This window comes from Nicotiana sylvestris, chromosome 1 (assembly GCF_000393655.2).
Source record: "Nicotiana sylvestris chromosome 1, ASM39365v2, whole genome shotgun sequence".
Lineage (NCBI taxonomy): Eukaryota > Viridiplantae > Streptophyta > Magnoliopsida > Solanales > Solanaceae > Nicotiana > Nicotiana sylvestris.
This window is the reverse complement of record NC_091057.1, coordinates 61529642-61601730: the sequence shown is the minus strand read 5'-3', so window position 1 is coordinate 61601730 and position 72089 is coordinate 61529642.

The following is a 72089-nucleotide window of genomic DNA, read 5'->3' as shown; positions in this document are numbered from 1 at the left end:
AACATTTGTATAGAATGGTGGCATGGTTGACATCGCCATTGGGACCGGCGCGACTATCTTTACTTTGATTGGAACATGTGTCTTGGGTGGCAAGACTACAATGTCAAATGGTGCGGGTGCATTTGCCGGAGACACGAATTCAACCTCCATTGGTACCGATGTCTTTGCGGATGGCACTGCTTTAAACTCAAGAGGTATAGACATATTCACCTCAGCATCCTCGGATGGTTGGATCTTGACTACGATTAAATTGAGAGTAATTGTCGGTCTCTTTGGGTCATCACCTTCTGCGATCAAACTGATTGATCCCTCGGGATCCCAGTCATCTTCTACTTCAATCATGTGGATACCTCCACCCTTATGGTCTAGCAGAGGGTTATTGTGGATGTTTGGAGCGGGCTCCTTTGCCACAATGAGCTTGTTATCAACCAAGGACTGTAACTTGTCTTTCAAGGAGCGGCATTCATCTATGGTGTACCCTTTCATGCCGGAGTGGTACTCATAGGACTTGTTAGGGTTGACCCATTGAGAAGGATTCTCAGGGGTTGCAGCAGGGATGGGGGTGACAAAACCAACAGCATTGAGCCTCTCATACAACTAGTCGATGGGTTCATCGATGGCTGTATATTGTTTCTAAGGTCTACGATCAAAATTAGGTCAGGGTCTAGGGAAATTTTGGCGTGCAGGGGGTGATTGATAGTGAGATGGTTGATCATTATAGGTTTGGTAGATATGAGTGGGTTGGGAGTATTTGGGTGAAGTAGGTTGATATATAGGAGGTGGAGATGACTGATAGGTTGGTGGCGGAGCTTGGTATGAAGGTGAGGGTGCTTGGTAATTTGGGGTTGGCTGGTATGTGAGTAGAGGTGTTGGATAAGTTTGGTATTTGAGGGGAGACTTGGTCCTTTGTTCAACCATTACGGCCCCTACGTCCTTTTTCATAGACACACCACCGAACTGTAAAGACTTATTTATAGCTTGCAAGGCCTCGAAATTTGTAACAATACCACTTTTAATACCTTCTTCCATTCTCTTACCTAATTTGATAATTTTGGAGAACTTGTGGTTCTCAATCATCATCAGCCGTTCATAGTACTGCTGGTCCTGAGCTCGGACAAAGAACTTGTTTATTTGCTCCTCTTCTAAGGCGGGTCTAACCTTAGAAGCTTTGGACCTCCAGCGAGTAGCATACTCGCAAAATGTCTCCGTGGCTTCTTCTTCAACTCTTGGATATAGAACACATCTGGTGCGTTCTCTGTATTAACCCTGAATCTATCGATAAAGTCAGATGTCATGCCCACCCATCTTTACCACTTCTTGGGATCTTGGCTGATGTACCAAGATAATGCATCTCCGTTCAAACTCCTCATGAACAACTTCATGGGGATCCTTTCATCCTTCCCTACTCCAACCAGCTTTTCGCAATATGTCCTCAAATGCACCCTTGGATCACCCGTGCCATCAAAAATTTTGAACTTAGGAGGTTTGTACCCCTCAGGCAGTTCGACATCAGGCTGTATGCAAAGGTCCTCATAGTTCAGCCCCTTGATTACTTTGCTTCCCCCAACACCCTGAATCCGGCTGGTCAGTTTCTTAAGTTCCTCGACCAAGTTCCTAATAAGCAGATCCTTTTCATCAGACTCAGGTGTGCATGAGATAGGTTGGGTGGAGTGTGGCATGATCTCCACGTAGATAAGATTATTATGGTAGCCTGGTGTATGGGTGTGGAAATGGTCGTTTGTGTAGTTATGAGGTTGTGGGATGAGTAGTGGAGTGTTGTTTCGGGTATGGCAGGTGTTGCATTAGTTCTTTGGTGGAGCTGCGTGATGATGAGGTGCGGGATGATTCTGCTGTTTTGGGGTATTTTGAGGAGGTGTAGGGTTTTGAGCGTTGGGGAAGTTGCGATCTGGGGGGCTGAGGGAAAATGACAGGTTTGCTAGATTTCAAACCTGATCGAGCTCTTCTTGGAATTTCAACAGTTTCTGTTCAAGTTGTGACACATTTTCGTTAGGAACCCGAATACCCTGGCCATCAGTGGCCTCTACCCGTTCAGCTGTGTTCTGCTTCCTGATGTTGTTTAAATCTTCCATATTGCCGTTGTTCTTGCCTTTAATGGGACTAAGAGGAGGAGTGGGCGGAGGGCCCCTAGATCTTGTGAAATAAGATGATAATTCCAAAGTGCATGAACTAACCTTTGAGGAGGGGAATAATAAGAAAAAATAAAAACAAAAGGTAATCAAGTCAGTGAGGATTATAAAAAGTATTGCAATATTTAAACACATAGTGCGAGAATGTAAAGCATGTCCTAATTTGGGAACCTCTTTGTGCCTGAGGTAGGCCTAGCGATAAATAGACTTGGAGAACGTAGAATGACGAATGCCTTATTTTATTGATAAAAATAGACGAATCACAAACGACACTAGATAAGCAAGAAATAAAAGTCACTAATGGCCATTGGCCTTATTACATTCATAAAGCGAAAAAGTAAATTTCCATCTACTTGGTCCCAGAAGGACCCTCCCCAGACTCGGCATCCTTGGCTCCTTCGAACAACTTCCTCAATTTGCGACGTCCCAGCAACAGGTATGCTCAGGATTGATGTCCACCTTCGGTCCCTTCAGCCTTTTGACAGTCTTCAACCCTTTTGAGAAATTTTCCCTCTAATTCTACTATGCCTCGCTACAAGACCGTACCTTTCATACAGGTAGTCAAAAGGGATGTATGACTCCGTTAGTCATACCAATTCTTATTCTCCTTCAAACCCATCATTTTTAGGAAACCCTTGCCTGTGCGGTTCTCCGGCATTAGCAAACCCGGGGTTTCCCACACTAGACCAGCCAATCCTCCTATTTCCTCCAGCAAAGGTGTCATTTCGATGTCCCCAAAGAGGAACACGGCCCTTTCACAATCCCAAAATAAGGTTGCAGTTTCTATTATCATGTCGTTAGGCTGAATCTCCATGAGGGATGGTAGATTACCCAGATATTTTTTGACGAGGGTTTTGTCACTAGAATGTAAATCTTCCCACCAACTTAGCAATCTTCGGTGTATATTGTTGACCATGCCGAATCTAGGGACTTCGTGCCTCATATTTCTGCAAGACAAACAAGGTTAGGCCCTTACCCCCACCAGACTGAACTATTTAATATCAACAATTAGCATGAAGCATTTAGTTCTCCAAATAAATGCCCAGAACGTGATGATGTTCGTTTGGGTTTAGGGAAACCCAGTGGACTTTTGGACAAGGCTATTTTAAAGGATCATTACGTAGACAACGTAACTGACCCGGCTAGGTTTGACCATGATGCATGCGCAATTTTAACAGAGTAAGGTTTCTATGGGATTTTAGACTGGTACCCTTGAGCGGACAACTCAAGAGGGAAGGCACAGAACTGTCGACTGCACCGCTGATCGACTAGTTTTACCGCAAATAAGCCTTTCCGAATCTAGGGGGTAATGATATAGGAAGGGTTCAACAACTCATCAAGCATTGCTATAGTATTTGTTTGGCACAAGTGGAGTATGATGTTGAGCATGATTATGCAATAATTAAAAGCATGTTGATATGTATTTGCACTTTAAGAAAGTGATAAATACAGCAGTTTTATAGTTTAAAGCAGTTATAAAGGAAGGAAACAAGAAAGATATGTCAGTTTTGCTTTTGAAGAAGAAATAAAATTCTTAAAGGAAATTAAACAAATAATTGCACATAGGGAGGGGTACAAATTCACAAAAAAGGTATGAAATGGTAAAAATCCCCAGCAGAGTCGCCATGCTGTCGCGTCCCCTTTTTTCTTTGCGAAATCGGGTTTATGACATTTTGGTTGGGACAACTCTTTCCTTTTCGGAAAGGGGGTATGCAGTTTGAAGAGTCGCCACCTAACGATTTAAGGTGCGTTAGGGCACCTATAAGGTTAATTTATAACTACGTTTGGTAACCAGAAATAGGGTAAGGGCTTGAAATTATCCCAAGGGGAAAGTGTTAGGCACCTCTCAGGATCCACTAGTGTGGTTCTCGGCCAAACAATTTTTGTGAATTTGTACAATTAGCAAATAAGAAAGTATGACTCAAATAGTAGAGGATTTATGTTTAAATACACAAGTGTTTGAAAAAACAATAAGTGAAAAGCGAGATTTGAACAGAGTTACAATCTAAGCATATTTGGGAATGTAAAGAGGGGTGTCCTAGGTTTGTTTATAATTTGGATCACGTCAATGCAATACTCGGTATGACACTCCTCAAAGAGGGGATACACGTGGTATTAAATCACCTGTCATCATATCCATATCTTCCCTTTTCCCGCCCCGTGAAGGTAGTTAAAACGAAGTTTGGTCTCGACCCCTATTGCATGTTGTTACCTGTCCTTTCCTATCAGTCCCGAAGGAATTTAGGACTCCTATCATATAAAAGGGGGGTGCTAGGCAGACCCTCAAGTTTAAAGGCAAAATACTAGACGACAAATAAGAACACATAGGACTGCATTTAGGGGGAAAACATAGAAAACAGATAAAAGGCTTAGTATACCTCCACAAGTAATAATCATAGACAGCACGACTCATACACAGATAAGGTCCACATTCAGATCCTATGCATGGTATCTAAGTGACAATAGCAAAATCAGATTTATTACAGGACTCAGAAAAGAAGTCCCAATCAGGCTTGCCTACTAATTCTAACAGTTGATAATTAAGCAGCATACATAAAGAAGCATGTTTCCAAATTTTGACAAATTTAGTACCTAAGGCTTGCCTAGGTGTAAAACAGTGTTCCTGTTATCAGGGTTACTTAGAGAAGACTGTTTGAATTGTATTACTAAACATGATGTTCTAAATGTTCAGAATTATAGAATTATTACCATCTGGGTTAATCTATTTTTTTAATAATTAAACTAGAGATGCCTAGGCAGGTGTGAATATAGTTCTAAAGGCATAATATCTAATGCACAAAAATGCAGAGTGATGCATATGCAGGACCTGATCAGATTTTTTTCTAAATGCATAAGTATCATGTACTTTCAGAATATGCACAAGATATGGAAATGACCTGTTTATTAGCGTTGTTTTTATCCTAAGCTAGGATCTCTAAGTGTACATGGTAGCGCATAACATAATGGTAAAGTGCTAGTTTTTAACACATGATTTTGTAAGGATGCACATGCTGAAACAATAAACATGGGACCTAAGAGCATGATTTCTAATGCATGTATGAATCCTAAGCATGGTTTCTATTGCGCAATTAGGAATATAAACATAATAACATATTTTATACCCTTAACAACTATAGCATGCATATTTACCCCATCCTTTTTCACTAGCCAACACCAATACTTGTTTTTAACAGATTATTACAGACCAATACTGAAACGAATTATATAAGAAAATATAAGTTACACTATAGAGAGCCTAAGAACAGGCCCAAGCCTTCAGCACCTGATTAGTACTTTCTCCCTGAGTTATGTAATAAATCACCTCAAGTGCCAAGATTATTCCATAGCCTTTCTCATAGCTGGGTGTGTCAGAGTTCCCTAAGGACCTCAACGGATCCCGGGCAGTGCTCACACCCAGATTTCATAGCCAAGACAGAGTAAGTGTAGTGTGGAAGGGCCAACTTTTGTATGTCCAAGTTCAGAGGGAGCTCAAGGGTCCCAAGGCAAGGCTCACACAAAAAGGGCAGAACCTAGTGGTCTAAGAGTACGGTGAGAGTGCTTGACATAAGTTTAAAAGAGTTGAGTTGGAACCAGTTTTGAAAATTATTAGTTTGAAATAAGTTTTGAAAAAAAAAACAATAGAAGAGTTTGCCTTAGTGAAACAACGAGTTTGGAGAAGAAAAGAAATAGGGCAATCAGCAACTCAAGAACAAACCAACATACATAGTTCAAACACAAACAGGGAAATGAGGTATTGGGACAAGTAGTTCATATGTGAAAGCATATTTGTGCACATGTTCACACCAAAGAAGTACTACAGAACTTAAAAAGTCACAGCAATAGTTTATCACAAAGTGTTCATGCTAAGAGCTTAATAGAGTTACTAATTAGGTATAGAGGGAAGGGTTCAGGATCACATAATGACTGGGTGTCATAAACACATGCTTATAATGTGTTGGGGGTTAGGGGGGTTAGGTATGAATAGTAGTAGAAAGATGTAAGAAAATAGTAGACATGCTGAATTATAGGGAAGGGGTCTATTACACAGAGTTAGTCATGCTACCTAGTGTTAATCAAATACATTAGGAGTCTATGGGCATATTAGTTGAGGTGAATAAACAAGAACTCAAGTAAACATGCTGGCCCAGTATCATACAAAACAAGTGAGACCCAGACATGCTGATTATATACTTGAATAAGAGAGGGTGAAACTTAAGCATATTGAATAATGCAGTAAACAAGAAGGGCAATTAAACACATGAGCCATTAAATTAGTGTAGAAGGAGACATGGATTAACAGACATGGAGCACATAGAGTTGAGTTTCAGAATTGAACTAGGAACATACCAGTTAAGGAAGTAAAGTGCAGAAAGTAAGCAAGTAGAGTTCCACAGTCTAGCCTTGGCTTTCAGCCGGCTAGACAAGCAGTTAGCACAAGTAGCAGAGAAAGAAGAGAGAGTTTGAGTATGTGTGTGTGTATTCTCAACTATTGTTCATTTTTTAAGACTGTAGAAGAGAGTCATTTATATAGTAGTTTGAAAACTGGTTAAAATAGGCAAGAATTAATTCATCAGTAATTATAGAACTCAGTATAAAAAATTGGTTCGAATCTCCCTTTGATTGAGGAAGGTAGTGTAAATGGTAAAGAGTTGGTGACAAGTAATAAAAGAAATCATACACGACTGGAGTATAACAAATGGGGAAAGATTTCAATATAGCACCAGTATAGAATAGGTAATTAAGGCTAGGTTCAAAAAGTTTCAAACTAAGGAAACAATCAGTAAGAATTAAGTAGCAATGCAGACAAGGCAAGGGAGAATTAATTAAGGCAAACAACTAATCAAATTAAGTAGAAAGGTAGGAATTGGGGGGTCCAAATGAAAATGTTGAAATCATACCAAGTAATAAAGAATTCAGAATCAATCAAAGAGAAAGTCATGCAAAAGAGTCATGTTACATCTTGCATTTTCGTACGTTAAAAGTTTCGTATTCGGTTAACCGACGTAGACTCGGGGATAAGATCATTTTGACGGTAGCGTACTTACGCTATTTATAACAAGAAATAAATAAGTGTTATGAAGGATAAAGGGGTACACAGAGTTAAGAAAACGAGTTGCGGTGAAAGTGGCCAATTTGGAATAAAATACGGGTCAAGCAATAATACCCGATAATTATAAACTAGTACCATGCAAGGTACTATATGACCATGGTAGTATAATATATAAAATATTTTTCAAAATAAATAAAATTTTTAAGTAATTTGTAAATTATTCGGGTAATGGATTAATTATTGGGTAACGAAACATTACCCGGTTAACTAATAAGTGGGTAAAAATTAATAAAATTAACCCCAAAAACGTGGCACAAGGCCACTAATTGAGAAGGTGACTCATTAAACATGGGTATAGGTGGCCAAAGTGAATTAACAAGATAAGTCTTGAAGTTTAAAAGGAATTTGATGTAATATCAAAAACCCTTTCTAGAAAGTGACTGAAGCTTGAAGCAAACTTCATAAACATGGAACAAGATTAACTTTTAACTTAAGTCCTTTCTTGGTTCAAAAAAACAGAAAATCAATCCAAAGTCTTTAGCAACCTTTCAATTAAAATTTCAAAACCAAAACAATTTGTCTCTGATCAAACAAGGACACATTGGATAGAAGCAAGCAATTCTTGCAATTTCAAAGCAATCCAAACCATAAACGTGAGAAACAAAAGTCATTTCGTCCAAAAATCCTTAGCCAAAATTTTGAAACTCCTTGAACATTGGTTTGGCTTCTTTAGAAGAATTTCGTCCATGTTTCGCAGACGCAGATTCGTTCAAATAATTCTAGGAACAGGTATGTTAACGTCCCCCCTTCTTTCTTTTGGCATGGCCCAAATTATACTGAAGAAACGCGCAAATAAACAATTTCTATAAATTACTCTATTCATAGAAATAGTAGGGCGTCTATATTCTTGATTCCCCATGAGAATTATCATTATCTTCTAGTCATGGGTCTCAGAATAATACGCAGTTGGAAAAGTTTATTTGGAAAGAGTATCGAGATTATTACGTATTTTTCATGCATTTCACTCATTTATACATATGCATTGACCCATGATCAGATGACGTTATATATGCGTATATATGTAAATATAAGTATATGGGATATGGGAAAAGGTTATGGCGTTATATATGCACCACCACCTGATCAGCTGGTATATGATGATGATATTGCCCACAGTGGATAAAACATGATTCAAACGGCGTTATATATGCGTATATATGTACGTATTCAAACGGCATTATATACGCGTATATATGTATGTATTCAAACATTGTTATATATGCGTATATATGTATGTATATATATATATATATATATATATATATATATATATATGTATATGAGATATGGGAAAGGTTATGGCGTTATATACGCACCACCACCTGATCAACTGGTATATGTTGATGATATTGCCCACAGTGGCTGAGATGATATGATGAGATGCCCTTAGTGGCTTGGTGATATTATGTACATCTATACATGTGCATGGAATGACATTTACACGCACGTGCATGACGTTATAAATGTTTAAATATTTACAAAGTTATTTAGATTTAAAGATGTGTTTCAGTATTCCATGTTTCATCTATGTCTATTATGTACTAATTTCCATGCCTTACATACTCAGTACATTTTTCGTAATCATGCCCTATTCCACGGGGCCTGCGTTTCATGCCTGCAGGTGCAGGTAGACAAGCTGACAGTCCTCTTTCTTAGGATCCCTAATCAACGAGAGTTGGCGTGCTCCATTTGATCCGGAACTGCTTTTGATATTGGTACGATACGTTTGTACATATATATGTATATGAGTATGACGTGGCTCAGTCCCGTATTTTTATAGTTATGTTTCTGTTAGAGGTCTGTAGACAGTATTTCTAGTTGGGTTGTACGTGGCCTTGTCGGCTTTTAGTTTTTGATGTGTAGTTGTCTATAGCAGCCTTGCCGGCTCTCCCACTGTATTCTGCATGTATACGTACATATGCCTTGATGGCAGGCTTCTTTCACGTATGTTAATTTTGTAATGCAGTAGATGTTATTCAGGTTCATATTTTTGACGCATGCTTAGGGGTGTTTGACAGGTAGGACTCAGGCGCCCGTCGCGGCCCATCATTTTGGGTCGTGACAAAAGTGGTATCAGAGCAGTTCAGTCCTAGGTTTGTCTACAGACCGTTTCTAGTAGAGTCTTGTTTATGGGTGTGTCGTTCACCACACTTATAAATAGGAGGCTACAGGACATATATGATATTATCCTCTCTTTTTATCTCAAGATCGTGCAATACACGAATTCATTTTCCTAATGATACGTTATATTTTTAGCAATGCCTCCAAAGAGTACGGCCACCCAGAAGGGAAAGTCTGTGGCTGGTGAGACTACTAGTCGAGCACCACGAGTTACCAGGGCTCGGGGAGAATCTCATGGTGAGGTTCCATCTTAGACTTCACATACCTCGCCTTTTCCAGAAGAGTTCCAAAGGGCACGAGCTCCAGCACCCGCCCCTATACATTCAGCACCTCGACAGGATACGCTAGGTTGGGAGATGAGAGATGTTGTTCAGTTATTGACCCGATTAGTAGCTGCACAGGCTCGGCATTAGGAAACAGGTATTGGTCACGCATATAGGTCCGTGAGCGTGAGGGTTCGTGACTTTATTAATTTAGACCCTCCGGTATCCACTGGAACAGACCCGAATGAGGACCCAGGTATTTATTGATAGAGTACAGAGGACGTTACAGGTAATGAAGGCCACTGAGACTGAGTCAGTTGTGCTAGCTTCCTATAGACTCTAAGATGTTGCAGTTAATTGGTACGAGTCTTGGGAATTGTCCAGAGGTGAGAATGCCCCTCCAGCAGTATGGCAGGAGTTTACAGAAGATTTTTTTCGTCATTATCTTCCACCAGAGCTTAGGCGAGCCAGATTTGATAGGTTCTTGACCCTTTGGTAGGGAAACATGAGTGTTCGGGAGTACTATCTTTAGTTTGATTCGTTATCTAGGTATGCTCCCACTATTGTATCTAAGATGGAGGATCGGGTTCACCGGTTCGTGATGGGATTAGAGCCTTACTTGCTTAATGATTGTATGTCGATTTCACTTCATCCAGACATGGATATTTCTCGTATTCAGGTGTACGCTCAGGGTGTAGAGGAGCGTAAACAAAAACAGAGGGCCGATCGTGAGCATGATAGGGCCCAGAATAAGAGAGCGAGGTCTTCGGGTCCTTCTGGTGCGTTTCGAGATGGTCAGAGGCAGCAGTATTCGAGATATCCATCCCAGCTCTCGGCTAGTGCGCCCCCTTAGTTTGGGGGAAAGAGATTTGATCGTTCTACATATTCAGGGCCTGGTCAGAATTTTAGGGCCTCAGGTTCTCAGTATAGGGGTGAGTCAAATCAGATGAGGCCACCCTTGCCATGATTTACTCAATGTGGTAAGCAGCATACCGGGCAGTGCCATATGGGATTAGGTGTTTGTTATACTTGTGGTTATCCGGGCCAGGTTATGAGGGATTTTCCGATGAGAGGTGATTCAAGCATAGCTCAGTCAGCGGGATCTATGGCTGGATCGTCATCATCAGTACGCCCCCCTAGGCAAAGTCCCCAAGCACCAATGAGTCATGGCAGAGGCGGAGCATCTAGCTCGAGCAGCCTTCAGAACCGCATTTTTGAGTTGGCAGGACGACAGGACCAAGAGCCATCGCCTGATGTTGTTATAGGTATATTATTAGTCTCCTCCTACGGTGTATATGCACTGATTGATCCAGGTTCCACCTTATCATATGTTACTCCGTTGATTGCTAGTAAGTTTGAAATAAAACCTGAATTGGTTAAACTTTTTGAGGTGTCTACACCTGTTCAGGACTCGGTGATAGCTAAGCAGGTATATAGGGGTTGTATAATAATAGTTCATGGTCGACCAACCGTAACAGACTTAATCGAGTTAGATATGGTAGAATTTGATGTTATAATGGGTATGGATTGGTTGGCTTCTTGTCATGCCAATGTTGATTGTAGATCGAAGATAGTCTGATTTCAATTTCCGGGGGAGCCTATTTTGGAGTGGAAAGGTAACACGGCATCGCCGAGAGGTAGATTTTTTTCCTATCTCAAGGAAAGGAAGATGATCAGAAAGGGCTGTATTTATCACTTAGTTTGGGTTCAGGATGTGGAAGTAGAGTCACCAACCATTCAGTCCATCCCTGTGGTAAATGAGTTTCCAGATACCTTCCCTGATGAACTTCCACGTCTCCCGCCAGAGCGAGAAATTGAGTTTTCTATTGACCTACTACTAGATACTCACCCAATATCTATTCCTCCCTATAAAATGGCCCCTACAGAGCTGAAAGAGTTGAAAGAACAACTAAAGGACTTGCTTGAAAAAGATTTTATTAGACCTAGTACATCACCGTGGGGAGCACCTGTGTTGTTTGTAAGGAAGAAAGATGGTTTCTTAAGAATGTGTATTGATTATAGGCAACTGAATAAGGTGACAATCAAGAATATGTACCCGCTTCGGAGGATTGACGACTTATTTGATCATATGCAAGGTGCCAAGTGGTTTTCAAAGATAGACTTGAGGTCCGAGTACCATCAAGTAAGGGTTAAGGATGAATATATTTTGAAGACAGCATTCAGGACTAGATATCATTCGGTCTGACCAATGCCCCAGTAGTATTCATGGATTTGATGAACAGTTTATTCAGGCCTTTCTTAGATCTGTTTGTAATTGTATTTATTGACGATATATTGGTATATTCTCGTTTAGAGGATGAGCATGCTGGTCATCTGCGTACGGTGCTCAGATTTCTACAAGAAAGGAAGTTGTATGCAAAATTTTCTAAGTGTGAATTCTGGTTGAACTCTGTAACTTTCCTTGGGCATATCATTTTTGGTGAAGGCATCCTGGTGGATACACAAAATATTGAGGCAGTAAAGACTTGGCCTAGGCCCACAATACCAATGGAGGTTCGTAGTTTTCTTGGGTTGGCAGGTTATTACAGGAGATTTGTGGAAGGATTTTCTTCCCTTTCAGCACCTTTAACAAAGTTGACTCGGAAAGGAGCAAAGTTTTAATGGACTGATGCTTGTAAACGGAGTTTCCAGGCATTAAAGGATAGGTTAACTTCAACACCGGTTCTAATGCTCCCAGAAGGGACCGATGGTTATGTTATCTATTGCGATGCTTTAGGCGTTAGATTGGGTTGTGTGCTGATGCAGCATGGTAAGGCTGTGGCTTATGCTTCTAAACAACTAAGAAAGCACGAGAAGAACTACCCGACCCACGAGTTAGAGTTAGCTGTGGTGATTCATACACTAAAGATGTGGAGGCACTACTTGTATGGCATTCATGTTGATATCTATACGGATCATACGAGCCTCCAGTACATCTTCAAGCAAAGGGAATTGAATCTTCGTCAAAGGAGATTGTTGGAGCTACTTAAAGACTATGACGTTAATATTTTATACCATTCGGGGAAGGCAAACGTAGTTGTCGATGCTCTTAGCCGTAGATCTATGGGTAGCCTATCGTATTTACAGCCAGAAAAGAGGGGAATAGCCCATGAGGTTCATCAGCTAGCTAGTCTTGGAGTTCAGTTACTGGACTCAGGTGACATTGGAATTACTCTTCAGGATACGACAACATCATCTTTAGTAACTGAAGTAAAGGAACGCCGGTACGAGGATCCTGTGCTAATTCATTATAGAGATACCACTCTTCAGAAGGAGAAGGCACCATTTGAATTACCGAAGATGGGGTCCTCAGATATCAAGGGCGATTATGTATGACTAATGTTGTAGGGTTGCATCGGCAGGTTATGAGAGAAACTCACTATTCCCGTTATTTTATCCATCCAGGAGCAACAAAGATGTATAATGACATCAGGGAAATATATTGGTGGGACGGAATGAAAAAGGATATAGCAGAATTTGTTGCTTAGTGCCCTAACTGTCAACAGGTTAAGATTGAGCATCAAAAACCCGGTGGATTATTGCAGGCTATGGAGATTCCGACTTGGAAATGGAAAATAATCAATATGGACTTCATCATAGGCTTACCTTGTACCCAGCGTAAGTTCGATTCGATATGGGTGATTGTTGATAGGCTCACAAAGTCAGCCCATTTTCTGCCCGTTAGAACTACGTATTCCTCAGAAGATTATGCGAGGCTTTATATTAAGGAGATAGTACGACTGCATGGTGTACCTGTATCTATTATCTTAGATAGAGGACCTCAATTTACAGCTAACTTTTGGAGGTCCCTCCAAAAGGGATTAGGGACTCAAGTAAGTCTTAGTACAACATTTCATCCCCAGACAGACGGACAGACTGAGCGTACTATTCAAACACTAGAGGATATGTTGCGAGCTTGTGTAATAGACTTCAAAGTTAGCTGGGATGATCATCTGCCGCTTATTGAGTTTGCATATAATAATAACTACCATTCCAGCATTCAGATGGCTCCATACAAAGCCCTTTACAGACGAAAGTGTAGGTCGCCTATAGGGTGGTTCGACGTAGGAGAATCTGGATTACACGGGCCAGACCTGGTTTAGCAAGCCATAGAAAAAGTAAAGCTTATCCGGGATCGACTATTGACAGCTCAGAGTCGTCAAAAGTCATATATTCAGACGTGCGACATCAAGATTTAGTGTTCGGGGTTGATGACTGGGTATTCTTGAAGGTGTCGCCTTTGAAGGGTGTGATGAGATTTGACAAAAAGGGTAAACTTAGCCCACGGTATATTGGGCCTTATAGGATTATTCAGAGAGTGGGCCGAGTAGCTTATGAGTTAGAATTGCCCTCGGAATTGGAGTCTGTCCATCCAGTTTTTCACGTATCTATGTTACGAAAGTGCATTGGCAATCTTACCTGAGTAGTGCCCACGAATGATGTACAGATTACAGAGGACTTGTCATACGAGGAAATTCTAGTTGCCATTCTAGACCAACAAATCCGCAAGCTGCGGAATAAGGAGGTAGCCTCCGTGAAAGTGCTTTGGAGGAACAACAATGTAGAAGAAATGACTTGGGAGGCTGAGGAAGACATGAATTCTAGATATCCCTACCTATTTTCTCTTCCAAATAAGGGTCTAACTGAGACGTCATAACCTCAAGGTGCGTGTATAAATTTTTCTGTTGATTATTGTCGTTGTCCTGTGTGTCGTTGAATTATTAAGCTTCTACGGGGAGAGTTGGTAGTAGTGTTGTTACAAAAGGCGACCTTGCCAAAGTTATATGGATCACGGAGAGTAGAACATTTGAGGACGAATGTTTCTAAGGGGGGAAGGATGTAACATCTTGCATTTTCGTACATTAAAAGTTTCGTATTTGGTTAACCGACGTAGACTTGGGGATGAGATTATTTTGACATTAACGTACTTACGCTATTTATAACAAGCAATAAATAAGTGTTATGAAAGATAAAGGGGTACACTGAGTTAAGAAAACGAGTTGCGTTGAAAGTGGCCAATTTGGAATAAAATACGGGTCGAGCGATAATACCCGATAATTATCAACTAGTACCATGCAAGATACCATATGACCATGGTAGTATAATATATAAAGTATTTTTCAAAATAAATAGAATTTTTAAGTAGTTTGTAAATTATGCGGGTAATGGATTAATTACCGGGTAACAAAACATTACCCGATTAACTAATAAGTGGGTAAAAATTAATAAAATTAACCCCAAAAACGTGGCACAAGGCCACTAATTGAGAAGGTGACTCATTAAACATGGGTATAGGTGGCCAAAGTGAATTAACAAGATAAGTCTTGAAGTTTAAAAGGAATTTGATGTAATATCAAAAACCCTTTCTGAAAAGTGACTGAAGCTTGAAGCAAACGTCATAAACATGGAACAAGATTAACTTTTAACTTAAGTCCTTTCTTCGTTCACAAAAACATAAAACCAATTCAAAGTTTTTAGCAACCTTTCAATTAAAATTTCAAAACCAAAACAATTTGTCTCTGATCAAACAAGGACACGTTGGACAGAAGCAAGCAATTCTTGCAATTTCAAAGCAATCCAAACCAAAAACGTGAGAAACAGAAGTCATTTTGTCCAAAAATCCTTAGCCAAAATTTTGAAATTCCTTGAACATTGGTTTGACTTCGTTAGAAGAATTTCGTCCATGTTTCGCAGACGCAAATTCGTTCAAATAATTCTAGGAACAGGTATGTTAACGTCCTCCATTCTTTCTTTTGGTATGGTCCAAATTATACTGAAGAAACGCGCAAATACATAGTTTCTATAAATTACTCTATTCATAAAAATAGTAGGGGTGTCTATATTCTTGATACCCCATGAGAATTATCATTATCTTCTGTTCATGGGTCTTAGAATAATACGCAGTTGGAAAAGTTTATCCGGAAAGAGTATCGAGATTATTACGTATTTTTCATGCATTTCACTCATTTATACATATGCATTGACCCATGATCAGATGGAGTTATATACGCGTATATATGTAAATATATGTATATGGGATATGGGAAAAGGTTATGGCGTTATATACTCACCATCACCTGATCAGCTGGTATATGATGATGATATTGCCCATAGTGGATAAAACATGATTCAAACGGCGTTATATACACGTATATATGTACGTATTCAAATGGCGTTATATACGCGTATATATGTATGTATTCAAACGGCATTATATATGCATATATATATATATATATATATATATATATATATATGTATATGGGATATGGGAAAGGTTAGGCGTTATATACGCACCACCACCTGATCAGCTGGTATATGTTGATGATATTGCTCACAGTGGCCGAGATGATATGATGAGATGCCCTCAGTGGCTTGATAATATTATGTACATATATACCTATGCATGGAATGACATTTACACGCACGTGCATGACGTTATAAACGTTTAAAAATTTACAAAGTTATTTAGATTTAAAGATGTGTTTCAGTATTCCATGTTTCATCTATGTCTATTACGTACTAATTTCCATGCCTTACATACTCAGTACATTTTTCGTACTGACGCCCTATTCCACGGGGCCTGCGTTTCATGCCCGCAGGTGCAAGTAGGCAAGTTGACAGTTCTCTTTCTTAGGATCCCTAATCAGCGAGAGTTGGCATGCTCCATTTGATCCGGAGCTACTTTTGATATTGGTATGATACGTTTGTACATATATATTTATATGAGTATGACGTGGCTCAGTCCCGTCTTTTACATTTATGTTTCTATTAGAGGTCTGTAGACAGTATGTCTAGTTGGGTTGTACGTGGCCTTGTCGGCTTTTAGTTTTTGATGTGTAGTTGTCTATAAGAGCCTTGCCGGCTCTCCCACTGTATTCTGCATGTATACATACATATGCCTTGATGGCAGGATTCTTTCACGTATGTTAATTTTGTAATGCAGCAGATGTTATTTAGGTTCATATTTTAGACGCATGCTTAGGGGTGTTTGACAGGTAGGACTCAGGTGCCCGTCGCGGCCCATCGTTTTGGGTCGTGACAAGTCAAAATTGGCACATAACTCCAACAAAACATGAAGATCAAATGATACTGAATTAGTGAGAAAGATGTGAGTCTTGACGCGAACAGTCAAGATGAACACAAAGACATAAAATTGGTGTAAGATTAGGCTGAGAAACTCAGTAGAAGCATATCAAGGCAAGTCAGTCACAAGAAATCACAAGAACTCAAAAGAAACATGAGAATTAGTAAGTCATGCTAATACACAAAGAACAAACGAAGAACCCTAAAATATTAGGGTTTTGACATAGTCTAGTTAGGGTCAAGGAAGAACTCAACAAAATCAGTCAAAACACATAGAAGTAGGGGATTAAGCACATAAAACTAGTAAGCGTTTTGAAAAACGATTATTCAGAAACCCTAGTTTAGGAGGATGACAAGCCATTCGAAAATCAAGAGATTTCCCATGAAAACAAGTAAAAATAAGTTCGATCCTTCTCAGATCTAAAAAATTTAAGAGACGAAATTAGGGTTTTCAACAGAATAACTCGAATAGAGGACAAAACTTAAGCAAACACTTTAGCCATAGAGACTCGCAAATTAATACAAAAAATCAGAAGAAAGAAACATTTTGAAGAGGTGTTTAAGAACCCTAGTTCGAAGATTATGAGTTACTTTAGAAAAATCAGGAAAAGCCATTTGAAGAAAACAACAAAAGCTCATATTATACATAGATCTAAGATAAATCCAAAAGAAAATTAGAAAATCTTAAGAGTTAGGGTTTTAGAGAACCCAGAGAAAATGAGAAAACCTTAAAGGGTTACTCGTTTTAACCGGAAAAGTTATAGATTTTACTCGAACGGCCTGAGGTGGCCGAAAAATGTCATGAAGGACCATGGGTAGGAGTTGAACCTCTCCAGGTTCACCTGAGGACCCTACGGTAGTGTCAAACCGGCGTGGGGTGAAGCAGGGGCCAGGAGATGATGAGAGGGCATGGTTTCCGGCGAAGAAGGTGGCCAGAGAAGGTGGACAAGGTCCATCGGAGAGAAGGGGAGAGGAGAAGGTTCTAGAGAGTACCCGAGGTAGAGAGAGGGAGATGAAGAGACCGGTTGAGAAAGAATGAGAGGGGGGAAATGAGAGATGGGGGGCGGGTAGTCATTAGGGTTTAATATAGTATGGGGGAATTTGGACCGTTGATTAGATTTGATCAATGGTCCAGACTTGACCAGGGATTGAGTCGGGTATGGTTTGGGTTTGGGCTTGAGTCTGGTGGGTTCTTTAATTAGATTAGGGGTCCGATTGGATTTGGGCTAGAATTTAAATAGTGAGTGGCTAATTGTTAAATACCCAATTGAAATTAGATAAATAAGTAATAAAAATAGCTAATATTTAGATAAAATGAAATTAAAGATAAATAGGTGAAATAAAGGTAATTAACTAATATTTAAAATACAAAAGGACCGATTATTGAATTAAAATAGCATAAAGTGTACAATTAGGCCATAATTGCAAAATTATTGTAACTATAGCCAAACAATGCCAAATTGGCTAATTTGTGAAATAATTAAATCCTAATAGGATTAAAAATGATATATTGAGCTAATAAATACTTTGAAATTACTTGTAATGTAATTTATGACCAATTATTGGATATAAAGTACTGATTAAATTAGAAAATAAATTAATAATAATATGGAAAATTATGGAAAAATACCAATTATTATAAAAAGTGATTTTGAAGGCATATATGCAAATTTAAAAAATAGTTTGAGGAAAAATTGGGTATCAACAGGTAGATTTCAAGGGAGATGTCATTCCGTTCAAGTTCGAGGTGCAACACATGTGGAACCAAAAGATCATTGGGGAAGAAGAAACTATTGAGTCGGACAGGTATCACGCCGGTCATGTGTACTTGTTTACCTTGAAAATGGTAATAACAAATAGATTTGATTTTGTGGTTCTAAAAATATGTGATCTATTTTTATGACCAATAATGAGCAATAAATGAAGAATAATGAATAGAACATAATAAATGTAAGCAATAAATGTAAGTAATGAGATCAAGGGAATATGTTAAGTTAGGGAGCAGAGAGAATGTTCTTGTATATTCAATATTGTGAATAAGATCCCTCTTATAAAATGACAAGAATCCCCTTTATATATGAGGGGGAAACCCAACTTAGTACAAATGCATTTATTACAAAGATATGGGGTTGGTGTCAGCTATTAAATGCCATGATACAGGTTTGAATTAGCCTAATAGACTTTGTCAGCTTTAGACACATGCCTTGAAAACCTCACATCAATCCACCTTAGCCGCTGATTTACACTGCCTCGAGGCCGATCGTTGTTTACGCTGCCTCGAGGTCGATCACTGAGAACCCTCGAGGTTGATCTCTAGGAACCCTCGGGGTCGGAGCCCCGACCTGGGTTTTGAACCTTTTGGGGGCAGTCTAAATGAGGCGCCTTGATGATCGTAAAATCGAACCGCTGATTTTTACCATATAAAGATATTCCCCGCATTTCCTAGAATAAAATGATAGGAAACAGGTTTGAACTCCTACTCCTTAGGCACTATCATCATGACGTCAGCCTATCAGAGCATTAAATGCCATAACTTAAAAATCCGTGCAAGGTTCACTATCAACACGACTATCGAGAAGCCCACGAACCGCTATTGGTTCATCCTTTCCGCTGCCCATATGGCTTCTATAAATACCTCAATCGTTTAATGATTCACACTTTTACAACATCTTCAAACTTTCAGAGCCAAGGTCATCCCTTTTCATGTTCTTCCTTCTTCCGTTCTTGGTTCCTCACTTGCTTTCTCTGAAAGGCCTTTCCACCACCATGGCTAGAACCTCTAAAATAGTGCCTCAAAAAGAGGATGTTGCCTCTTCATCTTGAACATCTAAGGGAAAACCCAAGGTGGCACCCACCATTGAACAATGTAGCCCTACCGAGTTCGGTACTATGAACGCTTTTTCTATCGAGAGACCCTAATCTATGCCGGGCCGATGCGAACATGTGTCCCGGTATATTAGCGTCGTGACTAACATACAAAAAGTGAGGGACGACTGTCGATGGTAGAGGAAACTGCTGGTCGAGATTCCCAGTTCTAGTGAGAGCATAACAAATCACAAGGCTGGCTTTCTTCATGTATATACATACCCATTCACTTTGAGCCCTGTCGATTCTCCACATCCTTCTTCTCCGGCGATAGATCCGGTTATTCTTGACTTCTGCCATAAGAATAAAGTGACGCTTGGCTAAATTTATCTATCTTTCTGGAGGATAGTCTATATGCTCTGATATTTCTCCAGCAAGGTCGTGGGCATAACTTTTACCCTTGACCAATTGATTAGAATATATAGCCCCCGTCTCTTTCGAGGTCTGATCAAGCTTCACCCTCGATCCACGAAGCCATTTTTCTTGAGAATTAATGAGAACAAGGATGAGGGTGGATGAGCAGGTTTGTCTGAGTGAGGACCTCAGACATCATCCAGGCCGAAAGGATGCCATTCCTGGAGGAGTGAAATATGGAGCGTAAGTACTTCTCCCTCAAATATGCTTTAATGTCTTCTTACCTTCTTCTAAAAAAATAATCTCCCCTTCATTTATGCAGCTACCATTTGGTATCCTGAAGCGGTCTAGGACATGTTGAGGTGGATTAGGCAATTGGATACTTTGTTCCCTTATCTCTAGCGTTCTTGGCCCAACTTGGCTAAAATGCAGTGGCCGGCCAAGAATCACGGTAATCCTTTTTGTTATTGCCTCTACCATGTTTCAATTATCTCTTTCGCGTGGACACGCTTTGATTATTATGCTTGTGCAGGGCTTGGCGATGGAGTGCTGATGAGACCGCCTCCTGATGGCGAGGAAGAGGCCCCGAAGCCCGGCAAGGGCAAGAAGTGGAAGAAAAAGGTGGTTTCTGAATCTCTTCTATCAAAGAAGCCCAAATCACGTAGGGCTCATGCTACTGCCAAGGTCTCGGCATCAGCTTCTGGCCCAAGTCCCTGTACTGGGGATAAAGACGACGATGATGATGAGTACCTTTTGGTACAAAGGGTGAGGTTAGGCACGGATGCCCCGTAGGTGGCTGGGCCGAAGGCCGCTGAATCAGGAGTGATTGATTCAGCTCGAGCCCATGTTGTGGAGGCCCATAGGAAGGGTGCGGATACGGTCCCCGAGTCCCTGGGCTGACGTGGTATAGGACCTATTGGGGAAACTGTTGCTCCTGTCTCCAAAAGGTCTGGGCCTTGAGCTTTTCGGGATAGGATTTGCCCTTTGGCGATATCGATGCCCTTGGTGGCCTTAATTTGGGTCCTCGATTCTCACCCGGGAAATTAGGGATGGACAGGACCCAAAGGTCACCAAAGTGGGGGGCCCTCATGAAGGGGAGATGTGCTTGAAAACATTCTCTATGGTGTCGGTGAAGACATTGATCTTGACGTTCCCAATGCTATCGAGGAGGCGGAGAGGCTCCAGCAACAGCTGATAACCTTTTTATGTATACTTTTTGTGCTTTAAGTATTTCTCATTATTTTTCTGACTCTTCCGTTTTGTTGTAGGACAAGAAAATGTATGATCACGCTATCTCTAAGCTGCAAGATGAGCTTATATATAGTAGGAAGGAGGTCGAGGATCTCACCTAGGGGCTAGAGGAGTTGGAGACCTCTTCTGCCCGAAAGGAGGAGGAGCTGAGTGGGATCCAGGCAAGGTTGGAAGGAGTGTGTTGAGGTGTTGTCGACCCAGGAGCTTCTGCAGAGTTCCAAGGAGGAGGTTTCTGCACTATCGTCAGCTAAGTCTGTGGCAGAAGAAAAGGCATCCTCGTATAAGAAAGATGCCACCACAGCGAACGAACGAGCTCGAGAGATATTAGTGAAGGCCAAGCAGAAGCTAACTCGAGCCATTGCTTATGCTCGCGCGCAAGCGAGGAGGTAGGATCTTGAGGAATTGACTGATAAGGGCGCTGATCTCTCAGTTGAGATCGAGGAAGCCCAAACCATGGAGGAAAACTCTACTCTTTCGGCCACTTCAGATGAGGGCTCCGATGATGATTCCGAGGGTAGTGGGGGTGAAGAGTAGACTTAGGTAGTCTCTTTTTCATTTTTGTGTAAGGGTTTCTTCAGGGGAAAGGCTTTGTAAATGCTCACCTGTTGTAAACGTGTTTTTGGAAATATAACAATTTTTTGGCTTCGAGTATTTCAAGTTCTTTGTTTTATTTTTTTTGCCTTCGAATTCTGATAATGGCTTTTTGAGTCATATACTTGGAGAAATCGAGACATTTGACATCAGGCACCATCTCAAAATTGGGCCAATAGTTTCTATAGGGCCGATGCCTGCAATAGCGAAAATTCTTGGGATTTGATGACTTCGGAGCGCTTGCAAGACAATGTCATTTATGTGGCATGGTTGCAAAGTGACAAAAGTGGCCCCTCCGGTGCGCTTCCCAAAAAGAAATATGATACTGATGTGGTCAGATTTCACTGGTCTCCAGATCAGGCGAATAGTCGCTGCCTGCTTTATATATGTACTTGTTTTTCCTTTATTTGAAGATACTGCTATATTGGGCGACTATCTTCTTTATAGGTCTCACTTTTCTTGGCCCAATTTCCCTTTACCTCAAAGCTTTCGCATAAGTCTTCTATTTCCCCTTTCTTTGCTTTACCAAAGCCATGGCTACTGTGCCCACATCCGCCTGCCAAGAAGAGGAGGGTTCTTCCCTAGTTTCGCACTCAGTCGGTGATACACCGACGATGTCTGATGAGCTAACATCGAGATGCTTTGTCTCGAAGAGGGACTTTACGTTAGAGAAACCTCACAATGTTCTAGGCTTCAAGGAGCATGCATCAAGGTTTATCTCCTCAATAGGGGAGGAGCATCTCAAGGCAGTCAGAAAAGACTATGGATGGGGAGAAGAGGTGGTGTTGCAGGTACCTTTCCCGTAGGAGAGCATTATGGCCCATGTCGAGGAGTTTTTGAACGTATATACGTACCTCTTTACATTGGGACCTCTCGATAGGGTTGTGCTCGAGTTTTGTAGAAGGTATCAGGTTACCTTAGCGTAGGCTCACCCATCCTTTTGGAATATAGTGTTGATGATAAGGTACTTTACAGATAAGGCCGGGCTCGAATTCACCCTTAGACATCTCATTAGGTTATACCGACCTTTACATTACTGGGGCCAGATTACTCTGCGACGTCGATCCACCCGGTCACTTGCTGTTAATGACAAAGAATATGAGGAAAGGGAGTGGATGAGCCGATTGATCGAGCACGGACAATCGATATTATCCCTGGAGAGTTTTTATCGTTTCCTGAAAAATGGAATTTAACACGTAAGTGGTACGCTTGTGTTTTTATTGTTTTTGTCCACAGTGGAGGCGGGCTCCGTAAAGATATTTTCCATTTTATTTTCTTTACCAATCCCTTGGCTGCTGAATGGGGGTCCTGACCTTCCTGAATGGTCTCGTAAACCGGCAGCTTGCTCGACTTATGATAAGTGCAAATGGCGAGACCTGTCCAAGGGAAGATGGGAGGCAAAACATCATAGTAAGTTATTAGTGGCTTGTTTTCTCAAAAAAGTACTTTCTTTTTAGCGCACTAACTCTGCCGCCATAGGTGTTAGAGAATTTTCCGAGATGAGGTCGTGTCCCCTCAGGGAGGAGGAAAGATTGCGAACCTCGAGGACGAGGATTGATAATAAATAGAAGGAGCCTTCGAAGGGCGAGGATGCTTGTCTTGGGGTGAGCCTTGCTCGGAGGTTCAAAAGAGAATTGTCAGCCGAACCTACGGCCTTTGAATCCTTAATTTTTGGGAAAACGATTCCTTTCTTGCCGCCGTCTTCCATTCCCATCGAAGGTACTTCGAGGGACTAGGGTTTCCTGCCACCTTTCCCTTCCCTTGCCGAAGGTAATTCGAGGGAAATTCGAGGCCAGGGGCCGAATGGATCGAGTGGGGCATCGGGCAACCGCGCTCCCATCGGAAATAATTTTACTGGGGCTGACGAGGCCAAACCAGTAAATGTGTGCTCGACTATTGACGAACCTCAGCGGCTTAGTTTATTGGTGAGTTTTGATAGTTGGTACAGTCTTTTTTAGTTTCGTGCCTTCCCTTTCTTATTGAGCTCCCTTTTCGCAGGCCTTTGACATGCTCAAGTCCGACCGGCTTCATCGTGAAGCCAGGTTGTGGAAAGCTTTGGATGGGGAGAAATCCCTCAGGCATCTTTATAAAAGAGGGGAGATTAGTTGGACCACCTGCGGTACGAGGAGGATCGAATTCAAAACTACGAAAGCTATCTCGAAAGACATATAACCGTTATTTCGAGTCGATGTATGCTTTGCCTTCTGCTTTTGGAGATTAATATTCCGATATTTCAGCTGGAGAGTAAAACGGAGGAGCTGGAACGACTTTGGGGCAAAGTTGGCCGGGTTAAGTATGAGTGTAACGAGCTATAAGGCTCAGGCAGATGCCCAAGTTGCAGCCAAGGGGGATGATTTGGCCAAGGCTTCCACCGTCGAAGTGCAACCCCAGAATGCTCATGCAAACAGCTCGGTTCGAACATGCACGATTGTGAGTCTCGAGTCTAAACATCTAAAGATGAAGGGTGAGGTTGTATATGCTCAGGCTGAAGCCGAAGAGATCCGAATCAAGGCTGATAGAAAGTGGCAGTCTATTTGCAAGATGCTGCCGACGCTCGAGCTGAGTTGAGAAGGGCCCTCGACCAGGAGAGTAGGAGCAAAGAGTATGTTAGGTGTAAATCTCAGAGGGAAACCCTCAAGGAGATCCATGCCAGGGGCTTCGATCTCTCGGAAGAGATAAAGCAGGCAAAGTGGATGAATATCATGCTAAGTTCCTTCTATCTGATGCCGAAGATACCGAGAAAGTGGTTGACGGGCCATAGTCCCCGAGGGGAATGCAGATTAGGCCTTTCTTTTTTGATTTTATGTATAGTGATTTTAAAGAAGATTCTAAATGGATCTTTGTAATTTTTTCACATATACGTATAAGAGGAAGCCTTGCAGTTTCCCTTTTCATGCACTTCCCTTTGCTTCGATGTTTGTCAGTCATTAGCCAGATTGAACTGGTCTTTGAGTTAAAAATAACTCTTAGGTTTGTAGCACGGCCCTGAGGTTCATGGGGCTGGCCCGTAGGATCTCGTGACCTGTTAGAATAAGCCGGCATTTAAGCTCTTATGCTTTTTCTCTTAGGAATATTCAGTTAACCGTTTTGGGTTCAGTCTTCGAGCCGACTTTCGACTCGAGCTCATTAGTCCTTATGTTTTTGAATTTAAAGTTGGCCCTTAGGCTCTTATGCATTAGGTAGGCACGACCTTTTATATGGACTGGCGGTAGTGGCTCTTAAACGTTGGGTCAGTACGACCTCTTATATGGGCTGGAAATAGTGGCTCTTACGCATTGGGTTGGTATGACCTCTAGTATAGGCTTTATTTTTCCCTCGTTAAGGAATTTTTGAAATTGTGTTTGATAAAAACCTCGATTGTGAGTAGTTATGTGGCGATGAGCACCTCAGGAGGTTTTTCTCGGTGGCTGAGTGTTTCGAAGCCTATAGTTCGGAGCTACCATGGTCGAAGTTCTTTTGCCTATGTCGAGGGTAGCCTGTTTAACCGGTTCTTTTTGAGGTATTTTAGAAGTAATTAAAGGCCTGTAATTTTATAGCTATGGTCTGGCATCCCCGAGTCGCGTTAGTTTGGCCGATACAACCTTGTGACCGTAGTCATTGTGTTTGGCCAGAGCCTTTCCGTCCCCAAGTGAAGTAGCTTCAGCGTCTATATCAAAGGTATGCCTTATTAAGGGTCTTACAAGTTCAAATATATAGCCTTAACTTTAAGGTCGGGATAATGCCTTTTTGTAAGGTCTTATAATTTTTACATGCCTTTGAGGTCTTACAGTTTTGGTTACTTGGTACAAGTATGGTTCATGCCTTGCTTGAGGTTTTACAGTTTTGGTTACTTGGTACAAGTATGGTTCATGCCTTATAAAGGTCTCACAGGGTCGAGGTTGCCCATATGGGGTCTTATGGCCTCGGCAGTCCCCGAGACATTGAAAGTTTTCTTGGCTCTGGAGCCGTTTTTATAAAAAATACCGAACTCCTTTGAAACGTGAAATGCTTTGATAGAGGGGAAAGTATTCTTTGATTACTTGGTACAAGTATACACGTTTTTGCTGTAAAGGACTCGGTTATTCTATACAGACACGATTCGTTCGACCGTTTGGCCTGGTACATCATTTTCCTATCGAGACCCCATTTAGCACATCTTGGCTTCTCTGAGAATGTGAGCTTTCGGGGGGATGCCCCCCAGTATTCGAGGTTGATTGAAAAGAAGCCTTGAATACTTGTTGAGTCTTCCTTAGGTTGCATATGGATGATGCCTCATTAAATACCTTGCAGGTAAAACCCTTCATGGGATAAAAACCTAGTCGAAAGAAAAGAGTGCAACGTATGCTTTCATAACCTAAGGCCTTCAAGTTGGAAAGCGCTTCATTTCTTTAGATTGGATAACTTCACATAGGTTAGTGTAAAATGTAACTAAAAAGGGAGACGATTATACCTTAGTGCCAATAGTGCCTTGGGTCTCGATATGCTTCAATGGTTTGTTCTGAGGACATGACACGGTCCTGTGCTTGTTTTATTCGGGCATAGTCGAGAATGTATCCCATGATTGCTATTTCACTGTTTGTTTATCATCTTGTTTATTCGACATCGAAGGTGTTGGTGCCGGTGCTACATCGTGTACCACGAACATCTCCCATGCTGCATGTTGTTCCCCGTACATGGTTTTTATTCCGTCCTTTGTTAGAAACTTTATCATTTTGTGAAGGGTTGATGGTACAGCTCTCATGTAGTGTATCTATGGCCTTTTGAGTAAGACATTATACATCATGTCTCCTTCGATGACATGGAATTTGACATTTTGGATAGTCCCGGCTAGATTGATCGGGAGGGTGATTTCCCCTTTTGTTGTTTCGCTTGCCATGTTGAACCCATTGAGGACTCGAGAGGCGGGCACAATTTGATCAGGCAGTCTGAGATGCTCTACTACCCTCGAACTAATAGTATTGGCCGAGCTACCTGGATCCACAAGTACACGTTTAATTTGAAATGTATTTATAAGAAAAAAGATTACCAGTGTGTCGTTGTGAGGCTGAGACAAGGTCTCGATGTCCTCATTGCTGAATGTCAGAGCATCCTCGGGTATGTAAACTGGAGTTCACTTTTCCCTGGTGATGAATATTTTTGTTCTCCTGACCATGGGCTCTTGTGGATCATCAATGCCTCCTAAGATCATGTGGATGACATGGTGTGGCTCGTCTGTTTCATTCTTCTTGTTCGCCTCTCTTTCCCAGACCTGATTTTTGGCTCGGTCGCTAGGGAATTCTCGGAGGTGACCTTTGTTGAGTAGTCAGGCCACTTCTTCCCGGAGTTGTCGGTAGTCCTCGGTCCTGACCGTGCGTGCCGTAAAATTCACATGTCGGAAGTCCTCGGTCCTGATCTGATTGTACAGGCCTTAGCCACCTAGCATCTTTGATTTTACTGATGGCGAATACGATGTCCGAAATGTTGACGTTAAAGTTGTATTCCGATAAGCGGGGTGCTTCCGTCGGCCCTGTATGCCTATCGAATCCAGCTCTGCTAACAAGTCTCCCGAGTATTCTGGCCTCGATCCATCCTTCGGTGATTGCGGGTTATGTTGAGCCTCATGGCATTCCTTTTATTCTTAGTGTATGGTTGGTATCTTTATTTATTTGGTTTTGGCTCCTTTGCCGGAAGCCTTCTAGGATATACCGAGCCTGATGAGACTCTTAGTTGGTCGTCTTCGACCCTGATCATTGATTGGTATCGGTTGTGGACGTCCGACCAAGTCACAACGGGATATTCGACTAAGTTCTGCTTCAGGTACTTCGAAGCTACCGAGGCTCGCTCGTTCAAACCTTGAGTGAAGGCCTGCACTGCCCAGTCATCGGAGACTGGTGGTAGTTCCATTTGTTCCATTTGATAGTGAGATAGGAACTCTCGCAGCATCTTGTTCTCCCTTTATTTGATTTTGAACACATCGGATTTCGTTGTTGCTACCTTGATGGCACCAGCATGTGCCTTTATGAAACTTCTTCGAATCTACAACCTTCAAGATCAGGGGTGCGCCGGGAATTTGATCGACCCTAGAATTGTAGGTCTCCACCTTCTTGTCATTGGCTTCTATCTTCTTCTCGCCTGGCTCGATCCTCTTTGTTAGATCCTCGAGCATCTTTATGATGGCAGGGTCGGCTACCGATCCGTTTTTTCTTGATCATTTTGGTGCCTGCTCGTCTTGGGGAGCCATTTCTGGTGCTACCGTGTTGGAAGTTTTTTGGTGGCTTTGTAGCTGAGCAATTTCCAGTTGTTGTAGCTGTAACATTTCAAAAATAACGTGAAGGCTAACCTCTCATTCTTCCCTAGTTGGGGTTTTTAGAGCTTCTTGTTAGTCTCCTTGGCGGAGCTTATATCGACATGTTGGGCATCGCGTGAGACCACATATATGGCGATTGGATCGGGCGCGTCCCCAAGGTTTAGTGGCGGTGTGCCAATACCCGGAATAGCTACACCATTTTCCCCATGGTCCTCAAGACTATTGTTTTCATATGCATTTACTGAGTTAGACATTTTGACCTGAAATCAAAGGTTCTTGGACAAGAAAAAGCATGAAAGACAACTTGTGTTATGTATTAAACCTGCAAGAAAACAATCACTATTATTTTTAGCCCCACGGTGGGCGCCAAACTATTTACCTCGAAAATGGTAATAATAATTAGATTTGATTTTGTGGTTCTAGAAATATATGATCTATTTTTATGCTAGTTGTTAGGCAATAGATGCTAAGTGAAAGATTAGAAAAAATAAGATAATAGCTTGCAGATAGTATAATAATCAAACCGAATATTAGGAAAACGGAGCCTCGAGCTTGTGTATATAGGGCCTCAAGGTCGAGTCGAGTGCATGGCTAAGGGCAGTCGATGGAGGATTAACAGTTATGATAAATTCCATGGCGGCTCTTTATCACCGATAATGAGCAATAAATGAAGAACAATGAATAGAGCACAATAAATGTAAGCAATAAATATAAGTAATGAGATCAAGAGAATATGTTAAGTTAGGGAGCAGAGAGAATGTTCTTGTATATTCAATATTGTATATCAGATCCCCCTTACAAAATGACAAGGATGGCCTTTGTATATGAAGGGGAATCCTAACTTAGTACAAATGCATTTATTACAAAGATATGGGGCTGATGAAAGCAATTTAATGCCATAATACGGGTTTGAACTAGCCTAATAGACTTTGTCATCTTTAGTCACGTGCCTTGGGAACCTCACATCGATCCACCGTAGCCGCTGATTTACACTGCCTCGAGGCCGATCATTGTTTACGCTACCTCGAGGTTGATCATTGAGAACTCTCGAGGTCGATCACTAGGAACCCTCGGGGTCGGAGCCCCGAGCTAAGCTTCGAGCCTTCTGGGGACAGTCTCTACGAGGTACCTTGATGATCGTAAAATCGAACTGCTAAGTTTTAGCATATACAGTACTACTATCCATCATGGCTGGAAGACGACGTAGCGGGGGTCGTCAAGCCAGGAGTCAATCTGAAGGATATGATCATAGATGAAGTAATTGAGGCACAAGTTAAGAACAAGAGGCTATGCAAAAGGGTGTTCAAGTCTGAAGCTAAACATCAGGAGCAGCACAAAGTGAACATGGAAGCGATAAAGGAATGGAAGGAGATTGCCACTAAGTCAATAGAAAGATTGGAATATTTGGAACAAGGACTGATGAAGCTAGAATAGAAGATGAGAAAAAGACTTTCGGATTTTCAAGGCATGGATGACGGTGAAGGAGGAAGTCTGGCAAAAGCTTACTCTCTGTTGGATGTGCGCGATCTGGGAAATTTGATTGATGGGGTGAAAAGAGCCAAGAATGGAGAAAGTCCTTTGGGGACACAGTAGATTAGGAGATAATGTTCTTTACTTCTTTCCAGCTTAAATTAGATTTCGATGTAATAAGACTTGATGCCATTAGTGACTTTATTATTATTGTCGATTTAATGAAAGATAGTTTTTGCTCATTTTTGCATTAATGAAATGAAGCAAATGTTGGCAATGAGGTCCCCAAATTAAGACGCAAATTATTGCATGACTTTGTGAAACATATATAAATATTGTGAACGCTCTTTTATTTCATCTTACTGACTTGGTTACCTTTGATTTTCTTTCTTTCTCATTATTTCCATTCCCAATGGTTGGTCCGTGCATACTGGCATCATCAACATACCACACTATATCTAGAGGTCCTCCACCTCCTCCCCCACCCAGCGTCCCAAAAAGCAAAAGCAAGGGCAAAGGGAAAATGGATGATTTAGAGGTATCCGGAAAGATAATGTTGTTGTGGCAGAATATGTTGAAACTTTAGATGGTAGAAGCACTCTATGGTAGAATGAGTTGGTCTTACGTTTGGACAAGAAAATCTTGGAACTACAGGGCAAGCTCGAGCTGGTCTGAAATCTAGCAAACCTCTCCCTTACTCGTAATTTTCCGTACTTCAACCAGCAAAACCCGACTACCTAGAACCAAACACCACCACAAAACACACAAAACCAGAAACTTACACCCATAGCTCCAAATCCTCCTGCACCACACCAGTATCATAATCCTGCACCTCCTAGAACCTTAACCCGCCAAAATTGTCAACCCCTCAACAACACCACCATCATCCAACTCAATACCCGCAAACCACTACTTATCACACCCCCCAAAATGCACAACAACCCACTCCCGATCCCCAAAACTTGACCAACGACCACCCATATACCCAAGTTAAGAGCACACATCAAAACAACCCGATATATGTGGAAACCTTACCACATACCCCATAGCAAACCCTATACATACCTGAACAAACTATGAAGGACCTTCATATTAGAAACATAGCAGAGAAACTCAAGAATCTCATAGGGAGAGTCTAGAGTGTTGAAGGTGGGAACGGCGTTGAGGGTTTAAACTATGAAGACCTGCGCATTCAGCCGGATGTGGAACTCCCAGAGGGTTACAAACCTCACAATTTCGAAATGTTTGATGGTACTGGTGATTCGAAGGTGCATCTAAGAGCATACTGCGACAAGCTCGTAGGAGTGGATAAGAATGAACAAATCTGCATGAAATTGTTCACGCGAAGCCTTAGAGGAGACGCTTTGTCTTGGTATATCAGTCATAACCCAAAGAAGTGGGTTATCTGGGTAAGTATGGCATCAGATTTCATGGATAGATTCAGGTTCAACACAAAAAATGCACCAGATGTTTTCTACATTCAAAACCACAAGAAGAAGCCGACAGAAATCTTCTGCGAGTATGCTACTATTAGAGATCAGAGGTCGCAAAGGTAAGCCCAGCACTTGAAGAGAACAAATGAACAAGTTCTTTATTAGAGCACACGATCCGCAATATTATGAATGATTGATGGTCATCAAAAATCACAAGTTCTCAGATATCATCAAGTTAGGGGAAAGAATAGAAGAAGGAATCAAGAGTGGGATGGTAACTATTTTCGAGGCGCTGCAGGCCATGATTAGAGCTTTGCAATCAAGAGGTATTTCAAAGAAGAAAGAAGTGCTGTGATGGTAGCCCAGGGCCCTAAGTCTCCCCTTACACACCAAACACCTCTACCCGCATATCAACCCTCACCCCCAAAATACCAATACACCGCCAACACATACCATACCTACAATACTCAACCTGCATATTACCATTCACCTCCACTCGCTCGGCAAAGCTACCCAAAGCCACGTCCAAATTTCGAACGCATACCTCCGAGACAATAAACCCTAATTGCTAAACCTGTAGACCAACTATATGAGAGACTGAAGGCCACTGGTTATGTCACCCCTATTCCTGTCTTTGTTGTTGAAAAACCTTCCCAATGGATCAACCCTAACAAAACATGTGCTTATCATTTAGGCATGAAGGGTCATACCATTGAGGAATGTTGCACACTGAAAAACAAAATTCAAACGTTGATTGACACTAAGGTTATACAAGTAAAGGAGCTGCACCAAATGTTCGCAACAACCCTCTCCCGGATTATAGAGGTGAGGGAGTGAATGTGATAGAAACTAATGAGGAATGAGATCAGGAAGGGTCCATTGGACTCATTCGAGATGGAGATGCTCTTAAAACATCTCTGGTCACCCTTAAGCCAGTTGTGGTACAAACTCAGGCGCTATTTGAAGTTGAGGTAGCTACACCATTCAATGTGATGATAGCTTCCATACCATCTTACAAGTCTGATGTCGTCCCATGGGATTATGTTGCATAAGCAAGAAGAAAGCGAAAAGCGAAAATGGAAGAAACAGGTGTCGTGCAAGGTATGACTAGAACCGGCAAATTTTACACACTTGAGTTTCTAGAAGGAACGAGCAAGGAAGTTGCACCTAAGCCTCCTGTTGTCGAGACTAGCACTGAAGATCTTTGGAGGAAGATACAAGCAAGGGAGTACTCTGTTGTTGACCACTTGAACAAAACTCTCACTCAGATATCTATCTTATCACTGTTGCAAATCTTAGATGCACACAAGAATGCTTTGATGAAGGTGTTAAGTGAAGCTTATGTACCCGCCGAAATCAATAGTGGAGAGATGGCTAACATGGTCGGACATGTATTGGATTGCCACAAAATCACTTTCCACGAAGATGAGTTACAACTAGAAGGACTGAGTCACAACAGGGTGTTGCACATCATAGTGCAACTAGAGGATAAGTTCATCACCAGGGTCTTGATTAATGGAGATTCGAGTCAGAACATATGTCCACTGACCACACTAAAGAGATTGGGTAAATGACTGCACAATATATGAATAGGAAGCATAAATGTGAAGGCATTTGATGAATCTCAGAGAGCCACTATTATAGAAATCAACCTCGATCTACATATGGGTCTGATTTTGTTTGATGTTAAGTTCCAAGTGCTAGATATATCTGCTACTTACAATCTATTATTGGGATGGCCATGGATACATGCAGTCGGGGCAGTGACTTCAACTCTACACCAGGCTATGAAGTTCGGGTGGAATCATCAGGAGGTGATAATTCATGGATATGGGAGCAATCCCATATACACCAATCAGACTGTTCTTGTTGTTGGAAATAGAAGGAAGTTGGGTGGAGAAACATATCATCATATTGAAAAGGGTAACACAATCGAAAAGGACCGATGGTAGAGCAACAAGATAGAAAGCATACTGCTGCGGAAGGGGTATGAACCAGGAAAGGGTCTCAGCAAAAAGCTTTTGGGGATCACCAAACCCGTACAACCGCAGTATCATGGCACGACTTTTGGACTCGGATATGAATATACATGGCAAGAATATCAGGACTGGACACCTCCATGGAGTTTCGCTTATTATCCGCTGGAACAACCCATACCACCTCTGCACCAGACATTCCCTCAGGCTGACATGATATGGGGATTTGAGGAGGATTAGATTTTGGCGGGCATGAGGAAGTTTTTTCTAGTTGAAGAAGACATGGACTGCAGTGGAATTGTTGGGGAGGAGGAGGATGAAGATCTTACCATTCAAACAATGGAAAAAGGAGCTGTTCTCGATCCATTCAAACAATTGAAGTTATTATTATCTTCTTACATTCTTTTTAGCATAATTATTACATACCATGATAAACATACGACTGTAACATGTAATGAGATAGTGCAACATAAGGACAATGATTTGGAAGATCTGGAAGATGATATAATACCTGAGAAAATCGTCAAAGAAGTAGAGAATTTTTAAAGCAAACCGAAGTCTAATTTGGAGGAAATTGACGCTATTAACATAGGGGATTCCGAAACAGCCAAGGAAACTCATATAAGCATTAATCTATCACCATTAGAGAAAGAAGAGTATATCAGATTCCTAAGGGAGTATGAGGAAATGTTTGCATGGTCCAATGACAATACGACGGATTTAAGTACGTCCATAGTGGCTCTTACGCTACCCATCAATCCCATGTGTCCACCGGTAAAACAGAAGCTCAGAAAGTTCAAGCCAGATATGAGTTTGAAGGTAAAAGAGGAGGTCACCAAGAAAATCAAAGCCATGGTTCTCTGAGTGGTCCAATACCCAACCTGGTTGGCCAACATTGTGCCAGTTCCAAAGAAAAATGGGAAAGCTAAAGTATGTGTGGATTACCGAGATCTGAATAGAGCAAGTCCTAAGGATGATTTCCCACAGCACAACATACACATAGTAATTGCCAATTATGCGAAGCATGAACTCCAATCCTTTGTAGATTGCTTCGCAAGATACCATCTGACTGGATGGATGAAGAGGATTCCGAAAAGACCGCCTTTATCACACCATGGGGAATATATTGTTACAAAATGATGTTGTTTGGTTTTAAGAATGCTAAGGCCACCTACATGAGGGCCATGACGGCTATCTTCTATGATATGATATACAAGGAAATAAAAGTGTACGCGGATGATGTTATCATTAAATCTAAAAGGAGTTTGGATCACATAGCAGACCTGAAGAAATATTTCGATCGGCTTCAAAAATACTACTTGAAGTTGAACCCTGCAAAATATGCCTTCCGATTTTCCTGCTGGAAAATTATTTAGGTCTATCGTCAGCCGCCGAGGTATTGAGCTAGACCCATCAAAAATCAAAGCTATCCAGGACTTGCCGCCTCCAAAGAATAAGAAAGATGTGATGAGTTTTCTTGGGAGCCTAAAATACATCAGCTGCTTTATAGCACAATTAAACGTGATATGTGAGCCAGTCTTCAAAATACTAAGGAAAGATGTTGCAACAAGATGTACCGAAGAATGCCAGAAAGCCATCGACAAAATCAAGGAGTATTTATCTAAACCGCCCCTGTTGGTCCCACCAGAAGCAGGAAGACCTCTGTTGTTTTACCTGTCTGTGTTAGATGGGGTTTTGTTTGCGTTCTAGGACAACATGATGAAACAGTTTGGAAGGAGAAAGCAATATATCATCTGAGCAAGAAGTTCATGCCTAACAAAACCCGATACTCTTTGTTAGAATGCACTTGTTGTGCTTTGACATGGATATCTCATATCAAGATATCTGTGCGTACACTATATATCTCATATTGAGGATGGATCCGTTGAAATACATCTTTCAGAAACCCATGCCGGCGGGTAAGTTAGCTAAGTGAAAAATATTGCTGAGTGAGTTCTACATCGTCTATATAACTCAAAAGGAAGTCAAAGGGCAAGCATTGGCGGATCACTTGGCAGAAAATTCCGTAGATGGAGAATATGAACCATTGAAAACATATTTTACCAAAGAGGAGGTATCGTTTGTAGGAGAAGATATTACCAAGGCGTATGAGGGTTGGAGGATGTTCTTCGACGGAGAAACAAACTTCAACGGAGGGGGTATCAAAGCGATATATAGAAAACTCAGGTTTTTGTGTACCAACAATATGACGAAATATGAGGCCTGCATCCTTGGACTCAGGTTGCCCATTGACATAAACGTTCAGGAGTTGCTAGTAATCAGAGATTCAGATATGTTGGTGCACCAAGTTCTAGGAGAATGGGCTACGAAGAACACCAAAATATTTTCATATTTGTAATATGTACAAAAGCTTATCAAGAGGTTTACAAAGATAGAATTGAAACATGTTCCGAGGATTCATAATGAGTTTGCAGATGCATTAGCCACTTTGTCTTCCATGGTACAACACCTAGACATGAATTTCATCAATTCTATCCCAATAGGAATTCATAACCAGTCAGCTCATTGGGCTCATGTTGAAGAAGTGATTGAGGGAAATCCATGGTTCCATGACATCAAGGAATACTTGGAAAAGGGAGAATATCTAGAGAGTTCTACCCGTACTCAGAAGCGCATGCTTAAAAGATTAGCCAACCATTTCTTTCAAAGTGGAGGAATTCTGTTATACTCATTATTTGGGTTTGTTGTGATGCGTCGATGCCAAGGAGCTGTCTAGATTGCTCAATGAAATACATGTTGGAACTTGCGGACCCCACATGAATGGTTATGTTTTGGCCAAGAAGATATTAAGAGCAGGGTATTTCTAGATGACTATTGAAAAAGACTGCACCAAATATGTTCAAGTGTCACCAATTCCAAATACATGCTGATATGATACAAGTACCGCCTAACGAATTCAATGCAACAAGTTTGCCCTAGCCCTTCTCTGCTTGGGGTATGGATGTCATCGGACCGATCAAACCCACTGCTTCAAACGGACATAGGTTCATTCTGGTGGCTATGGACTACTTTACAAAATGGGTTGAAGCCGTATCCTATAAGGCTATAACTAAGAAAGTTGTAGCAGATTTTGTTCAAGACCACATTGTTTGTCAATTTAGAGTACCTGAGTCAAACATTACTGACAATGCCACCAATTTCAACAGCGATTTGATGAAAGCCATGTGTGAAACATTCAAGATCAAGCATCAGAACTCTACAGCATACATGCCACAAATGAATGGAGAAATAGAAGCCACCAACAAGAACATCAAGAAAATATTAAGGAAAATGGTAGACAATTACAAACAATGGCACGAGAAGCTACCATTATCTTTGCTCGGGTATCGCACCACAGTTCGTACATCAACTGTGGCAACTCCAAATCTACTAGTTTACGGTACTGAAGCCATCATTTCTGCTAAAGTAGAAATTCCTTCCTTACGGATCATACAGTAAATCGAGCTTAGCGATGCAGAATGGGTACGAAACTTGTATAAACAACTAGCTCTCATTGATGGAAAAAGAATGAACGCAGTGTGTCACGACCAACTCTACCAAAATACAATGGCAAGAGCTTTTAACAAAAAGGTTAGGTAAAGGCAATACACACCTGAGCAATTTGTACTAAATGGACTTTCCTACATCAAGATGAAGCAAATGGGAAATTCTTACACAACTGGCAAGGTCCTTACTTGGTTCATCGAGTATTAACAGGAGGAGCACTTATACTTGCAAAAATGGATGGAGAGATTTGGCCAAAGCCTATCAATTCGGTCACGCTCAATAGATACTATGTTTAAGATTATGTTGCACTTTCTATTTGATGTAATTGAACTACGCTAGATCAGATTCCTATTTAAGAGGGGATACGTAGGAAACCCTCTAGGTTCGGCCACATTATGATAAAATATTCATTCCCCCTAACTCGAGTTTGCCCGATCTAATCATGTTTGGAACCATCAAGGAATGTATTGCCAAAAGTACGCATTTGAACTGGGGTAGAATTTTGAGGAGGATCCTCAAAATTCCGAGTTAAGGAGGTTGTAATGTCTCAAAATCATGTCACAGTTATCAATTCAACAAATCATTTGCTCTCATGCATTATCGCTTATTTCAAACAACCACATTTTATAAACAATTTATCAAATGCACATTTTTGAAAATTTTGTCTTATAACAGCCATACGTTACCCAAGGTGACTCAAGCAGGACCTCCAGACAAGAACAAAGGTGAAGCAAGGAATTGAGAGCATGAACCAACCTTTCTCCCTACAAAACTAAGAATTTTTCTTTGAATGCACGCACAATGAACATAACACGAACGTCTGCAAATACATACACACAATAAGATCACTATCCTCATAACAACAAAAGTCGCCAAACGCAAACATGTCAAGCTAAGAAATGCTTTTATCCTCTTGCATTTAGGCATTGCAGTTTTTGCATAGGGCTAGGCACTGCCTTTATTATTGCATAGGGCTAAACACCGCCTCACCTTGTGTGAGGCTAAGCATCGCCTCTACACTGCATAAGGCCAAGCACTGGCCTTCCTTGCATGAGACTAAACACTGTCTCCGTTCTTTGCATGAGACTAAGCAATGTCTTCACGTTGCATAAGGCTAAACACTGCCATCATCATTGCATAAGGCTAAGCACTGCCTTTCTTTGCGTGAGACTAAACACGGTCTGCACATTGCATGGGGTTAAACATTGCCCTCATCGTCGCATAAGGCTATGAATTACCTTTCCCTGCATTAGGCTAAGCATTGCTTCCATATTACATAAGGCCAAGCACTGTCCTTCCTTGCATGAGACTAAACACTACCTCCATTCTTTGCATGAGACTAAGCAATGTATTCACATTGCATAGGGCTAAACACTGCCATCATCATTGCATAAGGCTAAGCACTGCCTTTCTTTGCGTGATACTAAACACGGTCTGCACATTGCATGGGGCTAAACATTTCCCTCATCGCGGTCTGCACATTGCATGGGGCTAAACATTTCCCTCATCGTTGCATAAGGCTATGAATTGACTTTCCCTGCATTAGGCTAAGCATTGCTTCCATATTACATAAAGCCAAGCACTGGCCTTCCTTGCATGAGACTAAACACTACCTCCATTCTTTGTATGAGACTAAGCACTGTCTCCACATTGTATAGGGCTAAACACTGCCCTCATCATTGCATAAGTCTAAGTGCTGCCTTTGCTTGCATGAGACTAAGCTCTATATCCACATTGTATGGGGCTAAACACTTCCCTCATCATCACATAAGGCTAAGCACTGTCTTTCCTTGCATGAAACTAAACATTGTCTCCACTCCGTGCATAGGGCTAAACACTGCCCTCATCATTGAATAAGGATAATTCATTGTCTTTCCTTGCATGAGACTAAGCATTACCTCCATTTTTGCATAAGGCTAGGAATTTTCTCTCCTCGCATGAGACTAAGCATTGTTTCCGCTCTTTACATCGGTCTAAGCACTTCCCTCATCTCCTACAAGACTAAGCCTTGTCTTGTCTCATTCTCGCATATGACTAAGCATTACTTTATTTCCTCTATCAAACAATTGATATCACCGCATATTTTCATCTCAGGGCTGAAATATCACCATATTATTCGATGGCATCATATTCTAAGGGCATCATCCTCATAGCTCGAAGACATCATGCCATGGCCGAAGGATCTCTCGAAATTGCATATTATTATTCAAAGGCGTCATAGTCCAGAGGCACCATCCTCATGTCTTGAGGACACCATTTCATGGCCTGAAAATCCCTTATCAAACAATTCATGGTTCAGACATCATAGTCTAAGGACATCATCCTCATCGTCCAAAGACAACTCTCATGGTCCAAAGAGAATTTGCATCATGGTTAAATTTTCGCAATAACCCTTATATATTCGCATGCATCATGTTTTAAGTTATGAAGGTAACTCGGGAGGTAACTGTTCTACAATCAGAAGCAATTATTGCTTCGGTTTCCATTCACAACATTCGCATCCTTTGACTATCTCAAACGCAACTGATTATCAGCAATTGATTGCCTTTTGTTCTATAACGGTTCAAATATCTTCCTCATACTTCTTTAACATTCAATTAACATTCATAGCTCCACCTAACATTATACATTACTTACGACACTATCCTACCCAAAAGAACCTTTTGAAACATAAGACCACTCTTATAACAACTCAATCGGTTTCATTCGCCGTTGGATCCAGAACTACCCACGACCTGATTCTTGTAACATCAGGGATATGTAGGCAACTGAAGAACTAGGGTTTGTCCCACATTTTTTCAAAACACATCATTCTTCACTCACTTCAGACAAAACTGGTCATCATTTTCTTTATCCGATAACTCTTTCATCATTCCCGGTAAAGAGGGGCAGCTGTTAATACTCAATTTTGCCCTCATATTTTTTAAATAGTATATATACTTTCAAAATATTATCTTGCATCATTACTTAATTTGCATGAGTTATACAAGTATTTTCTATAATGTTTCCATAATTTTAAAGCTTTAAAATTAAATTTCTTGCATTTAAATTACTTAAATATATATTAATTATCCTTTTAAATTATTTTGTGTTGATGTAATCATCCCAAATTATCATTTGAATCTACGTATATATTTCATAATATTTACTTATTTTTTTATACAATTATATCTGTATTTTAAACCAATTTTACATAATTTTGCATTAATAGCATATATTACTGTATATAATTGTATTTATTATATTATTTTATACTAAAATAGCATTTCTTATATTTTTATAATGTTAAGATGTTATTTTTCGAGCATTTTACAGCTAGAATAATATTTGTTTTACTATTTATTAATTATTTTTTATAATTATTATTTCTTAATTTCTTGTATTTAAAATCCAGCCCTATCCCAAGCCAATTTTCGGACCAAATTAATGGCCCAAACACCCTAAATCTTAGCCCAATTTGCTCTAGCCCAAAAACCAAATGACCTCATTATTCCAACCAGGTCGGGACCCGTATATTCAACCCGCCCCACCTTCCTTTTAATCTTGGCCTTAACCACTATTATTCTCTCACTCTCACTCATTCTACTATTCCGAAATTTGAGACCTTGGACGGCTGAAAGCCAAAGCTGCCGGAATTCAATTTTTGCTCCTTTCTCAGTGTTAGCACTGCTCGGGGTTCATTCGAGACCCTTGGAAACTCTGATGCACTTAGATTCTAGGAGTCCTGCTATTTATTACCAGTTGATTTGCTGTTGGAACTTTTCACCACTGGTGAATACCCTGACTCTAGCAATTCTATTATTAGTTGTGTTCATGACCTAAATACCATTGTTGTTCCAATTTTTTGAACCTATGTAATTACAACATGTTGTTACCTTTGTTTGCAATACTATCTTCCTCGAAGGTAGCCTATAGTCCTATATTCTCTAGCATCTAAACTTGCCTAAATCATGTACTTGGATGTCTGCCACTATGTATATTTTGACCATCTTGAAATTATTTAGTCTACTATGTTTATGTATACATGAGTTTCCTATGTATGTTTCTTGCTCGTGTTCATGCATTGCTTTGAATTTTTGTATTGAAACTCCTGAGATACTTATTCATGCCTAGAATTTGCTCGAGTATACTTCTCTATGCTAAGCCATTCAGGAATAACTTGCTACTTGGTCATGTCTGTATGAATTCTGAGCTCTTCAGAGAAGCATGTTACTCTACCATTTGTGAACCCCAATCCTCATAATAGTTGCTTACTTCCCTACCATCTTGTTTTGTAGACTCATGCCTGCTAATGCTACGACTGCTTAGGTTTAATGCCTTAGGAATCTTTGATGTACATAACTGAACATGTTATATGTTATCAATTTGTATTAAGTACTTGTTTACTGACTATTTTTGATATTGAATTTATGATATTGTTGACCCTAAGCTTCTATAATAGGTTTCCTTAGTAGCACTTCTACTTGCCCTTAATTAGTCTACAACTCTTAGTTATGTCCTGCATTGAATCCTTATGTTCTTTTGGGAAGGCTGCTGTGATCTACCCCAAAGGGGAGTCCCTCGAGCATGTCATTATCACTTGTTAATCTCCTTATAACTAATCCATGTCCTTAACTCTCATGCTCAGTTTCTTGCTTTGTGGATTCATGTTACCTATAACTAATCTGGTGCATCTTAAGAAGTCTATTATTTGAACTTATTTGTTATTTTGAAAGCCTCACATATGTGCTCATTGTAAGGTCTTTGTACATGTGTGTCCTCCTACCTATTAGATGTCACCCCGAAGGTGATGCTTAGAAAATATTTCTGCTGATAATTGTAATAATAGGAATCCATGTGTCTTTGCCTGAACTCTGAGTTATTTGAATGATATGTTTTATGTCCCCACATTCTTATTATTTGTTAATGGCTAAGCAAGACAATTGTCTTCATGTTTGGGGCCTGGCTTATTGGGCCGTGTGTGTTATTGGACCTGAGCATTGGTCAGACAAGCCTGCGAGCCTAAGTATTGGGCCTGTAAGATATGCAAGAGTACGACTGGTGAAGGTCCAGAAAGGCACTGCTAGTTTACCCTGTACTTGTGCTAGAGCTATAATTATTGTATTTGGGCCTGTAATAGCCCTATTAAGTTCGTACTTATTATTATAACTAGGCCCGTAATTATTTGTAAGCAAATAATTGGGGTATTAATGAATGGGAGGTTGGGGTATTCTAATACTTGCATGAATGGGTAGAAAGCATGCATATAGGGTATATGTTTTCTATTTGCTACTACGTCCAGTATAACTTATTTGCTTCGTTTAGCTGGTGTTGCACATTGATAGGAATCATGCTTATAGGAATCATTCATATATTTCACTTAACTTGTCAAAATATGCTGCACTTGTTTCCATGTTTACTATTCAACACTCTTAGATAATATGCCTATAGGATATAATAATGTAATACCTTTACTAATCTAGATACCATGGCTGTAAGGTTTAATAATTAACCAACTGTTTCATGTCACTGCCTCACTTAGATAGAATGCCTATAGGGATAGTGTTATAAAATCAAGTCTACTTGTCATTTGTTAGAAATCCTGCCTATAGGGTGTTTATTGATGCTGCCAATCATGTGTTTTCAAGCGAATTCACTGCCCAATATGCAACCATTAGAAATCATGTCTATAGGGTCCTGTCACCTACCTAAGACCCATATCTATAAAATCAACACTAGTAATTTAGAGTTCTGCGATTGTTTTCACTACTTTATTACGCAAAGGATTAGAAATTATGTCTATAGGGCTTGTATCACTCTAATCTGCCTATACGTTAGTCTGGAAATTACAGCACTGCCTGTATAATAATGGAATCATATAGAAATCATCCCTATTGGAATTAATGATTCTAATACATCTTAATTATGTCTACTGCCTTATCAGAAATTTGTTTGCATGCTTTCATGCTTATATGTGGAGCTTAACTTGAGCATTTTATTTCTATTGTATGCAGTCCTATGTGTTTTGAATGTCACCTATTTTTATCATTTTGAGAAACCTATGTAAAGTCTAGAACCCCCAAATAGTAGGTCCAAACCCTCATGGACCATAGGTGTGGGACGGGTAGTGCACGCATAACGTATGACTTATAATTGAATTAGAACGCCTTTAAGTAAACAACTTCAACATAGTAATCGGGTAGCAGGAGATGATAGTCTGTGCGTGCTGAAAAATACTAGCAACAACCAATATAAGGGAATGGTGAAGTATTATTTATGTTGCATGGGGTGATTCTTTAGGCTAAAAAACTTAGGGCCCCCTATCGCGCCCCCTTTTTCCCCTCCGTGGATAGAAGTCCGGGTTCTGATGTTCATGGGGGTAATAATTCATTTCCTTTTGGGAATTGGGTATTTGAAGAGTCGTCACCTAACGGATTATGGTGCGTTAGGGCACCCAGAGCGTTTAACTCTTTAACTGGTTTGCATTACCAGGGTTTAAGGTAAGGGCCTGAAATAACCTTGAGGGGAAGATTTTAAGTACACCTCTCGGTCCACAACGGTGGGTCTCGGCCGAACTTATACTTATGAATCAGTCCTTTAACAAATAAGTAGTTGAAACAAATAATTGCAAGAAAAACATGTTGGACATTGTGTGACTCAGATAATAAGACAAAGGATTCGAACAAGTTGTGTACATAAAAAAATGAAGTTTTAAGCAAAAGGAATTTGGGAAAGGAGGGGTCCTAGGTTTGTTAGCCTATAGGATCATCCCACGCAATATGGTAAACAGTTCTCAATAAGGGGATACACATGACATTAGCGTGTAGTCATCATATCCCTTTCTACCCTTCCCACCCCTTATCAGTTATTAAAGTGAGTGTTGTTTAATGATCTTTATTGCGTGTTGTTACCCATCCCTTCTTAATGGTCTTGGAGGAAATCAGGACCTCTACCTATAGGCAGTTCTATATAGACCCCTAAGGTTTAAAAGGAGAAAATACTAGGCGACAGGCAAGAACAAATTGGAGTTTAGCACATAAGGAAGAAATGAAGCAATTAGAGGCTCAGGTTTACCTCCACAAATAATGCACATAAGCCTCACGACTCAAACACAAATAAGGGTAGAATTATCTAAATGAATATCAAATCATAGAATATAGATAGTTTTATTTTATGAGCTCAGAAGCAGGGGCCCTAATCAGTTTGCCTACTGATTTTATGCCTAATAATCATTAAGAAGTACACACAAAGAGGCAGTTTCTAGTTTTATAAGAGTTGATTACCTAAGGCTTGCCTAGGCGTAGGATAATGCACAACAACTACCAGAACTATTAGAAGTTCAGAAGTCATTTTTGCCTAAGAGCATATTGTTCTAAGTGTTACAAAATACAAGGATTATTACTAATTTGTTTAAACAAAATAATTAGTCATGAGACTGTTTTATACCCTTTACATGCATCAGTAGTTTAACTAGGTGTGACTGAGCGAGTACGAAAGAGATCCTGAACATGGTATCTAATATGCACATATAAGGTTCAGAATGGTTTATATGTAGAATTCCTAAAGCAGGATTTCTAAATGCACAACAGGTTACAACATGATTTCAAAATATGCATAAGCAACAGTTTATTTTTAATGTTGTCATTTATCCTAGAAACATGATTTCTAAGTGATAGTAAAGATGTCAAAATGAGGTGCTGAAAATAGTACAAATGAAACCTAGGAGCATGGTATCTAATACATGATATGCTTTGCATGTATTGGTCCTAAACATGAATTCTAATGCACATATAGAAAATATAAACCTAAAGTATATTTTCTACCCATTAATATTGATAACATATATGACTACCCTCCCTTTTTCACTAGCCAACCCCAATATTCGTTTGCAACAAATTATTACAGACCAACATCGAATGAATTACATAAGTAGATAAGAAAAAAAAGAAGTTACACTATAGGGAGCCTAAAGCAGGCCCAAATAATTTTTCCAAGCCACAATAGCCTCAAATGCCCAATTCTTTAGACAATATCATTGTCTAGGTGCGTCAGAGTTCCCTTAGGATCTTAAGGATCTCGGGTAGTGCTCACACCTAGACTTTATAACCAGAACTGAGTAAGTGCAGTGTGGAAGAGCCAACTCCAGTGTATCAGAGTTCAGAGGGATATCATAGGGATCCTAAGGCAGTCACACACTGGAGGGGTAGAACTTAAGGATATAAGAGTGGAGTGAGAGTGCTTGACATAGTTTTGAAAATATTTAAGCAGGAAAACAATTTGAAAAGAGACTTGTTTGAAATAGTCTTGTAAAAACAATAGAGAGAATTATTCAATAAAATAGTTTCGAAAAGAAAGTAGGGTAATAAGCAACAGTCCAAACACAACACCCAAAACAGGTCCATACATAATCAAAGAACATAGAACCAAGGCAGGTTCAACAACCATAAACAAGGGTAATGGGATTTGTGGACACATAGAGCACGTGGTATACAGGAGCATAGCAGTTCTTTTGGGGGGTTAAGGGATTAGGGAACAACTAGTGTAACCAACACAGTAGGAATTTCAGAAACAATCATAGAACCAGCTATTTAAAGTGACAGATCAGTTTACATATCAAAAAGGGATCACAAGTAGACAAGCATTCAAAACAGGGTAGAGTCATGTTGAGACAAACTACTGGGGGGGGGGGGCAGAACATGTTCTCAAAGGCCCTAAGAGGGTTAGACTAGCATGCTAGATGAAGCAGTAATGTAAACATGTCAATTACATGTTGAACAACAACACCATCGATAGAAACAAATTAGAAACATGATAAACTAAAGCAGTAAAAGAAACATATTGGTTTAGTGACTTGAATTGAAATCAGAACGTACAGTAAGAGATAGTAAACGCAAAGTGAAGAATAAGAGAGCACAATAATTAGCTTTGGCTTGCAGTCGGCTAACTCAGAATAATAGCATGTAACCAAGGAAAGAGAGAAGAAAAGTTTTGAGTGTGAGAGAGTTTGAACTAATGTGTTCATATGTGTTCACTGTTAATGAGAGAGAATATATATAGTAGTTCGAAACTAGGCAAAATAAGGCAAGAATCACAATTGTACAATAATTATAGAATTCAAAACCAATTAGAGCAAAATTAGCACAAGTACTCCCTTAATTAAGGGAATCAGTTCAAATGGTAAGAACATGTAGAAAATAAGGAAAGAAATCAATGTGTAACTGGAGCATAACAGACACAGAAATAATTCAAACATAGTAGGCATAGAGTAAACAATTAGGGCTAGGTTCAAAAAATTCTAATTAAGGAGATAGTCGGTAAGAATCAAGTAACCATGCAGACAAGGTAAGGGAAAGTTAATTTAGGCAAGGAAATCAATCACATTGAGTAGGAAGGTAAGGATCGAAGGTTTAAAGGAAAGTTTTCAGATCAAACCAAGAAATAGGGAATTCAGAATCAATTAAAGAGAAAGTCATGAAAAAAGATAGCGTTTAGCATATAAATAAAGTAAGACATGGATAGTCAAAAGTTGATACACAACTCTAGCAAACATGAAAGTTAAACAATACTGATTCAATGAGAAAGAGGCGAGTCTTGAATAGTCAAGATGAATACAAGCACATAGAATTAGTGTAAGTTAAGGATAAGAAACTCAGTAGAAGCAAATCGAGGCAAGATAGTCACGAGATATCATAGAAACTCAAAACGAGAACTGGTAAGTCATGCTAATATACAGAACCAAACGAAAGAACCCTAAAAATTAGGTCTTTCAGCATAGACGAGTTAAGATGTAGTAGACTCATAGAATCAATCAAAATATGTAAGAAACACAAGTTTAAACACAAAGAATCAGTTTGACAAGGTTTTAAAAAGAAGTTCGGAAAACCCTGGTTTTAGAAGAAGATGAAAAACACTTGAAATCACATGATTCTTGTAAAGAACCTTAAGGATAGTGTAAAACATTCAAGAAACAAACTCAAATAGTCCTGGATCCGTATAGATATAGGAGGTGTAGAAAAGCAATTAGGGTTTCGAAAGAAACCCATATAGAGACGAAGAAACCTGTCTAGAATCCCAAGGATCGTAGAAAATATAGAATGATTCCTCTTGAAATCACACTAGAATAGCCAGGAACAGGCAGAGGATGAACCCTAGATGCAAGTCGGTGTGGCCCTGGGCCCTTGAGGACCTTAGAGAAGGCAGGAATTGCATGAGAGAAGCCATTGGAGGCATAAGAGGCGATGAAAGGTCACCGGAGACGGCCGGAGATGGGAAGTCGGCGTTGGAAGATTAGAGTTAGATTGAGAGTGTTTTGAGAGCATAGAGGACCTTAGGGCGGCAGGGTGGGTTGTAGAATGAATAAGGTTTTGGGGGTATTGGAATTAAAAAAGGCAAGTTTTAACTAGGGTCGTTGATCTTTTAGATTAACGGCCATGATCTGATGGGGTCTTGGGTCGGGTAGGTGTATTTAGGGCCTGGGTCCGATAATTAAATTAGGAATTGGGCTGGGTATTGGGTTGAATTTAGGCTAAAATTGAAATACAATTTGGCTAAGTTTTAAATAGCCAATTTAACCATATATAATTTATAATAAACAATAAATGATTTCTAAAAAAATAATTTCATGTACTAAAATGGTTTCAAATAGCTATTTAACACATTAAAAATATAGAAGATCATTTTATGCATATAAATATAATTATGCATTAACATGACTAGTATTGCAAATATATACAAATTAGCTTAAAAATGCAAATGCAATTATAAAAATGCAATACAATATTTTAACAATATTTTGGCATAAATACAGAATTTAGATTGCTAAATCACCCCAAAAAATAATTTGAAGGATAATTATTTAAGATTTTATGAGTAAAAAGGGAGGAAATAAATCAATTTGAAGCCTTTAAAATTATAGAAAAAATTATAAAATGCTTATGCATGCTTATATATGCATATATGCTATTTTGAAAGTATTTATATATATTAAAAATATATATAGAGAAAAATTGGGGCAATGAAAGAGTTTTCGAGAAAAAAAAAATGATGGCCCATTTTGATCGGGTGGGATGTTTTGAAAGACAGAGGCCGGACTCCGGTATTCGAGTTTCCTACATATCTCTAATATTACAGGAATCAGGCCATGTGTAGTTCTGGATTCATCGGCGGAATATGCCGATGAAATTATTGCAAGAACGGACACGCGACGCGGAAGCGGCTATGGTGAGCAGTTAAAGTTCGGGACAGTTGAAGGAATTGGAGAGAGATCGCTCCTACTAGGATAACGGTTTCTTACTGGTTACCTACAGATAAAAGATGGTACAAACATGTATTTGCGAAAATTTAAACATGATGTAGATTCCCTTTGGACCATGAAGGTTGTCTTTGGACGGTTAAATATGACGTCCTTGGACCATGATGTCCTGGGCCATGAATTGTTTAGTGAGGGATTCGCAGGCCATGCAATGATGTTCTCAGGTCATGAAAATGGTGCCTCCGAACCATGACTCCTATGAATAATGATATGCAAATTTGAGAGATCCTCAGGCAATGTCATGATGTCTTCCGGCTATGAGGACGATGCCTTTAGACTATGACGCCTTCAGATAGATTGGCAATATTTCAGCCCATGATATGCAGTAATGATGTTAACAAGACAAGGTTTGGTCTTGTGAAATGGAGGGCAGAGCTTAGCCCGATCAAAAAGCAAATAGATAGTGCTAGAAATAGAGCAAAATTTGTGCAAAAAAGGGACAGTGCTTAGTCCCATGCGAATGCGGAGGCAGGGATTAGCCTCGTGCAGGTATGGAGGCAGGGATTAGCCTCATGCAAGTACGGATGCAAGTATTAGCCTAATGCAAGTACGGATGCAAGGATTAGCCTCATGCAAGTATGGAAGCTAGGATTAGCCTCATGCAAGTAAGGAGGCAGGGATTAGCCTCATGCAAATATGGAGGCAAGGATTATCCTCATGCAAATATAGAGGGAGGGATTAGCCTCATGCAGATATGGAGGCAAGGATTAGCCTCATGCACATATGGAGGCAAGGATTAGCCTCATGCAGGTTTGGAGACAAGGAATAGCCTTATGAAAGTATGGTGGTAAGGATTAGCCTCATGCAAATAGGTAGGCAAGGGATTGGCCTCATGCATATATGGAGTCAAGGGTTAGCCTTACGCAATTAGGGAGCCAAGGATTAGCCTCATGCAAATATGGATGTAGGCATTAGCCTCATGCAAATATAGAGGTGGAAATTAGCCTCAAGTAGATATGGAGGCAAGGATTAGCCTCATGCAGATATGGAGGCAAGGATTAGCCTCATGCAGCTATGGAGATAAGGATCAGCCTCATGCAAGTATGGAGGCAAGGATCAGCCTCATGCAGACATAGAGGTAGAGATTAGCCTCATGTAGGTAGGGAGGCATGGGTTAGCCTCATGCAGGTATGGAGGCAAGGATTAGCCTCATGCATATATGGATGAAAGGATTAGCCTTATACAGGTATGAAGGCAAGGATTAGTCTCATGCAATTAGGGAGGCATGGATTAGCCTCATGCAAGTTTGGAGGCAAGGATTAGCCTCACGCAAGTAGAGAGGTAGGGATTAGCCTCATGCAAATATGGAGGCAATGATTAGCCTCATGCAAATATGGAGGCAAGGATTAGCCTCATGCAAATAATGAGGTAGCGATTATCCTCATGCAGATATGGAGGCAAGGATTAGCCTCATGTACATATGAATGCAAGGATTAGCCTCATGCAAATATGGAGGCAAGGGATTGTCTCATGCATATATGGAGGCAAGGGTTAGCCTCACGCATGTAGGGAGGTAGGGATTAGCCTCATGCAAATATGGATGCAGGGATTAGCCTCATGCAAATATGGTGGTAGGGATTAGCCTCATGCAGATATGGAGGCAAGGATTAGCCTCATGCAAATATGGAGGCAAGGATTAGCCTCATGCAGGTATGGAGGCAAGGATCAACCTCATGTAAGTATGGAGTCAAAGAATAGCCTCATGTAGATATGGAGGCAAGGATTAGACTCATGCAGGTATAGAGGCAGGGATTAGCCTCATGGAGGGGTGGAGGCAGAGATTAGCCTCATGCAGATTTGAAGGCAAGGATTACCCTTATGCAGGTATGGAGGCAAGGGTTAGCCTCATGCAAATCGGGAGGTAGGGAGTAGCCTCATGCAAGTATGGAGGCAAGGATTAGCCTCATGCAAATATGGAGGCAAGGATTAGCCTCATTCAGATATACTGGCAGGGATTAGCCTCATGTAGGTATGGATTCATGGATTAGCCTCATAAAAATATGGAGGTAAGGATTAGCCTTATGCAAAAAGGGAGGCAAGGATTAGCCTTATGCAAATATGGAGGTAGGGATTAGCCTCATGCAGACATGGAGGAAAGGATTAGCCTCATGCAGGTATGGAGGCAAGGATTAGCCTCATGCAGGTATGGAGGCAAGGATCAGCCTCATGCAAGTATGGAGGCAAGGATTAGCCTCATGCAGATATGGATGAGGCGATTAGCCTCATACAGGTATGTAGGCAAGGATTAACCTCATGCTGGTATGGAGGCAAGGGTTAGCCTCATGCAAATAGGGAGGCATGGATTAGCCCCATGCAGGTATGGAGGCAAGGATTAGCCTCATGCAAGTAGGGAGGTAGGGATTAGCCTCATGCAAATAATAGAGGCAAGGATTAGCCTCATGCAAATATGGAGGCAAGGATTAGCCTCAAGTAAGTATGGAGGCAAGGATTAGCCTCATGCAGATATGGAGGCAAGGATTAGCCTCATGCAGGTATGGAGGCAAGGATTAGCCTCATCCAAATATGGAGGGAATGATTAGCCTTATTAAAAAGGGGAGGCAAGGATTAGCCTCATGCAAATATGGAGGCAAGGATTAGCCTCATACAGATATAGAGGCAAGGATTAGCCTCATGTAGGTATGGAGGCAAGGATTAGCCTCATGCTGGTATGGAGGCAAGGATCAGCCTTGGGCAAGTATGGAGGCAAAGATTATCTTCACGCAGATATGGAGGTAGGTATTAGCCTCATGCAGGTATGGAGGCAAGGATTAGCCTCATGCTGGTATGGAGGCAAGTATTAGCCTCATGCAACTAAGGAGGCATGGATTAGCCTCCTGCAAGAATGGAGGCATGGATTAACCTCACGCAAGTAAGGAGGCAGGGATTAGCCTAATTCAAATATGGAGGCATGGATTAGCCTAATGCAAGTAGGGAGGCAGGGATTAGCCTCATGCAAATATGGAGGCAGGGATTATCCCCATGCAGGTATGGAGGCAAGGATTAGCCTCATGCAAGTAGGGAGGTAGGGATTAGCCTCATGCAAATATAGAGGCAAGGATTAGCCTCATGCAAATATGGAGGCAAGGATTAGCATCATGCAAGTATGGATGCAAGTATTAGCCTCATGCAAGTAGGGAGGCAAGGATTAGCCTCATGCAAATATGGAGGCAAGGATTAGCTTCATGCAAATATGGAGGCAAGGATAAGCCTAATGCAAATATGGATTCAAGGATTAGCCTCATGTAGATATGGAGGCAAGGATTAGTTTCATGCAGGTATGGAGGCAAGGATTAGCCTGATGCAAATATGGAGGAAAGGATTAGCCTTATGCTCAAAGAGTGGCAAGGATTAGGCTCATGCAAATATGGAGGAAGGGATTAGCCCCATGCAGATATGGAGGCAAGTATTAACCTTATGTAGGCATATACGCAAGGATTAGCCTCATGTAGGTATGGAGGTAAGGATCAGCCTCATGCAAGTATGGAGGCAAGGATTAGCCTCAGACAACTAGGGAGGCATGGATTAGCCTCATGCAAGTATGGAGGCAAGGATTAGCCTCACAGAAGTAGGGAGGTAGGGATTAGCTTCATGCAAATATGGAGGCAAGGATTAGCCTCATGCAAATATGGGTGAAGGGATTAGCCTCATGCAGATATGGAGGTAAGGATTAGCCTCGTGCAAGTATGGAGGCAAGTATTAGCCTCATGTAGGTATAGAGGCAAGGATCAGCCTCAAGCAAGTATGGAGGCAAGGATTAGCCTCATGCAGGTATGGAGGAAAGGATTAGCCTCATGCAAATATGGAGAGAATGATTAGCCTTATTAAAAAGGGGAGGCAAGGATTAGCCTCATGCAAATATGGAGGCAGGGATTAGCCTCATACAGATATAGAGGCAAGGATTAGCCTCATGCAGGTATGGAGGCAAGGATTAGCCTCATGCTGGTATGGAGGCAAGGATCAGCCTCGTACAATTATGGAGGCAAGGATTATCTTCACGCAGATATGGAGGTTGGTATTAGCCTCATGCAGGTATGGAGGCAAGGATTAGCCTCATGCAGGTATGGAGGCAAGGATTAGCCTCACGCAACTAAGGAGGCATTGATTAGCCTCCTGCAAGAATGGAGGCATGGATTAACCTCACGCAAGTAAGGAGGCAGGGATTAGCCTCATTCAAATATGGAGGTAAGGACTAGCCTCATGCAAATATGGAGGCATGGATTAGCCTAATGCAAGTAGGGAGGCAGGGATTAGCCTCATGCAAATATGGAGGCAGAGATTAGCCTCATGCAAATATGGAGGCAGGGATTAGGCTCATACAGATATGGAGGCAAGGATTAGCCTCATGTAAATATGGACGCAACGGTTACCCTCATGCAAATATGGAGGAATGGATTAGCCCCATGCAAATATGGAGGCAAGGATTAGCCTTCTGAAAAAAGGAGGCAAGGATTAGCCTCATGCAAATATGGAGGCAGGGATTAGCCTCATGCAGATATGGAGGCAAGGATTAGCCTCATGTAGGTATGGAGGCAAGGATTAGGCTCATGCAGGTATGGAGGCAAGCATCAACCTCATGAAATTATGGAGGCAAGGATTAGCCTCATGCAGATATGGAAGAGGGGATTAGCGTCATACAGGTATGTAGGCAAGGATTAACCTCATGCTGGTATAGAGGCAAGGATTAGCCTCATGCAACTAGGGAGGCATGGATTAGCCTCATGCAAGTATGGAGGCAAGTATTAGCCTCACGCGAGTAGGGAGGTAGGGATTAGCCTCATGCAAATATGGAGGCAAGGATTAGCCTCGTGCAAATAAAGAGGAAGGGATTAGCCTCATGCAGATATAGAGGCAAAGATTAGCCTCATGGTATGGAGGCAAGGATTATCCTCATGTAGGTATAGAGCCAAGGATCAACCTCAAGCAAGGATAGAGGCAAGGATTAGCCTCATGCAGATATGGAGGCAATGATTAGCCTCATGCAGGTAAGAAGGCAAGGATTAGCCTCATGCAAATATGAAGGCAATGATTAGCCTTATTAAAAAAGGGAGGCAAGGATTAGCCTCATGCAAATATGGAGGCAGGGATTAGCCTCATGCAGATATGGAGGCAAGGATTACCCTCATGTTGGCATGGAGGCAAGGATCAACCTCATGCATGTATGGAGGCAATGATTAGCCTCATGCTGGTATGGAGGCAAGGATTAGCCTCATGCAAATATGGAGGCAGTTATTAGCCTCATGCAAATATGGAGGCAGGGAATAGGCTCATGCAGATATAGAGGCAAGGATTAGCCTCATGCAGATATGAAGGCAAGGATTAGCCTCATGCAAATATGGACGCAAGGGTTACCCTCATGCAAATATGAAGGAACGGATTAGCCCCATGCAAATATGGAGGCAAGGATTAGCCTTATGCAAAAAGGGAGGCAAGGATTAGCCTCATACAAATATGGAGGCAGGGATTAGCCTCATGCAGATATGGAGGATAGGATTATCCTCATGCAGGTATGGAGGCAAGGATTAGCCTCATGCAGGTATGGAGGCAAGGATTAGCCTCATGTAGGTATGGAGGCAAGGATTAGCCTCATGCAGGTTCGGAGGCAAGCATCAACATCATGAAATTATGGAGGCAAGGATTAGCCTCATGCAGATATGGAGGAGGGGATTAGCGTCATACAGGTATGTAGGCAAGGATTAACCTCATGCTGGTATAGAGGCAAGGATTAGCCTCATGCAACTAGGGAGGCATGGATTAGCCTCATGCAAGTATGGAGGCAAGGATTAGCCTCACGCGAGTAGGGAGGTAGGGATTAGCCTCATGCAAATATGGAGGCAAGGATTAGCCTCGTGCAAATAAAGAGGAAGGGATTAGCCTCATGCAGATATAGAGGCAAAGATTAGCCTCATGGTATGGAGGCAAGGATTAGCCTCATGTAGGTATAGAGCCAAGGATCAACCTCAAGCAAGGATAGAGGCAAGGATTAGCCTCATGCAGATATGGAGGCAATGATTAGCCTCATGCAGGTAAGAAGGCAAGGATTAGCCTCATGCAAATATGAAGGCAATGATTAGCCTTATTAAAAAAGGGAGGCAAGGATTAGCCTCATGCAAATATGGAGGCAGGGATTAGCCTCATGCAGATATGGAGGCAAGGATTACCCTCATGTTGGCATGGAGGCAAGGATCAACCTCATGCATGTATGGAGGCAATGATTAGCCTCATGCTGGTATGGAGGCAAGGATTAGCCTCATGCAAATATGGAGGTAGTTATTAGCCTCATGCAAATATGGAGGCAGGGAATAGGCTCATGCAGATATAGAGGCAAGGATTAGCCTCATGCAGATATGAAGGCAAGGATTAGCCTCATGCAAATATAGACGCAAGGGTTACCCTCATGCAAATATGAAGGAACGGATTAGCCCCATGCAAATATGGAGGCAAGGATTAGCCTTATGCAAAAAGGGAGGCAAGGATTAGCCTCATACAAATATGGAGGCAGGGATTAGCCTCATGCAGATATGGAGGAAAGGATTAACCTCATGCAGGTATGGAGGCAAGGATTAGCCTCATGCAGGTATGGAGGCAAGGATCAGCCTTATGAAAGTATGGAGGCAAGGATTAGCCTCATGCGGATATGGAGGAGGGGATTAGCCTCATGTAGGTATGAAGGCAAGAATTAGCCTCATGTTGATATGGAGGCAAGAATTAGCCTCATGCAACTAGGGAGGCATGGATTAACCTCATGCAAGTATGGAGGCAAGGATTAGCCTCACGCAAGTAGGGAGGTAGGGATTAGCCTCATGCAAATATGGAGGCAAGGATTAGCCTCGTGCAAATATAGAGGAAGGGATTAGCCTCATGCAGATATAGAGGCAAAGATTAGCCTCATGGTATGGAGGCAAGGATTAGCCTCATGTAGGTATAGAGCGAAGGATCAACCTCAAGCAAGTATAGAGGCAAGGATTAGCCTCATGCAGATATGGAGGCAATGATTAGCCTCATGCAGGTAAGAAGGGAAGGATTAGCCTCATGCAAATATGAAGGAAATTATTAGCCTTATTAAAAAAGGGAGGCAAGGATTAGCCTCATGCAAATATGGAGGCAGGGATTAGCCTCATGCAGATATGGAGGTAAGGATTACCCTCATGCAGGTATGGAGGCAAGGATTAGCCTCATGCTGGCATGGAGGCAAGGATCAGCCTCATGCATGTATGGAGGCAAGAATTATCTTCATGCAGATATGGAGGCAGGTATTAGCCTCAAGCAGGTATGGAGGCAAGGATTAGCCTCATGCTCGTATGGAGGCAAGGATTAGCCTCATGCAAATATGGAGGCAGGGATTAGCCTCATGCAAATATGGAGGCAGGGATTAGGCTCATGCAGATATAGAGGCAAGGATTAGCCTCATACAGATATGAAGGCAAGGATTAGCCTCATGCAAATATGGACGCAATGGTTACCCTCATGCAAATATGGAGGAACGGATTAGCCCCATGCAAATATGGAGGCAAGGATTAGCCTTATGCAAAAAGGGAGGCAAGGATTAGCCTCAAACAAATATGGATGCAGGGATTAGCCTCATGCAGATATGGAGGAAAGGATTAGCCTCATACAGGTATGGAGGCAAGGATTAGCCTCATGTAGGTATGGAGGCAAGGATCAACCTCATGAAAGTGTGGAGGCAAGGATTAGCCTCATGCGGATATGGAGGAGGGGATTAGCCTCATGTAGGTATGAAGGCAAGAATTAGCCTCATGTTGATATGGAGGCAAGAATTAGCCTCATGCAACTAGGGAGGCATGGATTAGCCTCATGCAAGTATGGAGGCAAGGATTAGCCTCACACAAGTAGGGAGGTAGGGATTAGCCTCATGCAAGTATGGAGGCAAGGATTAGCCTCACGCAGGTATTGAGGCAAGGATTATCCTCATGCAGGTATGGAGGCAAGGATCAGCCTCATGAAATATGGAGGTAAGGATTAGCCTCATGCAGATATGGAGGAGGGGATTAGCCTCATGTAGGTATGTAGGCAAGAATTATCCTCATGCTGATATGGAGGCAAGGATTAGCCTCATGCAACTAGGGAGGCATGAATTAGCCTCATGCAAATATGGAGGCAAGGATTAGCCTCACGCAAGTAGGGAGGTAGGGATTAGCCTCATGCAAATATGAAGGAAAGGATTAGCCTCGTGCAAATATGGAGGAAGGGATTAGCCTCATGCAGATATGGAGGCAAGGATTAGCCTCATGCAGGTATGTTGGCAAAGATTAGCCTCGTGTAGGTATAGAGGCAAGGATCAGCCTCAAGCAAGTATGGAGGCAAGGATTAGACTCATGCAGATATGGAGGCAATGATTAGCCTCATGCAGATATGAAGGCAAGGATTAGCCTCATGCAACTATGGAGGCAATGATTAGCATTATAAAAAAGGGAGGCAAGGATTAGCCTCATGCAAATATGGAGGCAGGGATTAGCCTCATGCTGGTATGGAGGCAAGGATTAGCCTCATGCAGGTATGGAGGCAAGGATTAGCCTCATGCAGGTATGGAGGCAAGGATTAGCCTCATGCAGGTATGGAGGCAAGGATTAGCCTCATGCTGGTATGAAGGCAAGGATTAGCCTCATGAAACAAGGGAGGCATGGATTAGCCTCATGCAAGTATGGAGGCAAGGATTAGCCTCACACAAGTAGGGAGGTTGGGATTAGCCTCATGCAACTAGGGAGGCAAGGATTTGCGTCATGCAAGTATGGAGGCAAGGATTAGCCTCACGCAAGTAGGGAGGTAGGGATTAGCCTCATGCAAATATGGAGGAAGGGATTAGCCTCGTGCAAATATGGAGAAAGGGATTAGCCACATGCAGATATGGAGGAAAGGATTAGCCTCATGCAGTTGTGGAGGCAAGGATTAGCTTCATGTAGGTATAGAGGCAAGGATCAGTCTCAAGCAAGTATGGAAGCAAGGATTAGCCTCATGCAAATACTGAGGCAGAGATTATCCTCATGCAGATATGGAGGCAAGGATTAGCCTCATGTAGATATGAAGGCAAGGATTAGCCTCATGCAAATAGGGAGGCAAGGGATTGGCCTCATGTATATATGGAGGCAAGGGTTAGCCTCACGCATGTAGGGAGGCAGGGATTAGCCTCATGCAAATATGGATGCAGAGATTAGCCTCATGCAAATATGGTGGTAGCGATTAGCCTCATGCAGATATGGAGGCAAGGATTAGCCTCATGCAGATATGGAGGCAAGGATTAGCCTCATACATGTATGGAGGCAAGGACCAACCTCATGTAAGTATGGAGTCAAAGATTAGCCTCATGCAAATATGGAGGCAGGGATTAGCCTCATGGAGGTATGGAGGAAGGGATTAGCCTCATGGAGATATGGAGGCAAGGATTACCCTCGTGCAGGTATGGAGGCAAGGATTAGCCTCATGCAAATCGGGAGGTAGGGAGTAGCCTCATGCAAGTATGGAGGCAAGGATTAGCCTCATGCAAGTACGGAGGTAAGGATTAGCCTCATGCAAGTACGGAGGCAGAGATTAGCCTCATGCAAATATGGAGGCAAGGATTAGCTTCATGCAAAAAGGGAGGCAAGGATTAGCCTCATACAAATATGGAGGCAGGGATTAGCCTCATGCAGATATGGAGGAAAGGATTAACCTCATGCAGGTATGGAGGCAAGGATTAGCCTCATGCAGGTATGGAGGCAAGGATCAGCCTCATGAAAGTATGGAGGCAAGGATTAGCCTCATGCAAATATGGAGGCAGGGATTAGCCTCATGGAGGTATGGAGGAAGGGATTAGCCTCATGGAGATATGGAGGCAAGGATTACCCTCGTGCAGGTATGGAGGCAAGGATTAGCCTCATGCAAATCGGGAGGTAGGGAGTAGCCTCATGCAAGTATGGAGGCAAGGATTAGCCTCATGCAAGTACGGAGGTAAGGATTAGCCTCATGCAAGTACGGAGGCAGAGATTAGCCTCATGCAAATATGGAGGCAAGGATTAGCTTCATGCAAATATGGAGGCAAGGATTAGCCTAATACAGATATGGATTCTAGGATTAGCCTCATGCAGGTATAGAGGCAAGGATTAGCCTCATGCTTGCATGGAGGCAAGGATTAGCCTCATGCAAGTATGGAGGCATGGATTAACCTCACGCAAGTAAGGAGGTAGGGATTAGCTTCATGCAAATATGGAGGCAAGGACTAGCCTTATGCAAATATGGAGGCATGGATTAGCCTAATGCAAGTAGGGAGGCAGGGATTAGCCTCATGCAAATATAGAGGCAAGGATTAGGCTCATGCAAATATGGAGGCAGGGATTAGGCTCATGCAGATATGGAGGAAAGGATTAGCCTCATGCAAATATGGATGCAACGGTTACCCTCATGCAAATATGGAGGAACGGATTAGCCCCATGTAAATATGGAGGCAAGGATTAGCCTTATGCAAAAAGGGAGGCAAGGATTAGCCTCATGCAAATATGGAGGCAGGGATTAGCCTCATGCAGATATGGAGGCAAGGATTAGCCTCATGTAGGTATGGAGGCAAGGATTAGCCTCATGCAGGTATGGAGGCAAGGATTAGCCTCATAAAAGTATGGAGGCAAGGATTAGCCTCATGCAGATATGGAGGAAAAGATTAGCCTCATGCAAATATGGAGGAGGGGATTAGCCTCATGCTGGTATGTAGGCAAGGATTAACCTCATGCTGGTATGGAGGCAAGGATTAGCCTCATGCAACTAGGGAGACATGGATTAGCCTCATGCAAGTATAGAGTCAAGGATTAGCCTCACGCAAGTAGGGAGGTAGGGATTAGCCTCAAGCAAATATAGAGGAAAGGATTTTCCTTGTACAAATATAGAGGAAGGGATTAGCCTCATGCGGATATGGAGGCAAGTATTAGCCTCATGTAGGTATAGAGGCAATGATCAGCCTCAAGCAAGTATAGAGGCAAGGATTAGCCTCATGCAGAAATGGAGGCAATGATTAGCCTCATGCAGGTAAGAAGGCAAGGATTAACCTCATGTAAATATGGAGGCAATGATTAGCCTCATGCAAAAATGAATGCAAGGATTAGCTTCATGCAGGTGTGGAGGCAAGGATTAGCCTCATGCTGGTATGGAGGCAAGGATCAGCCTCATGCATTTATGGAGGCAAGAATTATCTTCATGCAGATATAGAGGCAGGTATTCGCCTCATGCAGATATGGAGGCAAGGATTAGCCTCATGCTGGTATGGAGGCAAGGATTAGCCTCATGCAAATATGGAGGCAGGGATTAGCCTCATGCAAATATGGAGGCAGGGATTACGCTCATGCAGATATAGAGGCAAGGATTAGCCTCATGCAGATATGGAGGCAAGGATTAGCCTCATGCAAATATAGACGCAAGGGTTACCCTCATGCAAATATGGAGGAACGGATTAGCCCCATGCAAATATGGAGGCAAGGATTAGCCTTATGCAAAAAGGGAGGCAAGGATTAGCCTCATGCAAATATAGAGGCAGGGATTAGCCTCATGCAGATATGGAGGAAAGGATTAGTCTCATGCAGGTCTGGAGGCAAGGATTAGCCTCATGCAGGTATAGAGGCAAGGATCAGCCTCATGAAAGTATGGAGGCAAGGATTAGCCTCATGTGGATATGGAGGAGGGGATTAGCCTTATGCAAATATGGAGGCAAGGACTATCCTCATGCAAATATGGAGGCATGGATTAGCCTAATGCAAGTAGGGAGGCAGGGATTAGCCTTATGCAAATATGGAGGCAGGGATTAGGCTCATGCAAATATGGAGGCAAGGATTAGCCTCATGCATATATGGAGGCAAGTATTAGCCTCATGCAAATATGGAGGCAAGGATTACCCTCATACAAATATGGAGGCACGGATTAGCCCCATGCAAATATGGAGGCAAGGATTAGCCTTATGCAAAAAGGGAGGCAAGGACTAGCCTCATGCAAATATGGAGGCAAGGATTAGCCTCATGCAGGTATGGAGGCAAGGATTATCCTCAGGTAGGTATGGAGGCAAGGAATAGCCTCATGAAATATGGAGGCAAGGATTAGCCTCATGCAGATATGGAAAAGGGGATTAGCCTCATGCAGGTATGTAGGCAAGGATTAGCCTCATGCTGGTGTGGAAGCAAGGATTAGCCACATCCAACTAAGGAGGCATGGATTAGCCTCATGCAAGTATGGAGGCAAGGATTAGCCTCACGCAAGTAGGGAGGTAGGGATTAGCCATATGCAAGTATGGAGGCAAGGATTAGCCTCACAGAGGTATGGAGGCACGGATCAGCCTCATGAAATATGGAGGTAAGGATTAGCCTCATGCAGATATGGAGGAGGGGATTAGCCTCATGTAGGTATGTAGGCAAGAATTAGCCTCATGCTGATATGGAGGCAATGATTAGCCTCATGCAGGTATGGAGGCAAGTATTAGCCTCATGTAGGTATAGAGGCAAGGATCAGCCTCAAGCAAGTAGGAGGCAAGGATTAGCCTCATGCAAAAACGGAGGCATAGAATGGAGGTAAGTATTAGCCTCATGCAGGTATTGAGGCAAGGATTAGCCTCATGCAAATATGGAGGGAATGATTAGCCTTATTAAAAAAGGAAGGCAAGGATTAGCCTCATGCAAATATAGAGGCAGGGATTAGCCTCATGCAGATAAAGAGGCAAGGATTAGCCTCATGCAGGTATGGAGGCAAGGATTAGCCTCATGCTGGTATGAAGGCAAGGATTAGCCTCATGCAAGTATGGAGGCAAGGATTATCTTCACGCAGATATGGAGGTAGGTATTAGCCTCATGCATGTATGGAGGCAAGGATTAGCCTCATGCTGGTATGGAGGCAAGGATTAGCCTCATGCAACTAAGGAGGCATGGATTAGCCTCATGCAAGAATTGAAGAATAGATTAACCTCACGCAAGTAAGGAGGCAGGGATGAGGCTCATGCAAATATGGAGTCAAGGACTAGCCTCATGCAAATATGGAGGCATGGATTAGCCTAATGCAAGTAGAGAGGCAGCGATTAGCCTCATGCAAATATGGAGGCAGGGATTAGCCTCATGCAAATATGGAGGAAAGGATTAGCCTCATGCAAATATGGAGGAAAGGATTAGCCTCATGCAAATATGGAGGCAAGGATTAGCCTCATACAGGTATGGAGGCAAGGGTTAGCCTCATACAAGTACGGAGACAGGGATTAGCCTCATGCAAATAGGGAGGCAAGGGTTAGCCTCACGCAGAGATGGAGTCAAGGATTAGCCTCATCTAGTTATGGAGGCAAGGATTAGCCTCATGCAAATATGGAGGCAAGGATTAGCCTTATGCAAAAACGGAGGCATAGAATGGAGGCAAAGATTAGCCTCATGCAGATATGGAGGCAGGGATTAGCCTCATGCAGGTATTGAGGCAAGGATTAGCCTCATGCAGGTATGGATGTAAGGATCAGTCTCATGCATGTATGGAGGCAAGGATTATCCTCATGCAGATATGGAAGCAAGGATTAGCCTTATGCGTGTATGGAGGCAAGGATTAGCCTCATGCAACTAGGGAGGCATGAGGATTAGCCTCATGCAAAAACGGAGGCATATAATGGAGGAAAAGATTAGCCTCATGCAGATATGGAGGCAGGGATTAGCCTCATGCAGGTATGGAGGCAAGGATTAGCCTCATGCATGTATGGAGGTAAGGATCAGTCTCATGCATGTATGGAGGCAAGGATTATCCTCATGTAGATATGGAAGCAAGGATTAGCCTTATGCAGGTATGGAGGCAATGATTAGCCTCATGCTGGTATGGAGGCAAGGATTAGCCTCATGCAACTAGGGAGGCATGGATTTGCCTCATGCAAACATGGAGGCAAGATTTATCCTCATGCAAGTAGGGAGGTAGGGATTAGCCTCGTGCAAATATGGAGGCAAGGATATGCCTCATGCAGGTGTGGAGGTAGGGATTAGCCTTATGCAATTATGAAGACAGGGATTAGCCTCATGCATGTATGGAGGTATGGATTAGCCATATACAGATATGGACGCAGGGATTACACTCATGCAGGTATGGAGTCAAGTATTAGCCTCATGCAAATAGGGAGGAAGGGATTACCCTCATGCAGTTATGGAGGCAAGGATTTGTCTCAAGCAGATATGGAGGTAGGGATTAGCCTCATGCAGGTATGGAGGTAGGAATTAGCCTCATACAGGTATGGAGGCAGGGATTAGCGTCATGCAGATATGGAGGCAAGGATTAGCCTCATGCAAATACGGAGGCAAAGATTAGCCTCAGGCAGGTATGGAGGTAGGGATTAGCCTCATGCAGGTATGGAGGAAGGGATTAGCCTTATGCAGTTATGAAGACAGGGATTTGCCTCATGCATGTATGGAGGTATGGATTAGCCTTATACAGATATGGACGCAGGGATTACACTCATGCAGGTATGGAGTCAAGGATTAGCCTCATGCAAATAGAGAGGCAGGGATTACCCTCGTGCAGGTATGGAGGCAAGGATTAGCCTCAAGAAGATATGGAGTTAGGGATTAGCCTCATGCAAGTATGGAGGTAGGGATTAGCCTCATACAGGTATGGAGGCAGGGATTAACCTCATGCAGATATGGAGGCAAGGATTAGCCTCATGCAAATATAGAGGCAAGGATTAGCCTTATACAGGTATAGAGGCAAGGATTAGCCTCGTGCAAGTATAGCAACATGGATTATCCTCATGCAAGCAGGGAGGCAATGGTTAGCCTCATGCAGATATGGAGTCAATGATTAGCCTCATGTAGGTATGGAGGCAAGGATTAGCCTCAAGAAAATATGGAGGTAAGGATTAGCCTCATGCAAATATGGAGGCAAAGATTAGCCTCATGCAAAAACAGAGGCAAGTATTAGCTTCATGCAAATATGGAGGTAGGGATTAGCCTCATGCAGATATGGAGGCAGGGATTAGCCTCATGTTGGTATGGAGGCAAGGATTAGCCTCATGCAGGTATGGAGGCAAGGAACAACCTCATGCATGTATGGAGGCAATGATTATCTTCATGCAGATATGGAGGCAGGGATTAGCCTCATGCAGGTATGGAGGCAAGGATTAGCCTCATGCAGGTATGGAGGTAGGGATTAGCCTCATGCAGGTATGGAGGCAAGGATTAGCCTCATGCAGGTATGGAGGTAAGTATTAGCCTCATGAAAATATGGAGGCAAGGATTAGCCTCATGCAAATATGGAGTAAATGATTAGCCTCATGCAAATATGGAGGCAAGGATTAGCCTCATGCAAATATGGAGGAAAGGATTAGCCTCATGCAAATATGGAGGCAAGGATTAGCCTCATGCAAATTTGGAGGCAAGGATTAGCCTCATGCAGGTATGGAGGCAAGGATTACCCTCATACAAGTACGGAGATAGGGATTAGCCTCATGCAAATAGGGAAGCAAGGGTTAGCCTCATGCAGAGATGGAGTCAAGGATTAGCCTCATCTAGTTATGGAGGCAAGGATTAGCCTCATGCAAATATGGAGGCAAGGATTAGCCATATGCAAAAACGGAGGCATAGAATGGAGGCAAAGATTAGCCTTATGCAGATATGGAGGCAAGGATTAGCCTCATGCAGGTATGGAGGCAATGATTAGCCTCATGCAGGTATGGAGGTAAGGATCAGTCTCATGCATGTATGGAGGCAAGGATTATCCTCATGCAGATATGGAAGCAAGGATTAGCCTTATGCAGGTATGAAGGCAAGGATTAGCCTCATGCAACTAGGGAGGCATGAGGATTAGCCTCATGCAAAAACGGAGGCATAGAATGGAGGAAAAGATTAGCCTCATGCAGATATGGAGGCAGGGATTAGCCTCATGCAGGTATGGAGGCAAGGATTAGCCTCATGCAGGTATGGAGGTAAGGATTATCCTCATGTAGATATGGAAGAAAGGATTAGCCTTATGCAGGTATGGAGGTAAGGATTAGCCTCATGCTAGTATGGAAGCAAGGATTAGCCTCATGCAACTAGGGAGGCATGGATTAGCCTCATGCAAACATGGAGGCAAGAATTATCCTCATGCAAGTAGGGAGGTAGGGATTAGCCTTATGCAAATATGGAGGCAAGGATTAGCATCGTGCAAATATGGAGGCAAGGATAAGCCTCATGCAGGTGTGGAGGTAGGGATTAGCCTCATACATGTATGGAGGCAGGGATTACCCTGATGCAAGTACGGTGGCAGGGACTAGCCTCATGCAAATATGGAGACAAGGATTAGCCTCATGCAAATATGGAGGCAAGAATTAGCCTCATGCAGGTATGGAGGCAAGGATTAGCCTCATGCAAATATGGAGGCAAGTATTAGCCTCAAGCACGTGTGGAGGCAAGGATTAGCCTCATGCATATATGGAGGCAAGAATTAGCCTCAGGGAAATATAGAGGCAGGGACTAGCCTCATGCAACTATGGAGGCAAGGATTAGCCTCATGTAGGTATGGAGGCAAGGATTAGCCTCATGCAAATATGGAGGCAAGGATTAGCCTCATGCAAATATGGAGGAAAGGATTAGCCTCAAGCAAATATGGAGGCAAGGATTAGCCTCATGCAAATATGGAGGCAAGGATTAGCCTCGTGCAGGTATAGAGGCAAGGATTAGCCTCATACAAGTACGGAGATAGGGATTAGCCTCATGCAAATAGGGAGGCAAGGGTTAGCCTCATGCAGAGATGGAGTCAAGGATTAGCCTCATCTAGTTATGGAGGCAAGGATTAGCCTCACACAAATATGGAGGCAAGGATTAGCCTCATGCAAAAATGGAGGCATAGAATGGAAGCAAGGATTATCCTCATGCAGAGATGGAGTCAAGGATTAGCCTCATCTAGTTATGGAGGCAAGGATTAGCCTCAGGCAAAAACGGAGGCATAAAATGGAGGTAAGGATTAGCCTCATGCAGATATGGAGGTAGGGATTAGCCTCATGCAGGTATGGAGGCAAGGATTAGCCTCATGCTGCTATGGAGGAAAGGATTAGCCTCCTACAGGTATGGAGGCAAGGATTAGCCTCATACAAGTACAGAGACAGGGATTAGCCTCATGCAAATATGGAGGCAAGGGTTAGCCTCATGCAGAGATGGAGTCAAGGATTAGCCTCATCTAGTTATGGAGGCAAGTATTATCCTCATGCAAATATGGAGGCAAGGATTAGCCTCATGCAAAATCGGAGGCATAGAATGGAGGCAAGGATTAGCCTCATGCAGATATGGAGGCAGGGATTAGCCTCATGCAGGTATAGAGGCAAGGATTAGCCTCATGCAGGTATGGAGGTAAAGATCAGTCTCATGCATGTATGGAGGCAAGGATTATCCTCATGCAGATATGAAAGCAAGGATTAGCCTCATACTGGTATGGAGGCAAGGATTAGCCTCATGCAACTAGGGAGGCATGGATTTGCCTCATGCAAATATGGAGGCAAGAATTATCCTCACGCAAGTAGGGAGGTAGGGATTTGCCTCATGCAAATATGGAGGCAAGGATTAGCCTCGTGCAAATATAGAGGCAAGGATAAGCCTCGTGCAGGTGTGGAGGTAGGAATTAGCCTCATACATGTATGGAGACAGGGATTAGCCTGATGCAAGTAGGGAGGCAGGGACTAGCCTCATGCAAATATGGAGGCAAGGTTTAGCCTCATGCAAATATGGAGGCAAGAATTAGCCTCAGGGAAATATAGAGGCAGGGACTAGCCTCATGCAACTATGGAGGCAAGGATTAGCCTCATGCAGGTATGGAGGCAAGGATTAGCCTCATGCAAATATGGAGGCAAGGATTATCCTCATGCAAATATGGAGGAAAGGATTAGCCTCATGCAAATATGGAGGCAAGCATTAGCCTCATGCAAATATGGAGGCAAGGATTAGCCTCGTGCCGGTATAGAGGCAAGGATTAGCCTCATACAAGTACGGAGACAGGGATTAGCCTCATGCAAATAGGGAGGCAAGGGTTAGCCTCATGCAGAGATGGAGTCAAGGATTAGCCTCATCTAGTTATGGAGGCAAGGATTATCCACATGCAAATATGGAGACAAGGATTAGCCTCATGCAAAATCGGAGGCATAGAATGGAGGCAAGGATTAGCCTCATGCAGATATGGAGGCAGAGATTAGCTTCATGCAGGTATGGAGGTAAGGATTAGCCTCATGCAGGTATGGAGGTAAGGATCAATCTCATGCATGTATGGAGGCAAGGTTTATTCTCATGCAGATATGGAAGCAATGATTAGCCTTATGTAGGTATGGAGGCAAGGATTAGCCTTTTGATGGTATGGAGGCAAGGATTAGCCTCATGCAACTAGGGAGGCATGGATTTGCCTCATGCAAGCATGGAGGCAAGAATTATCCTCACGCAAGTACGGAGGTAGGGATTTGCCTCATGCAAATATGGAGGCAAGGATTAGCCTCGTGCAAATATGGAGGCAAGGATAAGCCTCATGCAGGTGTGGAGGTAGGGATTAGCCTCATACATGCATGGAGACAGGGATTAGCCTGATGCAAGTAGGGAGGCAGGGACTAGCCTAATGCAAATATGGAGGCAAGGATTAGCCTCATGCAAATATGGAGGCAAGAATTAGCCTCAGGGAAATATAGAGGCAAGGACTAGCCTCATGCAACTATGGAGGCAAGGATTAGCCTCATGCAGGTATGGAGTCAAGGATTAGCCTCATGCAAATATGAAGGCAAGGATTAGCCTCATTCAAATATGGAGGAAAGGATTAGCCTCATGCAAATATGGAGGCAAGGATTAGCCTCATGCAAATATGGAGGCAAGGATTAGCCTCATGCAGGTATGGAGGCAAGGATTAGCCTCATACAAGTACGGAGACAGGGATTAGCCTCATGCAAATAGGGAGGCAAGGGTTAGCCTCATGTAAAGATAGAGTCAAGGACTAGACTAATCTAGTTATGGAGGCAAGGATTAGCCTCATGCAAATATGGAGGCAAGGATTAGCCTCATGCAAAAACGGAGGCATAGAATGGAGGCAAGGATTAGCCTCATGCAGATATGGAGGTAGGGATTAGCCTCATGCAGATATGGAGGCAAGGATTAGCCTCATGCAGGTATGGAGGTAAGTATTAGCCTCATGCAAATATGGAGGCAAGGATTAGCCTCATGCAAATATGGAGTAAATGATTAGCCTCATGCAAATATGGAGGCAAGGATTAGCCTCATGCAAATATAGAGGCAAGGATTAGCCTCATGCAGGTATGGACGCAAGGATTAGCCTCCTACAAGTACGGAAACAGGGATTAGCCTCATGCAAATAGGGAGGCAAGGGTTAGCCTCATGTAGAGATAGAGTCAAGGATTAGACTAATCTAGTTATGGAGGCAAGGATAAGCCTCATGCAAATATGGAGGCAAGGATTAGCCTCATGCAAAAACGGAGGCATAGAATGGAGGCAAGGATTAGCCTCATGCAGATATGGAGGCAGGGATTAGCCTCATGCAGGTATGGAGGCAAGGATTAGCCTCATACAAGTACGGAGACAGGGATTAGCCTCATGCAAATAGGGAGGCAAGGGTTAGCCTCATGCACATATGGAGTCAAGGATTAGCCTCATCTAGTTCTGGAGGCAAGGATTAGCCTCATACAAATATGGAGGCAAGGATTAGCCTCATGCAAAAACGGAGGCATAGAATGGAGGCAAGGATTAGCCTCATGCAGGTATGGCGACAGGGATTAGCCTCATGCAGGTATGGAGGCAAGGATTAGCCTCATGCATGTATGGAGGTAACGATCAATCTCATGCATGTATGGAGGCAAGGATTATCCTCATGTAGATATGGAAGCAAGGATTAGCCTTATGCAGGTATGGAGGTAAGGATTAGCCTTATGCAACTAGGGAGGCATGGATTAGCCTCATGTAAGCATGGAGGCAAGAATTATCCTCACGCAAGTAGGGAGGTAGGGATTAGCCTCATGCAAATATGGAGGCAAGGATTAGCCTCGTGCAAATATGGAGGCAAGGATAAGCCTCATGCAGGTGTGGAGGTAGGGATTAGCCTCATGTATGTATGGAGGCAGGGATTAGCCTGATGCAAGTAGTGAGGCAGGGACTAGCCTCATGCAAATATGGTGGCAAGGATTAGCCTCATGCAAATATGGAGGCAAGAATTAGCCTCAGGGAAATATAGAGGCAGGGACTAGCCTCATGAAACTATGGAGGCAAGGATTAGCCTCATGCAGGTATGGAGGCAAGAATTAGCGTCATGCAAATATGGAGGCAAGGATTAGCCTCATGCAAATATGGAGGAAAGGATTAGCCTCATGCAAATATGGAGGCAAGGATTATCGTCATGCAAATATGGAGGCAAGGATTAGCCTCATGCAGATATGGAGGCAAGGATTAGCCTCATACAAGTACGAAGACAGGGATTAGCCTCATGCAAATAGGGAGGCATGGGTTAGCCTCATGCAGAGATGGAGTCAAGGATTAGCCTCATCTAGTTATGGAGGCAAGGATTAGCCTCATACAAATATGGAGGCAAGGATTAGCCTCATCCAAAAACGGAGGCATAGAATGGAGGCAAGGATTAGCCTCATGCAGATATGGAGGCAGGGATTAGCCTCATGCAAATATGGAGGTTCATGCAAATATGGATTAGCCTCATGCAGATATGGAGGCAGGGATTAGCCTCATGCAAATATGGAGGCTCATGCAAATATGGAGGCAAGGATTAGCCTCATGCAAATATGGAGGCAAGGATTAGCCTCATGCAGGTATGGAGGCAAGGATTAGTCTCATACAAGTACGGAGACCGGGATTAGCCTCATGCAAATAGGGAGGCAAGGGTTAGCCTCATGCAGAGATGGAGTCAAGGATTAGCCTCATCTAGTTCTGGAGGCAAGGATTAGCCTCATACAAATATGGAGGAAAGGATTAGCCTCATGCAAATATGGGGGAAAGGATTAGCCTCATGCAAATATGGAGGCAAGGATTAGCCTCATGCAGGTATGGAGGCAAGGATTAGCCTCATACAAGTACGGAGACAGGGATTAGCCTCATGCAAATATGGAGGCAGGAATTAGCCTCAGGGAAATATAGAGGCAGGGACTAGCCTCATGCAACTATGGAGGCAAGGATTAGCCTCATGCAGGTATGGAGGCAAGGATTAGCCTCATGCAAATATGGAGGCAAGGATTAGCCTCATGCAAAATGGAGGAAAGGATTAGCCTCATGCAAATATGGAGGCAAGGATTAGCCTCATGCAAATATGGAGGCAAGGATTAGCCTCATGCAGGTATGGAGGCAAGGATTAGCCTCATACAAGTACGGAGACAGGGATTAGCCTCATGCAAATAGGGAGGCAAGGGTTCGCCTCATGTAGAGATGGAGTGAAGGATTAAACTCATCTAGTTATGGAGTCAAGGATTAGCCTCATACAAATATGGAGGCAAGGATTAGCCTCATGCAAAAACGGAGGCATAGAATGGAGGCAAGGATTAGCCTCATGCAGGTATGGAGGGAGGGATTAGCCTAATGCAGGTATGGAGGCAAGGATTAGCCTCATGCATGTATGGAGGTAACGATCAATCTCATGCATGTATGGAGGCAAGGATTATCCTCATGTAGATATGGAAGCAAGGATTAGCCTTATGCAGGTATGGAGGTAAGGATTAGCCTTATGCAACTAGGGAGGCATGGATTAGCCTCATGTAAGCATGGAGGCAAGAATTATCCTCACGCAAGTAGGGAGGTAGGGATTAGCCTCATGCAAATATGGAGGCAAGGATTAGCCTCGTGCAAATATGGAGGCAAGGATAAGCCTCATGCAGGTGTGGAGGTAGGGATTAGCCTCATGTATGTATGGAGGCAGGGATTAGCCTGATGCAAGTAGTGAGGCAGGGACTAGCCTCATGCAAATATGGTGGCAAGGATTAGCCTCATGCAAATATGGAGGCAAGAATTAGCCTCAGGGAAATATAGAGGCAAGGACTAGCCTCATGCAACTATGGTGGCAAGGATTAGCCTCATGCAAGTATGGAGGCAAGGATTAGCCTCATGCAAATATGGAGGCAAGGATTAGCCTCATGCAAATATGGAGGAAAGGATTAGCCTCATGCAAATATGGAGGCAAGGATTAGCTTCATTCAAATATGGAGGCAAGGATTAGCCTCATGCAGGTATGGAGGCAAGGATTAGCCTCATACAAGTACGGAGACAGGGATTAGCCTCATGCAAATAGGGAGGCAAGGGTTCGCCTCATGTAGAGATGGAGTCAAGGATTAAACTCATCTAGTTATGGAGTCAAGGATTAGTCTCATGCAAATATGGAGGCAAGGATTAGCCTCATACAAGTACGGAGACAGGGATTAGCCTCATGCAAATATGGAGGCTCATGCAAATATGGATTAGCCTCATGCAGATATGGAGGCAGGGATTAGCCTCATGCAAATATGGAGGCTCATGCAAATATGGAGGCAAGGATTAGCCTCATGCAAATATGGAGGCAAGGATTAGCCTCATGCAGGTATGGAGGCAAGGATTAGTCTCATACAAGTACGGAGACCGGGATTAGCCTCATGCAAATAGGTAGGCAAGGGTTAGCCTCATGCAGAGATGGAGTCAAGGATTAGCCTCATCTAGTTCTGGAGGCAAGGATTAGCCTCATACAAATATGGAGGAAAGGATTAGCCTCATGCAAATATGGGGGAAAGGATTAGCCTCATGCAAATATGGAGGCAAGGATTAGCCTCATGCAGGTATGGAGGCAAGGATTAGCCTCATACAAGTACGGAGACAGGGATTAGCCTCATGCAAATATGGAGGCAGGAATTAGCCTCAGGGAAATATAGAGGCAGGGACTAGCCTCATGCAACTATGGAGGCAAGGATTAGCCTCATGCAGGTATGGAGGCAAGGATTAGCCTCATGCAAATATGGAGGCAAGGATTAGCCTCATGCAAAATGGAGGAAAGGATTAGCCTCATGCAAATATGGAGGCAAGGATTAGCCTCATGCAAATATGGAGGCAAGGATTAGCCTCATGCAGGTATGGAGGCAAGGATTAGCCTCATACAAGTACGGAGACAGGGATTAGCCTCATGCAAATAGGGAGGCAAGGGTTAGCCTCATGCACATATGGAGTCCAGGATTAGCCTCATCTAGTTATGGAGGCAAGGATTAGCCTCATACAAATATGGAGGCAAGGATTAGCCTCATGCAAAAACGGAGGCATAGAATGGAGGCAAGGATTAGCCTCATGCAGGTATGGCGACAGGGATTAGCCTCATGCAGGTATGGAGGCAAGGATTAGCCTCATGCATGTATGGAGGTAACGATCAATCTCATGCATGTATGGAGGCAAGGATTATCCTCATGTAGATATGGAAGCAAGGATTAGCCTTATGCAGGTATGGAGGTAAGGATTAGCCTTATGCAACTAGGGAGGCATGGATTAGCCTCATGTAAGCATGGAGGCAAGAATTATCCTCACGCAAGTAGGGAGGTAGGGATTAGCCTCATGCAAATATGGAGGCAAGGATTAGCCTCGTGCAAATATGGAGGCAAGGATAAGCCTCATGCAGGTGTGGAGGTAGGGATTAGCCTCATGTATGTATGGAGGCAGGGATTAGCCTGATGCAAGTAGTGAGGCAGGGACTAGCCTCATGCAAATATGGTGGCAAGGATTAGCCTCATGCAAATATGGAGGCAAGAATTAGCCTCAGGGAAATATAGAGGCAAGGACTAGCCTCATGGAACTATGGTGGCAAGGATTAGCCTCATGCAAGTATGGAGGCAAGGATTAGCCTCATGCAAATATGGAGGCAAGGATTAGCCTCATGCAAATATGGAGGAAAGGATTAGCCTCATGCAAATATGGAGGCAAGGATTAGCTTCATTCAAATATGGAGGCAAGGATTAGCCTCATGCAGGTATGGAGGCAAGGATTAGCCTCATACAAGTACGGAGACAGGGATTAGCCTCATGCAAATAGGGAGGCAAGGGTTCGCCTCATGTAGAGATGGAGTCAAGGATTAAACTCATCTAGTTATGGAGTCAAGGATTAGTCTCATGCAAATATGGAGGCAAGGATTAGCCTCATACAAGTACGGAGACAGGGATTAGCCTCATGCAAATAGGGAGGCAAGGGTTAGCCTCATGTAGAGATAGAGTCAATGATTAGACTCATCTAGTTATGGAGGCAAGGATTAGCCTCATACAAATATGGAGGCAATGATTAGCCTCATGTCAAAACGGAGGCATAGAATGGAGGCAAGGATTAGCCTCATGCAGATATGGAGGCAGGGATTAGCCTCATGCAGGTATGGAGGCAAGGATTAGCCTCATGCAGGTATGGAGGTAAGGATTAGCTTCATGCAAATATGGAGGCA